Below are 72,089 nucleotides of genomic sequence, written 5' to 3'. Positions count from 1 at the left end.
TCCACGAGTTGGCTCTCAGAGGAGTCAGCTAAGCCACACAAGAGCTGATGTCTAGCTGTCAGCACTAATGGAAAAGTCCTTTGTTGCTAGAGCATGTTGCTATCCTATCAGAACCGAGGTGCTGATGTTGGCAGGCAAGATGATCTCCTTCATGAGACTGATTCATGTTTCCACTGCCCACTAAGACTAGTTTTAACATGATAGGAGCTAATGTCCTAAGGTGGAGAGCTATGTAGGTCAGCAAAGAGTAGCCTTGCCAAGACCAAACACTAGTAAGTCCTCATAAACTCTTGGTATCTGAAGTTTAAAAGTTCATTATGTCATAGTGGCTCCTCAATCTGTTTATATCAATAAGCACTCAGTAGCACAATAATTTTAATGATATCATGCTGACATGGCCTCCTCAAAGCAAAACAAAAAAATCACCTTTAGATCAGAACAACTTCATTTAAACCATAAACAAATACAGCAGGTCCTCTAAAACACTGTTTTGTTCAATGTTATTTCATAATAACGTTGATGTGATCCTGTAGGAACTTAACCTTGTTCATATCAATTAATCTAGGGCAAAACTGGTTTTGTTTTACTTCATTTCCCCCAAATTTCAATAATTTATTTATGATGTTAAGTGAGGACTTACTATAGATCAAAATAATGTCACAAGCCATACAAGTAGATCAAAATGACTTTATTAAGTCATAAACAAGTCAGGTATATTTCAAATCGTAACAAATAAATACACAGCATTTTTTATAACTGTCAGAGAACTTAGGATTTTCAAATCAGATGTTAGCATCAATAATTATAATGACATTAATAGTAATAATAGATACATTTTAATACATTTATAGTATAATGAGACCTGTAAAGAGTGCTTTTTTTATCTAGTTTAATCTTGGTTTCAGCATTATAGTATATTATTAGGCCAGTTAAGCAAAACAAAGAAATTTAGGCATGAAGAAGTTCAATGACTTGTAGAACATTAGATATGGCATCTGAAGTTAAACTCACGTTTGCCTATGTTTGTTTAACCACTACAGCACAATGCCATTGGAAAAGAAGAGAGAGCACATTCTATAGTCATACTTCAAATAGAGTAGCAAATAAAAATCCACTCATGGGCACCAACAACAACTTTGTCAGATGAGAGTTCCTTGGAAATTAGTGGGCTCAAATTCTTTTAGGAGACTTTGGCTCAAAGTAGTGTGGCATGAATCCTTCAAGAGAAATGGAATATTAGGGATTTCATTTTCTTAGTCAACAAGCCCTCTAAACAATTTTAATTTCATGGGCACTCAAAGAAGGAAAATTGAACTTTGATCCCATAACCCATTTATGGAAATAAGGTACACACAGATTTAAGTCACTAGTAAACATGTCACTTGTTGAATGATGTTGTGAATGTGACTTAGTCACCCAATCTGAAAAATAAGAATAGATTAGATAATTGCTGAGGTTCTTTCCAGCACTAACATTTTTTTAAAAATAATATCTTATAATATTCTTATAGCAGTAGAAAATATTTCAACACCATAGGCACCAAAGTATTTTGAGTAAGAAGTGAAACCAGGACTCTGTCAATATACAGGGTGTCCCAAAAATGTATACACACTTTAATTATTAAAAATGCAGTGTTTATTAAAATATACTTTATTTTCAAAATGTAGTAGAATCTACAGACATTGTGTGTCTACATTTTTGGGGAACAGACTGACATACCTTGATGTGGAGTTGAGGGGATGAGAAGAGATAAACCAATGAACTTATATACTAATATGCATAGCCATGGACATGGGCAATAGGGTAGTGAAGACCTGAGGGGGTGGGTAAGGGCTGGGTGGAGGAAGACAGGTGGGGAAATGAGAGATATCTGTAATACTATCAACAATAAAACATATATTAAAAAGTAAAGAAAATGACAAAAATAAAAACAAACCAAATATATTAGACAGAATGTCATGACTATAATTTTATTATCCTTCTTTAGAAGGGAGAAGAAAGATATTCTTGATTCATTGATCACTGGAGTCAACTCACGTATTCCAACACCATCTATTTTGGATGGGAAGAACAAGAAAACCAAGATGTTGGAGAGTAATTATACCATGCCAACTGAGTTCCTACTTGTTGGATTCACAGATTATCTACCTCTCAGAATCACACTATTCTTGGTATTTCTCATAGTATATACACTAACTGTGGTGGGAAATATGGGCCTAATAATCCTATTTAACATCAACCCAAGCTTGCAAACCCCCATGTATTATTTTCTCAGCAACTTGTCTTTCTTAGATATCAGCTATTCTACAGCAATCACTCCTAAAATGCTGGTGAATTTCTTAGCATCTAGGAGAAGCATCTCTCCCTCTGGCTGTGCCCTGCAAATGTTTTTCTTCGGTTGTTTCGCTGATGCTGAGTGCCTCATCCTGGCAGCAATGGCGTATGACCGCTATGCAGCCATCTGTAACCCATTGCTCTATCCTACCCTCATGTCTAGCAGAGTCTGTGTCTGCTTCATCCTGCTGGCCTACCTCAGTGGAAGTATGACTTCGATGGTACATGTCTGCCTCACATTCACGCTGCCATTTTGTGGCTCCAATATTGTTAACCACTTTTTCTGTGATATCCCACCTCTCCTGGCTTTATCATGTGCAGACACCCATATCAATGAGCTTCTGCTCTTTGTCTTATGTGGTTTCATTCAGACCAGCACTTTCATGGTCATATTTATCTCTTACTTTTGTATCCTCAGCACTGTTTTGAGCATCAAATCCTCAGGTGGTAGAAGCAAAACATTCTCCACCTGTGCTTCCCATCTCGTAGCAGTCACCTTATTCTACGGAACACTCCTGTTTATGTACCTACGTCCCACCACCAGCTACTCCCTAAACACTGATAAGGTAGTTGCAGTATTTTATACTGTTGTTTTCCCCATGTTTAACCCAATAATCTATAGCTTCAGAAACAAGGACGTAAAAAATGCCCTTCAAAAACTATTAGCAAGAAAAGGGATTTTCAAATGACTGAGAATTTCAATCACTGAAAAATATTTAAAGCACAGCCTGCCCTTCCAATATCAGCATGATGACTATGCCATGAACAATTGTATCAACTATTTTAAATTTATTTCCAGAAATAAAAATAACTTCCCATTTTCACTCCTTTAAAATGCTTTCATCCTCTCTTATGGAAATGTTCTCTCTAAAATATTCTACTTTGTGAAACATTCCTGAATTAAATAATATTTACTCTTCAACTAGTGTTCTTATAAAGCTTTGTACTCTGATTCATTATATTCTTATTTTTAATTAAAATTTTTTGATGTTGACATTATTGCAGATGTTCCCATTTCCCCCCTTTGCCCACCTCCAACCACCCCCACACCCCTTCCCTTGGCCTTCACGACCCTATTGTCCTTGTCCATGGGGTATGCATATATGTTCTTTTGCTAATCCCTGCACCTTCATTATCCAGTTACCTACACCTGCCTCCCCTCAGGCAATGGCCAGTCTGTTCCATGTACTAGTATTTATGCTTCTGGTTCCATTTTGTTCATAATTTTATTGTGTTAATGAGATTCCACATATTAGTGAGATCATATGGTATTTGTATTTCTCTGAGTCATTATATTCTTTATTATGTTGTTTTGAAGTTATACATTGACATATTTGTCAACTCACCCATGTTAGAAGCTCCTTGCCATCAGGGAATAAATACTTTGGTTTACTTTCCAATACCTATGTAGCACCTGGCATTCGGATTATTTTGAATTGTTCTTTTAATTTTAGTGTACTCTATGTTTTAAAAAACCACATTACTGAGCTGACTTCTAATCATTCTTCCATTGTATTAAGGGACATAGCTTCTTTAATAGTGATCTATTTTATCTAAGAATTATAATTCACTTTTCAAAATAAGTTAGTTTAAAATAGATAAACCACAATGCATTTGTAAGCCATAAAAGAGTTTTTTAATATAAAATGTTAATGAATTTATTGGTTACATTGGTTAATGAAATTATATGAATGTTTCAGGTGTATAATTCTATAATACATCATCTGCATATTTATTGTGTGCTTACCACCTAAAGTCAAGTCTCCTTCCTTCACCATTTATCTTTCCTCCACCTCTTCTACCTCTCCCACCCTCCTTTGCCTCTGGCAATCACCATAGTATTGTCTGTGTCAGTGAGGTTTATATCTTTGTTGTTTTACTTAATGCCTTCACCTTTTTTACCCAGCCCCCAACCCTGCTTTTCTATGAGTCAATTAAGCTCTGAGTTTCTAAAAGCAGCACTATTGCCTCTTTGAGCTAATATTTCTTTTGGGGGGTGGGGATTGGGTGAGGAGAAGACTTGCCTGGAGCCGGTCCATGCTTGCTGTTTCAAGGGACCTGGCATTATGGCATACTGTTCTTAATATGTTTGCTCACCTTCTTGGCACTATATGTTTTAACCAAGGTCTCTGAGAAAGGTTGTTTCCCCAGGTAGGGATTTTCCCCTGAAGTTAGGGAGGGAATAAAACCTCTTAACTAAGTGCCAGGTGGGTAATTAATCACTTTAACTACAAACAATCATGCTTAAGCTACATAATCTTTACTCCCTGGAATGGAGATAAGAAACGCCCTAACCTTTGGAATAGAGATTGATAGGATTGGAATCAACTGGTATAAATACAGATATAACACACAGAACTTAGAAGATAGAACCTACACAGAACCTAGAGACAGAAGAACTTCGCTGGAGAGAACATGGCAAAAGATCCTGGACTGAACCTGACTACAGAAATTGGCAAGAGAACCTGACTAGAACCTGGTGACTGAACCTGGCTGGAGAACCTGGACAGAACCTGGCTGGAGAACCTAGCGAGGGAACATGGCTACAGAACCTGGCTGGAGAACCTGGAGAACCTAGCAAGAGAACATGGACACAGAACCTGGCTGGAGATCCTAAGCAGAACCTCTCTGGAGATCCAGACCAGAACTTGGCTAGAGATCCTGGCTAGGCTGCGGATCAACTGAACACTGTCTCAGTGTCCTTCCTTCTTCGCGGACTCCGTCTACGCCTTTGGGAACCCCTGGACCTGCTGGGGTTGGACCCCGGCAAAGACTACCCTGCACATTTTAGGGTGTTTAGCAGCATTTCTGGTCTCTACTTACTACTATAAGACAAATAAAACCATTAAAGTGAGTATTAATTGAGAATCCAACTTCCTCTTGGCTGTAAACACTGTGAAGTAGCATGGCGAAGACTTCCCATAATTTATAACTGATACATTGCTATTAGTTCTAATAAATTTGTTCTCTTGTGATATAGTAATATCTTCCATTTTGTATCTAAAGCATGTTAAAGTTCTATCAGTATCTTCACAATAGGATGTCATAAACCTTTAAATTTTGTACAATATTTGGATTGACATGACTTCATTATTTTATTTATTTGCATATATTATAACTTACTCTAATTATATGTTAAAATTCCATCTACACTATGAGACACAGTTTGTATCCCCAACGACATGCTAACTAATTAACAACAGACTGCACAAAAAAACATCTACTACCCTTTCCAAACACACAAACAATGTGTATATAATCTGTTTGACTGAAGAAAGCTAAATATAAAATTAAGTAAAAGCTAATAAACCTATGTGAAATATTTGCAAAATCTCCACACTATCCACAGCTCTATTATGCCTATTGAATTGTTAGAGAGAAGGAAAGCAGACATTTTATATAAATATTCCCAAAGAAGAGCATACAATTCAATTAATTCCCTCTCTCTCCCTCTCTCTCTGTGTGTAATCATAAAACTTTAATGTGAATGGTTGTTAAAAATTTGGGGGTATGATGTCATGCATAGCTATTGAGGAGACCTGTTACTCTGATTAGTTCCAGTCCCAGGAGGCCAGAAAAGATGCTAATGATCCAACCTGTGGACACCTGAGATTCCATCGATACCGTGAGACACAGTTTGTGTCTCTGCAAGCGAAGGACCAAACATAAAAAGTCTGGTGTCTCGGCAATAAGTGCTTTAAGGATCATGAAAAGATGGTTTTTCTAGACACACTGCTTACTCTTGACCTTTCTGACCCATGAGTATGTTTGGAAGGGGTAATGTGGGTTTATTTAAGCTTTTGATATTTCCTGTTGTCTTTACACTAAGGTATCTGTTACCAACTGTTATGATTGCAGTACCTTTTCCAAATAGACAATTTCCTAATCTGTGGTGTATTTATCTTTCAACTGTTCTTTTCTTGTATTTACACAACATCTGTATTTAACATTTGTGTGTGTATTTTTATGGTATTTAATATTTGGTTTATTTACAATCTACAGCTACTTGTGTGTTTATAAATTTTTTCAGATATTCTATAGAAAATGGGATATCTGAGAATTTTTATGTTTTAACTATATTACAGGGACAATCATTTCTTTCCAACCTTTCGTAATGATAGGTTTTGGAAATTTTTTAGATCTAACTTAATTTTATAATTCCAATAGTGATATTCTAAGAATTATTTTATATTTTCCCTGAATCTGCGCCTACATCCAATCTGTAACCAACTTGGGTAAGCACACAGACATTGATTCCCTGAGCGCAAGGCTGTTTTTGCTGCAACAAGCTGCTACTTCTTCCCACTGTAGTTCTAGTGAGCCTGAATAAAATGGTCTTCAAATCAGTGTCTTTTGTTTTTAAATTAGACTATCAAAGCTACATAGTTTTGCTTTTTTCAGTAGGTCAAAGTTGTTGATAGTGAGTTTTTTAAATTTTTTTATCTGTGATTATTAAGTTTTCTGTGTGTGTGCTATTTGATGTTTTGCTTTTTTTGTCTTGTAGACAATTTTAATCATAAACCATTTATTATACATTATTTTAAAGTATATGTATAAACTTCTACATTTATATATAACATTATTTATATAACACCGGATAAGTTACATATTTACTTATATATAATACCCTATAATAACATGAGCAATACTATGAATGATAAAGGATATGTAAAGTTTTATATATTATAATAAATTCAGTTATATGTATGTTATGTCAACATAATCATATTTTGTGGGCAAAGTGCCATGAGAGCATATAGTGAGTTCAAGTCTGGTTAACAACTATGGACCTACAGTACGGCAAAATCATTATTTTGAAAATCATTAACTCTTTTGATAGGTATTTGGCTGAGTTTACTTTTTATTATACTTTTTTATTGATTTCAGAGAGAAAGGGATAAGGAGGGAAGGTTAGAAACATCAATGATGAGGGAAAAAAAATCATTGATCAGCTGCCTCCTGCACATCCCCTACTGAGGATCAAGCCCACAACCAGGGCATGTGCCCTGACTTAGAATTGAACCATGACCTCCTGGTTCATAGGTCAATACTCAATCATTGAGCCATGCCGGCTGGGCTAATGGTAAATGCTTTTAACTTTATGATTTGTCTCACTAGCATCCTTATCAATAACTGTATCCTTGATCACTAGTTATTATGTATTTTCTAATATCCCTTTGGAGTCAGTCATAAATAAAAAATAAATTAATATGAAGGAATTTCATGTTTTAATCAAATATCATTTTTCTCTCTCATATATCAAAATATTTATCTGAAAGTTGGAAAAAGTGGATTTGGCATACTATTAGGTTACTAAACTATTATTCCAATATTTGTTTTCCTAAGCATATTCTCATGCTTATTATTATTCTAAAGCAACCTCTTATTTTACCAGGAGGATGACACTGAGTCGTACCAAAAGCCCTGCATTTAGTGACAGAAGGCATCTGTGTTCCAGTTGCCATTCTAACAGCATGAGAGAAAATCAGTCATACTTGATTCTTGGTAACACTTTTCTCTATTTATAATTTTTATTATTTGTTCCATAGAAGAAGCTGTCACTAGAAATCTTACTGACAGCTATTTAGAGTCACACCTCTTTCCTGGGTCCTGGTGTTGAGTCTTGCCCATCAGTATCATAACAGTTGATGGTTAGCCTGTGAAACCTGTGGAGGTTAAATTGGCAGAAACTCCATTTTTCCCTTCTTTTCTCTAAATGATAAATGGAAAATTATGCAAACTCTTTTGTCTTAGTTTCTTTTTATGATTTGATGTAGATAGGCAAAACATACAGCGGGTCAAGGGCAGAATTATATGGGAACTGAAGCCTTCCTAGTTCTAACCTACTCCAGTGACATGATGTTCCCATTGCACTAAGGAACCTAACAGTAGAAAGAGTGTGCCACTAAGAAACACACAAATGTCTCTTCCTCTCCAAAGTGTTTTTTTTTATTGAGATTATTTCAAAAAACTTCTTGCCACTTTCAAAAAAGTTATTCTCTCTGTTCTTGAATAGTGTTAGTTTTGGATTTCTTGTACTTCCCAAAACCACTGATCTAAAATATAGATAGGACAAAATGTATAATCTCAGTCTGTGAGGTATGAACTTATGTACTCATAGAATGAAGATTTTGGTTTTGATTTATAAATACCCTGAATATTACATCCGAAACTCACCCATATCTGACCCCAGTAGACTTCAAGCTCCATGACAGCATGACTCATGTATCCTTCTGTAACCTCTATTGCCTAACACAGTGTGCTGCATAAGAAGCATGGTTATGATTTTAAGCCATTCATTTATGTAAGTTGTAGGAGCAATAGGAAAGAAATACAATATATAAAAAAAGTTGTGACTCTAAATACTCTCTCTTACTATTCACCTCCCCTCTTTACTTTCCTTCACAATACTTATGCTCTTTGTATGTAGTATGTCAATAGGTGTTTATTTTTTTCCTTAATAAAATGCAATATCCCTGCAAGAATGACCATTTTCAATTCCCTCCTTCATTTCTAGCAAATATAACATTTCTTGTCACAGAGTCCTAAGGAATATATATTGACTGAATGCAGGAAAGCATATATGAATGAATTTATTTATTAATATTTAATCATAAATGTTGAATGAGCATTATGTCATATCAAGAAACAAATGAAACAAAGTGGCAGCCTATATTTTTGAAAGCAAAACATATCTGATAGAGACATGTCATGATAGATATAATGTTGGTACCTTGTAGTAACACTTTCCTTCTCTTCATTGCGTTTGCTGTTTTAATGCTGATAAAACCCCAAAGATGTGACAGTGAAGTCATACAAACATCAAAGGGAAGAATGTCCAAGTTAGACTGCAGTGCTATGTTTTGATTGGCCTTACTACTAAACAGCAAATGAAACGATTCTTCTCCCATATTTTCCTGACTCAACTCTTTAGAGCACAATCATTGATCTTCCAAGGAGGGAATCGGAGAAGAAGGTGAGGCCAAAGAGTTTTGAAGTTCGAGATTTTGAAAGGAAGGGGATCAAATGCTATGAAAGTCAGTTTCATGAGTAAACTGGGTGTGAAAAAAATAGGAAATTCTTAGGCACAGGACTAGGAAAAAACTGAGGTCACAGAAAGCCGTTCAGTTTGTAAGTTGTATAAGTCGAAGGCTTGAAAATACCATAGAATGAGTGATAGGTCTGACACAAGGCATATCTGGGAATGAATGTCAGTTTTAACAATAAATAGTTTCATGAACTAAGAGTTTCTTTATCCCAATTTTATGTTGTGGAAACTGAGAAGCAGGGACTAAAACAATCTCTAGTGCTAGTAGAGTGAATCACTATAGATGAATTATCTAGCACACATTAGGTCCGCCGCTGAAGTTAATTTCTTTTCTTTATCTAACTGCAGGATAAACCTCTGCTCCTGGCTATCTGGATGCTGGATCATGGAGGAAACCATCAGTTAATTTTCCTGAGTGATACCATTTGTTCTACAACTAAAAAGCTATGTAAACCTTAAAGCATGGCAGGTTGGAATCATACAGGTGTGAAAGAATTCCTTCTGGTAGGTTTAACTGAAAACCCTCATTTGCAGATTCCTCTCTTCTTGCTTTTCACCCTTATTTATTTTATTACTCTGATAGGTAATTGGGGGATGATCACCTTGATCTGGTTAAATGCCCAACTTCATACTCCAATGTATTTCTTTCTTAGCAACCTCTCCTTCTGCGACATTTGCTACTCGACTGTCTTTGCTCCTAAGATGCTGGTAAATTTCCTATCAAAACACAAGTCTAGCACCTTTTATGGCTGTCTTCTACAGAGTTTCTTCTTTGCTGTGTATGCAGGCACAGAAGGAATCCTCCTATCTATGATGGCATATGACCGCTATGTAGCAATAGCCAACCCCTTGTTGTATACAGTCATTATGACCCAAAAGGTTTGTATTCAGATGGTCCTTGCATCTTACTCAGGTGGGGTCATTAACTCACTGACACACACAATAGGTCTGCTCAAACTAGACTTCTGTGGTCCCAACATTGTGAATCATTATTTCTGTGACATTCCCCCTCTTCTGAAGCTCTCTTGCTCTGATGTACATAACAATGAGATGCTGCTTTTGATATTCTCTGGAGTCATAGGAGTGTTCACTTTCATTATCATCATGGTCTCTTATATCTGTATCATTGTTGCTATCCAGAGAATTCACTCAGCTCAGGGGAGGCGCAAAGCCTTTTCCACTTGTGTCTCCCACTTGACTGCTGTGACCTTATTTTACGGGTCTGCAACTTTTAATTACATCCAGCCAAGCTCTCAGTATTCCTTGGACCAGGAGAAGGTCTGTGCTGTGTTTTATACTTTGGTGATTCCCATGCTAAACCCACTGATTTATAGCCTAAGGAATAAAGATGTGAAAGATGCAGCAAAAAGGTTAGTATATTGGAAAAGAATTTAAAACTTTAATCAGTCTTATCTATGGCTTTGTTAACATCATATTAATGTAGGTAATTTATTTAAAATTGTGTCTCATATATATGATCAGAAGCTACTCTACAATCAAGATACCCTCATGCAATATGAGACTTGAATGATAGTTAACTAGTCTTGCAAATTTTTATTATTCTTAAACCTCTTCTGTAAGTGTAAAATGTTTCAAAATAAAACATTAGAAAAACATAGAGAAAAGTGCTTATAAAATGATAGAATATTTTCATTTCTAAATGGATATGGAGTAGCTTGTGATTAAACATCATTTATACAATAATAAGAAAAAAGACAAGATACAGATTTTATATGTTGATAAAATGGAGTAGCTATTGGGAATAAGGGAAATGGACTGGTTTAGAACTCAGGGGGCTGTAGACATGGAAAGGTGAGCTGACTTTTATCTCACTGATTCAGGGCTCTCTTGATGCAGGATTATGATACATGGAGAGCTCAGTTAGCTCTCAGAGGAATCAGTAGAGCTTTTGGTAGATACTTCGCAGGTTCACCACATATAGTTGCACTTCCTTTCAGGGCATTAGCCATCTTCTGGGCCTGCGATGTTAAGTACATCATAGAGAATAGAATCAGTAATATCATAATAACTATGCATGCTGACAGCTGGGTACCAGACTTATTGTGGCACATAAATGTCTAATCACAATGTTGTAAATTTAATACTGATATAATATTGTATGTCAACTATAATTAAAAATAAATTTTATAGAAGAATATTTACTGCCTGGCCTGTGTGACACAGTTGGTTGAGCAATGTCCCATGCACCAAGTCACCAGTATAAGCTCTATTCCAAGATCTTCAATAGAGGGCGTGCAGGAGGCAGCTGATGGATACTTCTCTCTCATAGATGTTTCTATCTCTCTTCCCCCTTTCCTCTCTCTCTCTCTCTCTCTCTCTCTCTCAAATCAATAAAAACATATTTTAAAAAACATTAGAAGGCTATTTACTGATTAAAGCTACACTGAAAGGGATTTACTAAGGTAGTTTTAATTCAGAGAAGCAAAATGTACTAGTAAGATGAAATGACAAATGATAAGAAAAAATAAAGTGTGGAAATATTTTTTTCAATGTTAGGTGTGATAAATTACTGATTTAAAAAATATATTCTATTCAGCTAGTCTTCAGTTGGTTATTCAGTTGACTGTTTTATATTTTCTTTGTAATTCCAGTTTGGTTTTGGGAGGAGGGAGTTGATTATAACTTATACCTACCCCCACACAATCTAGGACCCCCTTTAAAAAGATCTTAATAAGAAAATGGCCCTAACCAGTTTGGCTCAGTGGATAGAGCGTCGGCCTGCGGACTGAAGGGTCCCAGGTTCGATTCCGGTCAAGGGCATATACCTTGGTTGCGGGCACATCCCCAGTAGGGGGTGTGCAGGAGGCAGCTGATCGATGTTTCTAACTCTTTATCCCTCTCCCTTCTTCTCTGTAAAAATAATCAAAAAAATATATTTGACCTAACCAGTTTGGCTCAGTGGATAGGTTGTCGGCCTGCAGACTGAAAGGTCCTAGGTTTGATTCTGATCAAGGGCATGTACCGTGGTTGCTGGTACATTCCCAGTGGTGGGTGTGCAGGAAGCAGCTGATCGATGTTTCTCTCTCATCGATGTTTCTAACTCTCTATCCCTCTCCATTCCTCTCTGTAAAAAAATCAATAAAATATATTTAAAAAATGATATATTAAATTTTTTTGCATGTGCTGGGGTCCAACCCCAGCAGGTCCAGGGGTTCCCCGTAGGTGTGGACGGAGTTGGCGAAGAAGGAATGACACAGGCAGCGTTCAGGTGATCATCATAGCCGGGTTCTCTTGTCAGGATCTCCAGTGAAGTTCACCAGGTTCTCCAGGTTCTCCAGTGAAGTTCTGGTTAGGAGCTCCAGCCAAGTTCTGTGTCCATGCTCTCTTGCTAGGTTCTCCAGGCAGGTTCAGTAGCCATGTTCCCTCGCTAGGTTCTCTAGTCAGGTTCTGTCCAGGTTCTCCAGCCAGGTTCAGTCACCAGGTTCTAGTCAGGTTCTCTTGTCAATTTCTGTAGTCAGGTTCAGTCCAGGATCTTTTGCCATGTTCTCTCCAGCGAAGTTCTTCTGTCTCTAGGTTCTGAGTAGGTTCTGTGTTCTAAGTTCTGTCTTCTAAGTTCTGTGTCTTGCTGTCTTATTACATCTGTATTTATACCAGTTGATTCAATCCTATCAATCTCTATTCCAAAGGTTAGGGCGTTTCTTATCTCCATTCCAGGGAGTAAAGATTATGTAGCTTAAGCATGATTGTTCATAGTTAAAGTGATTAATTACCCGCCTGGCACTTAGTTAAGAGGTTTTATTCCCTCCCTAACTTCAGGGGAAAATCCCTACCTGGGGAAACACCCTTTCTCAGAGACCTTGGTTAAAACACATAGTGCCAAGAAGATGAGCAAACATATTAAGAACAGTATGCCATATATGCCAGGTCCTTTGAAACAGCAAGGATGGACCGGCTCCCGGCATGCATGCAATAAAATATTTATTCAAAATACCTAGATAAAAGACATAAGACAATTTTAATAGTGAAATTTTGATTAATAGTATACAACAAGGAAGGAATAAAAGTTTAAAGAAAAAACATAATCTAATAGTGAGATGCTCTTAAAAATCAGCTATGCCAATTACTACATAAAAACAAAGATTGACAAACTAAATCAGGGTTATTAACCTTAAGAATATTGCCATTTTGGACTCAATGAATTTTTGTGGTGGTGGCATCCTGTTCTTGTAAATTAACAGCAGATGTCAGTAACATTCCTCCTCCCCAATTAGGACAACTAAACAAGTATCTAGAATTGTCAGATATGCCCTGGGGTAGAGGAAGGAGGCAAAGTTGCCTGAATTGAGAGCCATTAGGGTAGATTTTTAAAAAAGAAGAACCCAAAGTATAATGTGTACAAGAGATACAGGGACACAGACAGATTGGAAGGAAAAAAATGGAAAAAGTTACTTAGGGACAGCTGGTGTCACTATATTCATATTTGAAAAAGCAAACACTAAGGAACAATATTATTTTTAAAAAGGGATTCTTCTTAGTGGTAAATAAAAATGATTCTAAATTTGAATTTACTTATTAATTTGCTTCAAAATACTTGTAAGATAGCTGATGAAAGTGAGTTAATAAATTTCACAGATCTAACTGGAGGTTGTTAAATAGCTCTCTGAGTAATTGACAGATCAATCCAATAAAAATAACAGCATAATCAATTTAATTGAGGGAGTAGAAATACATGGAATGGTATGCCACTCATTCTCTAAAATACACACGGAACATTTAAAAATTGATTATATGTTAAGTCATAAAACAAACTTTAATAATTGAAATCCTACAAAGTATATTCTCTGATCACAGTAAAATTTTAATAAGAAAAGGGCACATAATCACTCTTCATATGTAAAGCAATGCATTCATGAAAAACTTATGTTTTAAAAATAAAAGTGTAAATTTTAAAATATGTTTGAAATAAATCAAGTTGAAAAAGTAAGAAGAAAGACTATAAATAAAAATAGAATATATAAATTAAAAAATTATTTAATAAAAGAATAATAAAGCAATTATTCTAAAATAATACCAAGAGATAAAACAGTAGCAAAACTAATAAGAAAAAAATGAGAGTAAAAACAAATTACCAATACCATAAACAGAAATGAAAATACCATTAGAGGTTTTATAACTATTAAAAAATTCCTAAGGTGAGATCTTAAATGAAATAAAAAAGTTCCTTGGGAAACAAGACTTATCAAAACAAGTCCAAACCAATTAGATTATCTAAATATTTCTAGACATGTTTACGATACTGAATTTATAATTACAAAAAATATCCTGCAACCTTAGGGCACTGGTGGTGGGAATGCAAACTGGTGTAGCCGCTATCCAGAACAGTATGGAGTTTCCCCCAAAATAAAAAATGAAACTGCCTTCTGACCCAGTGATCCCACTTGTAGGAATATATCTTAAGAATCCCGAAACACCAGTCAGAAAGAACATATACACTCCTATTTTCATAGCAGTTCTATTGACAATAGCTAAGATCTGGAAACAGCCCACGTGCCCATCAGTAGATGAGAGGATAAAAAAGCTGTGGTACATGTACACATGGAATAATACGTGGCTGTAAAAACTAAGGAACTCTTACTTTTGCAACAATATGAATGGACCTAAAGATTATTATGTTAAATGAAATAAGCCAGTCAGAGAAAGATAAATACCATATGATCTCACTAATATGTGGAATCTAATTAACAAAATAAACAGAACCAGAAGCATGTATACATGGAACTGACTGCCAGCACTTGAGGGGAGGGGTGTAGGGGGACTGGATAGAGAGGGTGAAGGGATTAGCTAAAGAACATGTATGCATCACCCACGGACAGGGACAATGATGTGGTGAAGGCCATGGGAGGGGAAGGCAGGATGGGTGGAGCTGGGCAAAGGGTGGGCAGGGAGTGAATCATCTGCAATACCGTCAACATTAAAACTTTGTAAGAAAAAAAAAGCATATCCTGAAAGAAAACTTCAGGTATCTATGTGTCTCTCATGATGTATTCCTAATATACAGGCAATAAAGGATATAATTTTAAGATTCTTTCAGAAAGGAAAGAAATAAAAATTAAAATTAATTTTATGGAACCACTGAAACACTGATCTCAAAACCTAAGAAGGACAATACAAAGAGAGATAATTACAGGCTAGTGCATCTTATAGCAGAGAAACCAAAATTCTAGGGAAAATAATCTATACTAATAAAAGGGTAATATGCAAATTGGACCGGATACCAGACATATTCCAGATGTCGGACTTCCTTCTGGACAAAGCCATGGTGGCGGAGGCTGACGCATAGGCAGTTAGGGATGATCAGCTGGCAGGGGAGCAAGCAGTTGGGGGCAATCAGGCCAGTAGGGGAGCAAGCTGTTAGGGGTGATCAGGCTGGCAGGGGAGGGTAGGTAGAGAGCCATCAAGCCAGCAGGGGAGGGCAGTTGGGGCTATCAGACCGGCAGGGGAGTGATTAGAAGGCAATCAGGCTTCAGGAGTGCAATTAGGCAGTGATCAGACCAGCAGGGGATCAGTTAGGGGGTGATCAGGTCGGCAGGCAGAGGTGGTTAGGAGCAATCAGGTCAGTAGGCAGAGGCAGTTAGGGGTGATTAGACAAGCAAGCAGGCAAGCAGTTAGGAGCCAGCAGTCCTGGATTGTGAGAGGGATCCCCCGAGAAATCCCAGATTAGAGAGGGTGCAGGCTGGGCTGATGGAAACCCCTCCCCCCGCCGCCGTCCATGCACAAATTTCGTGCACCGGGCCTGTAATCTATAATAATAAAAGTATAATATGCTAATTAGACCAGACATCCTTCCAGATGACCTTCCAGATGAATCCAAGGCTGCGAGGGAAGCCTGGGTCCTGGGTGCCTGCCAGCGACTGGAGGGAAGCCCAGCTTTGGGTACTAGAGGGAAGCCGGTGCTGGCAGCTGGGGGAAGGAAGACCTATTCTTGCACTAATTTCGTGCATCGGGCCTCTAGTTGTAAATATAACTAGGGACTTCTCTAAGAAAAGGAGGTAGTTTTAACTGACCTCACAAAGGAAAAAATAATATGCTACCACGAGATGCTAAAAATATTTATAAATTTTAATACCTAATAATGATAAAACTCTACAAAATATTTGTAGAGTATAAATACCTACAGCCAACGTTATAGTTAATGATAAGATATCCAGCATTACCACACTCACTAATGATTTTGGGAGCAAGATGAAGATATTCATAATAGCCACTTCTATTTGAAATTATACATAAGGTTCTAGCCAGCACATTCAGTTGAGAAAACAAATAAAGGAGCATTTTTGTTTCTGTGTGTTTGTGGACACACATACTCATCCCTAAGTGGAAGTCCTGGCAGATAAATCAGGCTTATATTCAGGTTACTGCCGAACAGTTCTCCAAAGTGCCTGCACCATTTACACACACCTCTTAGAAATGTCTGAGTAAAGATATTGAATATTTTTACATACTCTTATTGGCTATTTTGAATATTTTTCATTACAAAGTCCCTTTTCTAATTTTTTCATATTTATTTTTCTTATTTGTCTTTTTCTTATTGATTATCAGTAATTTTTAATGTATTCTGGATAGGAGTGCCTTGTCATATACACATACTATGACTGTCTTTCCATATTCTGTGGCTTGTTCTATTAGATTTTAATGGTGTCTTTCCAGGGACAGAAGTTCATTAGTAAGTGAAAGAATATACAGTGTGCTATAACCACACAAAGAAATGTTACTTAGCAATAAAAAACAAACTAATGCTTTATATAACAATGTAGATATATCTCAAAACATTATTCTGATTGAAAAAATCCAGACAGAAAAAGCATATACTGTATTATCCCAATTTTATGAAACTCTACTAAAGCATATCTCATAGAAAGAGACATATAGAGCTGGTCAGGATTTCCTCAGGGTTGGAGGTTAGAAGTAGGGGTTTCTTATAAATAGAACAAAAGACTTTGGGGTTATGGAAATGTTCTATATTTTGATGGTGGTAGTAATTGCCCTCGAGTATGTTTTTGAAGTCTTTATACACTTAAAATGACCACAGCTTATCCTATCTAATAAAAGAGTAATATGCAAATTAACTGTCACTTTGCGATAAAGATGGCAGCGCCCACAGCCAATAAGGAGAGAATATGCAAATTGACATGACAAGGCGAGAGGTGGAAGGCAGCTCCAGGCCAGAGAGAAGGCAGAAAGGTAGCTCTGGGCCCGAGCGAAGGCAGTGCTGGCAGCCAGGGGAATGAAGGGCTACTCTTGCACGAATCTTTGTGCATCGGGCCTCTAGTAGTACCAAAAGTGTCCCTCAACTTTTATTTGAAACGAGTTCATTATTTGCTAAAACATAACACTTTAATGTAGTGTATTAATTAATATAAATTCTGAATATTTTTCACATAAAGACCTTGTTCTTGACAAGCTCTCATTAGTATATGCCAATTCATTTTAAATAATGCTAATAAATTTTTCTACATGTAAAATGTAATTGCAGCACTATAAGAATTCTAAGTATCAATATTTTTGCTTAATATCAGGTTTATTGCTCATAAAGCTATTAGGTCTTAGTTTGAGTTCATATTTGAGTATTTAATGAATGGCATGAAGCCATTTTTGTAAATTTGTGCTTTTAAACATGCTATTTCATGTAACTTCAAAGGATTAAATGTCCTGTAGAAGATAGAAGACTTGATAGGTACTTTCTGAATGTATTATTTGTTGTTTTTTCTTTCAATTGAGTTTTTACAGACATTCTTGATGTTTCTTTATTCATTTAATTTTGTTTACTTAATTTATAATTTCTTAGGAGAAAAAAATATTTATCTGAGAAATTTAATCTCTTTATATTTTTTACATATAATTCTTATATAGTTCTTTATATATAGACTGAAAATAAATTATATGTCTTAAAAGAAACAGAATATATCAGATACTTGAAATGTTCAAGACCTTCTAAAATAATAGATCATCCTTTGGCCTAATTTATGATTTAAATATCACTTAATCCCTACTCCTATCAACTGCCCCATTAGATTTTAATTTAGGCATTTAGGAAATTTGCATTTAAGAAGGAAAAATTTAAGTGTTTTTAGAATAAAGAATAAATTAAATTTCTTATTTAGATTCATACATAAGAGAAAGTGAGAAATATTATTACTAGAATCCCTCATAATTCATTTTTAGGTAAAGGCAAAAAAAAAAAAATCCCAAATTTTCTATCAATGAACATGTGCTAGACTGAATAAATATTCAAGAGATGGGCACTCGGGTTCATTTAAAGGTGGACTGGGAAGAAGCAGTAGTTTTTATTTTCTTTGATTCCATTCTCAAAATTCAAGGGAATGGAATTGCTTTTTATCAGGTCTTGTTCTACTACCTAAAATCCTGGTTATGTGTGGATTTTGATTTTGCATGTGTATGTATTTATTTGTGTGTTTCTGAAAATTTGGCCCAGAAAAGCTTCCCTTGCGAAAGCACTAAGCAGGCATCACTATCAATTCTATTGCTTTTATTTTTTTTTCAGAGATCATATATTCTGTTTTTTTTAAAAATATATTTTTATTGATTTCAGAGAGGGAGAGAGATACAAACATAAATGATGATAGAGAATCATTGATCTGCTGCCTCCTGCATGCTCCTGGAATGGAGCCCTCAACCCATGTGCCTTGATCAGGAATTGAACTGTGACCTCTTAGTTTATTGGTCAATGCTCAACCACTGAGCCATACCAGCTGGGCCACACATTCTGTTGTTGTTTTTTTCCCTATCCTTGTCCCACATATTCTTCTATTAATGGTCACATTCAAAAAATTAAATGCCTGAAGGGAGTAATTAAATTCTTGAGCGTCTCCTAAATCCCTCAAGAAACACAGAGGAACTTTAAATAATATATTCAATACATCCTTTTAATTAGAAGATTAACTCTAGGGACCCTATTCCCACTTGAACTAAGGTAAATATAAAACTGAGCGTTTCATCCAAACCTATTTTCTGAGACAACGGTGTTTTGATCCTATCAGTTTTGCTTTCACACCCTGAAGACTTTGTCTTTGGTTCTCATATAATAAAGGAGAAGTTGGAATTTGAATCCTGCTACCTATAACTTCTATCGTTTACCTAATTTATGAATGACTGTAAATGTCACATAAATTGAACTTTTTGTTTTATTTTTGTTTGGGGAGTAATACAGAGAAATAGATCATGGGAATGAGTGATCATGAGGTTCCTACATGAGCTAAGGTGTGGACATTTGTTTTTCCATCGGTAAGTTAAATACTCTTATTTGAATATCTCTTATACACACTATCCTGCGAATCAGTTAAAAATACCAAAAAAAAAAAAAAAAAAAAAAGAAAAGAAGAAAAAAGTGTTCAGATTTTAATCTGATAAACACTTCAAATTACAAGGGTGGGAGCAATTTGTAATTTGGTCACTTTTCTTACTTCTTACCCTACACTGACATTTCATTTTTTATATTAACATAAATATTTGTTATGCAATTTCTAATAGAACAATAAAGAAATCAATGTTTTAATTCATTTTTATATATTCTTTCCTAAAGGAATAATTTTAGTCAGCCATAACTACATATTTACATGGGGATTACTCACGGGTCAGTAACTAGATCTAACATAGTTATCTTTTTATTTCTTACTAGAGGCCTGGTGCACGGATTCGTGCACTGGTGGAGTCCCTCAGCATGGCCTGCAGGGATCGGGCTGAAACATGCATCCAACATCCCCTGAAAGATATAGTAATGTGTAAAGTGGGAGGCAGCCGGGAGGAGCTGCTCCCGCTCATTATGGCTCTGCTCATCCTAGTCAGCTGAACAGCACTCCCCCTGTGGGAGCACACTGACCACCTGCATTGAGCATCTGCCCCCTGGTGGTCAGTGCGCATCATAGCGACCAGTTGATCAGTCGCTTAGGCCCATATATATATATATATATATATATATATATATATATATATATATATATATAATTGCGGTAATCTTATAATGCTGTTCTTTTTAAATTTTACCTATTGTGCTAAAAAAAATAGTTTCTCTGTCTCCTAAATGAAAGAAAGAAGCCAAAACCATCATTCTTTATTCCTTGGAGGTAAACTGTTTAAAATATTTTTATGCTATTGTGAACTGTGTAAAATATTTTTATGTAAATGTAAATGTAAAAATATAACGTTTCCAGATGAAATTAATAATAATCAACAAATTCACATTGTCTAACTAGAAAATGCATTGCATGTTTTAAGAAATGTGTTGCAACATAAAAAATATTGCAAAGCAGTATCTGTCTGTTTTTATAGGCTTGTTTTATTTTATAGGTAAAGACACTGTTTCTTGAGTAAGATATTTCTATTGGATATCAAACACTAATACTAAACTGTTGTTCAGTATATTTCATACCTCAGCTAAGAGTACCCGCCCCCACTCTGGCCCTGACCCAATTCCCAGTGGGCGGTCTCCTCCAAAGCCAGTGGCTCTGGCTATTTTCTAAGGATGACTCCAGAGACTGTGGATGTTAGGGCCTTGCCTTTCATCACATCCCAGTTACAACAAAATATGGAGCATCAATAAAACAAAGGCATAAGTGGAATATCTTTCTTTAAATGCCACAGTATGGTTTATTCTTTCAGCCAATATATTTGACTTTAGCTACTGTTAAATCCAAAAGGAGAAGTTTAAAAGAGTTTCACAGTACCATAGATTAAAATTTCAACTCTGACTATTGTTATGCTTTATACACTGGATTTCTTTACATATTTTAGAATGAAATTCACTTTTTTTTTCCCTTCACGCTAAGACCAGTATTTTGAATGCATCCTGAAGCTAAAACACTAATGTTTTCATTTTTCAACAGGGAATTTCCTTATGGAACAGACAAACAGTGATTGAAAAGACTAGAGACTGTCTAGTGAAAAATGTTTTAATTTAATAGCTTGAAAAACAGAGCAGAAAAGCAATAACACAAGTCACACAGCTAGTTCGAGATTGTAATCAGTCTGGTGTGTGCAGAACGATTATTCTCAATTTACTCCAATCTTCTTATCATTAACAGGTTCCAGGAAAAACAAACACATGGCTGGTGTTAATTTCACGTTGGTCACTGAGTTTATCCTTTTGGGGCTGACAGATCGTGCTGAGCTGAAAGTGTTCCTCTTCGTGTTGTTTCTGCTCATCTACACGGTTTCTTTGGTGGGGAATCTAGGAATGCTCTTCCTAATCCACATAACTCCCAAACTCCAAACACCCATGTATCATTTCCTTAGCTGCCTGTCATTTGTTGATGCCTGCTACTCGTCAGTCTTTGCACCCAAAATGCTGCTCAACTTCTTTGTTGAACAGAAGATCTCATTTTCTGCATGTATTGTGCAATACTTCTTATTCGTGTCACTCCTTACCACTGAGGGCTTCTTGCTGGCAGCAATGGCGTATGACCGCTATGTGGCCATTGCGAACCCTTTACTTTATACGGTGGCTATGACTAAAATGGTTTGTGTTGCCCTGGTCATTGGATCATGTGTAGGAGGTTTAATCAACTCATTGACACACACAATTGGCTTGATGAAACTGTCTTTTTGTGGACCCAATGTCATCAGCCACTTCTTCTGCGACCTTCCCCCACTGTTAAAGCTATCGTGTTCTGACACATCCATGAATGAATTGCTGCTTTTAATCTTCTCTGGCATTATTGCCCTGATCACTTTCTTAACTGTGATGATTTCCTACTTCTTCATCTTCACTGCCATCCTGAGGATCCGCTCAGCAGCAGGTCGACACAGAGCCTTCTCCACGTGTGCTTCACACCTCACAGCTGTCACCTTATTCTACGGCTCCATAAGTTTTAGTTACATTCAACCGAGCTCCCAATATTCCTTAGAACAAGAAAAGGTGGTATCTGTGTTTTATACCCTCGTGATTCCTATGCTAAACCCATTGATTTATAGCCTAAGAAACAAGGAGGTGAAGGATGCTGTGAAAAGGGCTATGGAAATGAAATATTTTCCTTGTTAATTTTATACCAAATGTGCTCTAAAATAGTGTACAAACAAGTGCTTTGGAAAATGATATGTATATGAATTTATTAAAACTTCGATCCCAAAGGAATCTTAGAGTTTAAGAAGATGTACGTGGTCAGTGTGAATCGGTTATGATAAAACTGATGCTGAGGGGCAATGTTCATAGAAATTAACATTTGCCAGACCGCTCTAGAATGCCTCACACTGATATGTGGAGCAAAGTTGTAGTTTTGTCCCCAAATACTATTTCTGGTTATTTATCTAAAGGAACCAAATCAATATATATTCCCTATTACATTTTAAAAATAAACAAAAAATTATGATTAGAGTAATTGCCCAATAGCAGAGAAAGTAGTTTAATAAATGTAAATGTATACATATAATAGATTATGATAAAGTTATTTATATTAAAAACACAAACAAATATTGATTGACTACCTATTTTATTGCCAATAAAACATGGAAGATGTTTTAAATCCATATAATTTGATTTTATCTTCACAAACACATGAAACAGGTATTACTATTGTCACTTTGTAGACATGGACACAGAATCAAAGAGATTAGACATTTTCACCTGGCCATAATGCTGGTTAATATTTCTAGACACAAACTCAGAATTATGATTCCCAAATCTAAACCTGTTTAGCTATAGCATAGATTCTTAATTTTGAAAAGTTGTAATTACCAAGATTTGGAAATATAAAAGCATTGAAAATATATGTGTGATGTATTCATTTTAATGTAAATGTATTGGGGTGACAGTTAATAAAATTATAGGGGTTTCAAGTGTATTCTTAAGGGAAAATTTTAAGTACATACATATAAATAGAATATGTTGTCCAGATCCTGGTTTCCAAGTGGCATACTCCGCAGAGAAGTGGTTGTTTTTAGAGCTGGGTCCAGAGAAATATAAGTGCCTGGAGTGTATTTTGCTACCAGAATGTAAGAAGTGAAAACAAGCAAACATAAATGACAAGGACATGTCCAAATAGCAAAGCACACAAGAGCTATTCAATGATGGTTCCATTAGCAAAGCTAGAACAATTTGAGCAACAAAATAAGGGATGGTAGTATTGGGTAACAACCCTAAAGAACAAAATAATTATCAATGAGTGCACATTGGTATAACTAGCTAACTAACTAAGGAAAGAATGAGCCTGGCCAATGCGGCTCTGTGGTTAAGTGTCAACCCATGAACTCAGAGGCCCCTCATTCGACTCCTGTTCAGGGCACATGCCAGGGTTGGGGGCTAAATAAACGACATGTTTTTCTCTCATTGATGTTTCTATCTCTTTATTACTCTCTCTTCCTCTCTCTCTAAAAAGTCAATAAAAGCATATTTTTAAAAAATGCCCAGCAGGTGTTGCTCAGTGATTGAGCATCAACCCTGTAGGGACATGCAGGAGGCAGTTAATCAATGATTCTCTCTCATCATTGATGTTTCTATCTGTTTCCTTCTCCCTTTCTTTCTCTGACATTAATAAAAATTTTTTTTTAAAAAATTAAAAACTCTTTCTTATGAAACCATTTCAATTAAAATATGTTGAAAGAATAAGGGAAATAGATATTTACTAGCAAAACACCATGGTAATAATTGGTAGAAACAACATATTGATAGATGCCATTAGGTATAAATAAAATATTACACAGTCAATTTTCTTCTGCATATAGAGGGATAGATATATTTATATAGAGAGATATACTGGTAGATAGATATATTTATATCCCTACCTACCTATCTCTCTCTAAATATGTATATTAATAAAAAGTAAAGTATAACAACTTTACATAAGGAAGTTTGGCAGACAGTACTTTAATAACTATTCCTTTTGCCTGCATCTCTATCTTCCTCCAGATATTTTCATGACTCTCTATATTTCTTTCAATGTGACCCTATTACTGAAAAATTCCCAGAAAAAAATTGTTTTTAAGAAAGGCATTCCAAGATATGCAAACAGCCCAAGTGCTTAGCAGTAGATGAGCGGATTAAAAAAGCTGTGATACATTGACACAATGGGATCAATGGGATACTATGACGCTGTAAAAAAGAAAGAACTCTCACCTTTTGCAGCAGCATGGATAAACCTGAAGATTATTATGCTAAGTGAAATAAGCCACTCAGAGAAAGACAAATACCGTATGATCTCATTTACATGTGGAACAAAATAAATTAACAAACAAAATAGGACCAGAGGCATGGATACCTGAAGTAGACTGCTAGGTGTCAGGGGTGGGGGTGGAGGGTACTGAGTAAAAGAAGGTGAAGAGCTTAGCCAAAGAACATATATGCAGAGCCCATGAACACAGGCAACAGTGTGGTGAAGGCCAGTGGAGGAGGGAAGAGGGTTGGGTGGAAGTCAGCAAAGGTGGGGGTGGGGGGGAGAGTCAGGGACCTCTGCAATAGTGTCAACAAAAATAGGAAGAACTGTCTTCATGCACCTTCTGATTTCGTGTTTCTCTGCAGCACTTATCACCATTGACATACAGATGCTCGTTGTTTCCTCTGTTACCCTTTCCCCCACTAGAAAGACACCCTTATGACATAGTCTTTGCTATTCCTCCAACTTCATGGCCCATCCACTGCACAGGGCCTTTGCACTGATGTTCCCCCTGTCTGGACATTCTCTCATGTACTGCACCTACATGACTCTTTCCCTCATTGAGAATTAGTCCAAATGCAACTTTTTCTTGAATATTACCTTGATCATAATTTTTTTCCTTATGCTTCTATTCTAGAACCCCTTCCCCTACAATAATTTGCATTTTATTATTTTTTTATTACTTTTACCTTTTAACATGTATTATTAATTTTTGTATTTTCTCTGTTTTCCCCTGCTTAGAATTTGTAATCTATAAATACTACAATTGATAAAACCAGACTTTCATCTCAACATTTGAATCTTTCCTAGAATATGAGTCCTTTATACCAGTTGATAAAAATTAATCTGTAGATAAATTTACAAAATTTAACTTAAAGGAGTCACCTTTTTCTGACTGCAGTGCAGCATGAGTTAAAATTAATATATGAAAAATAAAAATAACTTTTAACTTGAAAATTAAATACATAAAATGAATATCAAGTTATAATTAATTAAATGGAAATTTTAAAAATTAACTTTCCTATCCATACAATGTACCACAAGAGGAATAATTAATATCACTATATGTAAGTGAAAAGTAAGTGGTACTCTGATGAATAATGCAAATAACAAATTCCTCTATTATTAAATAGGTAACAAAAAGTCAATAAAACAAGCAGTTGGAGCTCAAGAAAAAAAACCACTAAATTAAAAATGATATAAAGTGATAAAACTTAGAAAACAACTAATGAATTAAAATAAATAAATAATTGAGCATCAATCTAAATAAGCAAGTAGAGCCATTCCTTTATGAGTTAAAGAATAAAGAAAATATGAAAACAAACGATAGAATAATCCAGGAGAGAAAGAGAAAAAAAGATATAAAAGGTATAGTTAAAAATGTGATGCGCTAAATAATAAACTTATATCATTAAATCAGAACACATTAAAAATCTCTGATCAGACTTTGAATTCTGCCATGACAATACGTGACACAAGAACAGCTTTGCAATCATAAGTAACTGTAATGGGTTCCAATATTTGGAAAATATTTAAAAAAACTTGCTCCTAATAATTTTGCAATCATCATGCTTATTGAGGTGGCATTGACATTGAAGAAAACCCCTTGTCTCTCTTTTGCCTTAACTCCCAAGGTTACCTTTGTCAAGTAGTTTCATTCTGGTTTTTAAATTTCCAATTAAGCCTGTCTTAGCAGTACTAAGTTTTTATGAATAGAAGAATTGCCCTTCCAAAAGTTCAATGCATGCATGTAACTTCTTTATCCACAACAAATTATCTTGTGAAATTATGAAGTATAAACAGACTTTCTTTTAAGAGTTGCTTTTAAATCTAGATGGAAATTGATTTCATTGCCATGAGTTAGTACAAGATTCAAAAGAATACTTTAATCTTATTCTCATTCTATTCCTTTATAGATTATTTCTTTGCTTCTCCATCTGGGACAAACAATTCTCAATAAAATATTATACCTCTTTTCATATTTTAATTTTTCATTCATATTTAAGAAAGCACTTGACACGTTTATATACAGAATACACTAAAATAGTAAAACAAATTGCAGAAATATTGCTACATAGATGAATTAGGTGATTGTCAAACCAGAATGGGAAGCTACACCATGTTTCCTTGTGCTGCCTTGAAATATTTATCAAAGACTAATGTAACATTGGTCATAGTGTGTTATGAAATTTTGGTCATTAAGTGAGGATTGGATGCTAAATATACAGTATAAGGATAAGTATGCAAATCTATAAATGCACAAGTAAGTATTAATGAAGGTAAGAAAATGGTAGAAATTTATCAAAATGTTGTAACATGATTGATGTCCTCAATTTATCCTTTGATTTCTGTTGTATTCCAATTTTTTTCTAATGAACATATTTTATTTCAATGACAGTATTACACTTTTTTTTGGAAGAGTATTACACTTTTAAACATAAAAATGTTTCCTTGTGAAAAATTAATTATTCCATCTTTGATGGTTTTAATCATAGAGTAATTAAGTATGTCTCTAGAAATGGTTTCTCCACAAATTCAGTTGAAAATATAGAGGATCACAAAAGAAGACCAGACAAGGTGCCTCATTGTGTGACATCAAGGGAAAAAGGCAACTATTTCCTCAGAACATAGTATAGCTATCTTTAGTCCCATTGTGTTTTTTCTTTGGAAACATGCCAAACAATCTTGCTTGGAACCTGATCTCCGGGGATGGCCCAATGTTGCGTTACCTCTACCCTCAATATAAGAGGTGCCCTGGAAGAGAGACAAGACATAGGTTGCTCCACTTATGTTCACAGCAGCTCCCTGATATTCCTTTTAGACATAATTTCCTGGCAAATTTTCCATTCCACCAGGACCTTAACAAAATTTCTGTGTGTTTTTTTTTTTTTAATCTCAGAATAAAACGACATGAATGGACAAAAATTTACAAAGAACTTATCTCAAATAAAAGAATACATTACAGAAAATTTTGACTCAAATGGTTTTCATATTTTCTTTGTGAAAAAACTTGAAGTTGACAAATTTCTAGACAGATAATATTGGAGGAGGGGTTTTGTGGTGTGTTTGACTCTTGGTAAGTATTACTCTGAATATTAGAGAGTTTTGGTGAGGATAGATAAAATGGGAGTATTTTTAGAAAAGTATACATACACATAGGACTTAGACCTTACCCTAAGTAATGCCAGGTTTTGTGAAACCAGAAATATAGAGCTAATGAAATTATGGTCGACAAGCAAAGTACATGTTTTAAAAATGTAGTATTTGAAAAAAATATGATTTTAATATATTAAATTTAGGAAAATATATCTTTTGGAAAGTAATATGTGGTCTATAATTTTAATCCCATAAATTTAAAATTTATTTGTGGTTACTATTAAATAATTTTTAAAACAAAATGACAGTGACGCATTGAAACTGTTTTTCATCATTGTTTATGACACATCTAGCATTTTCCCTCAGGTTTGCTCCTGTTATTATTAACAGGAATGTAGTGTAATGGGCATGTTCTCTGGAGTCAATCTGTCTTGGTGAAATCCCAGAGCCAACACTTAATAGCTCTACTTTGGATAAGTTACTTAAACTGTCTGTGTCCTTTTACTCATTTAAACATGTGGTTAATAGTAGCACCTGTGGTATAATATTCTCATGTGGAGTAAATAAATTACTATAGAGAAGTATTTAGAACAGTATAAGACTCGCTCAAATTAGGCAATATATATTTTTTGTTATATCATGCCTAAAGGTCAATTTATGCCTATTTCTATATTTGGGAATCAAATTAAAAGTTTTCCATCATATTCTGTAAACTACACATTATTAGTTTTTAGAAATATTAAACTATTATCAATAACCCTGTTTAAATTAATTCCTGACAATTATCACCTTTATTTCTCAACAGTGTGAAGCAGTTGAACACAATGGATGGAAGGAATAGCACGAATGTGTCTCACTTCATCCTTATGGGACTGACAGACTCTGAGGAGATCCAGCTGGTCCTGTTTATACTATTTCTCCTGATATACCTAACTAGTGTGCTGGGAAATGCAGGGATGATAATGATAATCCGCCTGGATCTCCAGCTTCACACCACCATGTATTTTTTCCTCAGCCACCTGTCATTTCTTGACCTCATTTACTCCAATGTCATCACTCCTAAAACCTTAGAGAACTTACTGACTTCCACCAAGTACATTTCATACATAAGCTGCTTCGCCCAGATGTTCTTTTTTGTCTTCTTGGGGACCTCTGAATGTTTACTTCTCTCCTCAATGGCCTATGATCGCTATGTAGCTATCTGCAATCCTCTACTCTACCCAGTCCTTATGTCCAAAAGACTCTGCTGCTCCCTCATTTTTGGGTGCTATTTGAAAGGTTTTGTGGACTCCATTATCAATGCACTTTGCATGAGCAGACTGCATTTCTGTGACTCCAATGTAATCCATCACTTTTTCTGTGACACTTCCCCAATTCTATCCCTGTCCTGTACTGGCACTCAAGACATTGAAATCATGATATTCATTTTTGCTGGCTCCACCCTAATGGTATCTGTTATCACAATATGTGTGTCTTATCTGGCCATTCTGTCCACTGTGTTGAAAATTACTTCCACTTCAGGAAAGCAAAAAGCCTTCTCTACATGTGCCTCCCATCTCCTAGGAGTCACCATCTTTTACGGCACTATGATTTTTACTTATTTAAAACCTCATAAGTCCTACTCATTGGGGAAGGACCAAGTGGCTTCTGTATTTTATACTATTGTGATCCCCATGCTGAATCCACTCATTTATAGTCTGAGGAACAAAGAAGTGAAAAATGCTCTCATTAGAGTCTTGCAGAAGACTATAATCTAATTAAGCATTGTCACCCTAATGCATTTAATTACAAAATTATAATAAAAGTGCTCTTAGGAAACAATCCAACAACCAGAAGGTAGCCTGTTGCTGTCTGAGGGATGAAGGCAGAAGTCACAAGACTTGTAGTTGAGTGACGAAGGGTATTATTATTCAGAGCAAAAGCGATTGCTGCAGCTCATATTCACATCAGTTTTTCATCCCCTCCTAAGTCCCAGGAGTGTGAAGAGGTGGCCAAGTGGATGAAGGCATGTAAAGTGGACTGCATCATAGGAAAGAATCATTGAGTATGGGAAACACATTTTGATGGTAAGCAGATTCATGTCTATTCTTTGTCTACAGGAACATTACCCCATTGCCCACAGTAGCCCAATGCAAAAATAACCTTGATATATAGCTCAAGCAAAATGTATACTTTTTTGAAATTTTCAGTGTTTATTTTATAACATTATATTTGATTATTCTTTCTAAACACATTTAAAATGTTTAAAAGTCATCAAATCAACAGTACCAAGAATAGACCCCAAGGTAAGCTATGGATTGTAATAGGCATGTGTCAGTGTGGGTTACTCAGTTGTAAACAATGCTCCATTCTGGTGTGTGATTTGATGCATGTTGATGGGGGGTGGAGGTGTATGTATACGGGAAATCTCTGTACCTTTCTTTTCCTTTTGCTGTGAACCTAAAACTGTTCTAAAAAAACTTAAGTCTTTAAACAAAAGCACACACACATAAAATAAAAACTAAGAAAAAAAGTGCAACCTCCTTTTTGGAGTTAAAAGTTTACTTTTTTACTAATTCAAAAGATTCAGTTAATATTTTCAATAATTTAATTATGCATTCTTTTCCTTTATTTAATTTATTTTAAATTACCTTATACATCAATGCCATTTTAAAGTATGACTTATTTTTGCTTTAATATTCATTTGGTCTATACTCTACTCCAAATTTTCAGCTATTTCTATTTTTGTTAATAATCCTCACTTGATGATACTTATTAATTTTATAGAGAGTGGAAGAGAGAGAGAGGCATCCATGTGAGAGAGAAACATTGTTCAGTTGACTCTTGCGCAAGCCTGGACCAAGATTGAGCCCTCAACCGAGGCATGTGCCCTGAGGGAGAATGGAACCCAACAACCTTTCCATGTACTGGCAATGCTCCCACCAGCTGAGCTCCATTGACTATGGTACTATTTGTTTCTGTTTGCAATTAGAAATAAATAATTCATCGGCATTTATTATTTAATAATAGCTTTTCTGGATCATCTCTCATCTTGTATAAGTATTTTGTCATTTCTTATATTTATGGGCTCTTCTTATTTTCCAGGCATTTTTTTTTTAAATATATTTTATTGATTTTTTACAGAGAGGAAGGGAGAGAGATAGAGAGTTAGAAACATCGATGAGAGAGAAACATCGATCAGCTGCCTCCTGCACATCCCCCACTGGGGATACCAGGCATTTTTTATAAACTATGTTTTCACCTTTCATTTATGTCTATTTCTATGACAAGGAAATGTATCTTCTTGAAATATGTTGGCAAAAATGGTCAACAGCCCTGCTGGTGTGGATCAGTGGTTGAGTGTCAACTCACGAACCAGGAGGACAAGGTTCAATGCCTGATCAGGGCACATGTTGAGTTGCAAGCTATAGCCCCAGGATGGGGTGTGCAGGAAGCAGCAGATCAATGATTCACCCTCATTATTGATGTTTCTATCCCTCTCTCTCTCTCTCCCCCTTCTTGTCTGAAATCAATAAAAGTATATTAATAAAAAAAGATTCTCAACAAATTACATGAGTTGTAGATAACACTTAAGTTGAGTAAATATTAATTTAAATTAAGATTATTTTATCTACATATTATATAATGTTATTACATACATGTAAAGTAATCTACAGGCGACATGGAATATTTAGACTATTTGCATTTGCCCTGTGATTTCCTTGTTAAATTAGTGCATATCATATTTTATGTAAGATGCAGTCTGAAGTAATTTAAGACATAATCATCCTGCTTATGATGTCATGCCAGAAGACTATTTAAAAAATATATGATACAGAACAAGAGTAGTGAATCGTTGTTTATTTCCAAATAATTGATAGAATCGTTGTTTATTTCCAAATAATTGATAGACATAAAGTAATAATATATTTTGTTGAGCACGTACCATGTGCCAGACAATATTCAAAGGGCTTTAGATGTATAATTACCATAGTTTTTCAGTTAGGCGCTAGCAAAATCCATATATTTATCTCACATAAAAGAAAGCCACCTTTCTACTTGTTTAGGCAAAGACTTAAGGCTATTCCTAGAATTTTCTCTTTATCTCATACACCTTATACTCAATCCATCAGCATATGACATTGATTCTAAATACAGGGTCTGACTCTGACTAGTTACAACACTATCTCCCCTACCAACCCCACACCCCTAACAAGGAACCATCCTCTTAGTTTTAGGATTATTGCTGCAGCCTCCTAGCTTGTCTCCGAGTTTTGGCCTTGTCCCGCATAAGTCTATTCTTAGTGTAACACAGTGATGGCGAACCTTTTGAGCTCGGCATGTCAGCATTTTGAAAAACCCTAACTTAACTCTGGTATTTGCAACCATAGTAAAACAAAGACTTATATTTTTGATATTTATTTTATATATTTAAATGCCATTTAACAAAGAAAAATCAACCAAAAAAATGTCTCCTCTTCTTCCTGACAATAAATGATGCAAGAATAGCCCTGCAGTCATAAGTAACTTAGCGGCTCTAGTATTGGGAAAACATTTAGCAAGAAAAGCATGCTCCTGTTAATTTGTAATTACAATGCCTATTGAGGTGGCATTAACATTAAAAATCACTCCTTGTGATCACTCTCCTTTGCCTTAAGTCCTCAGGTTACCTTCTGTCAAGTAGTTTCATGCTGGTTTTTAAATTTTCAGATATGTCTCTCTTGGCTGCACTGTGAATACAAAGATTGCCCTTCCAAAAGTTCATCAATAATATAACACAGGCAAAGGTAGCTCCTTTATCCATGCCAACAAATTATCTTATGAAATTCTAGAGTATAAATGAACTTTCCTAAAAGTGTTACTTGTTTTAAAATAGATTTTTCTTTTTCTTTTACTTTAACTTTTAAAATACATTTTTATTGATTTCAGAGAGGAGGGAAGTGGGAGAGAGAATAAAAACATCAATGAGGAGAGAGAATCATTGATGGGCAGCCTCCTGCATACCCCCTACTGGGGATTGAGCCCACAACCCTGGCATGTGATCAGAATAGAACCTGGAACCCTTTAGTCCCCAGGTCGACACTCTATTCCACTGAGCCAAACCAGCTAGGGTTGAAAGAGTTACTTTTAAATCCATATAAATTGATTTCATTATCATGAGTTAGATGATTCCTAGGAACGCTTTAATCTTATTCTCACTCTATCCCTTTTCAGATTATTATTTTTTTGCTTCTTCATCCTGGACAATTTTCAATAAAATATTATACCTCTTTTAGTATTTTAATTTTTTATTCCTATTTAAGAAAATACTTGACATGTTTATACACAGAGTACACCAAAATAGTAAAATGAATTGCAGAAATATTGCTACATAGATGAATTAGGTGATTGTCAAACCTGAATAGGAAGCCTACACCATGTTTTCTTGTGCTGCCTTAAAATATTTATCAAAGACTAATGTAACATTGGTCACTGTGTGTTATGAAATTTTGCTTATAAAATGAGGATTGGATGCTAAATATATAGGGTAATAAGTATGCAAATCTATAAATGCACAAATAAGCATGAATGAAGGTAAGAAAATAAGAGAAATTCATCAAAGTGTCATAATATTATTGATGTCCTCAATTCGTTCTGTGATTTCTGTTGCATTCCAATTTTTTTCCCAAAGGAATTTATTTCTATGATAGAATCACACTTTTAAACATAAAAATATTTCCCGGTGAAAAATGAATTATTCCATCGTGCATGGTTTCAATCAGAGAGTAATTAAGTATGTCTCTAGAAATGGTTTCTCCACCAACCCAGTTAAAAATTTAGGGGATAACAAAAGAAGACCAAACCAAGCTTCTCATTGTGGGCCATCAAGGGAAAAAGGCAACTATTTCCTCAGAACATAACATAACTGCAATTAGTCCCAGCGTGTTTTTTCCTTGGAAGCATGCCAAGCAAGCTCGCTTGGAACCTGATCTCCAGGGATGGCCCAATGTTGCATTACCCTCTATCCCCAGTATATGAGGTGCCTTGGAAGAGAGACTAGACATAGTTTGTTCCACTTATGTTCACAGCAGCTCCTTGATATCCCTTTTAGACATAATTTCCCAGCAAATTTTCCATTCCCAAGAGCTGATTTTTTTTTTATACCTCGGAATAAAACAATAAATGCACAAAAATTTACAAAGAAGTTATCTCAAAGAAAATAATACATTACAGAAAATTTTGACTCAAATGGTTTTCATATTTTATTTGTGAAAAAACTTTGAGTTGACAAATTTCTAGACAGATAATATTGGAGGAAGGTTTTTATGTTTTTTCCACCAACTTTGGTAAGTATTACTCTAAAAATTAGAGAGTTTTGGTAAGGAACAGATAAAATGGGAGCACTTTCAGAAAAGTATGCATACATATACACTTAGACCTACCCACGGTAATGCCAGGTTTTGTAACCAGAAGTATAGAGTTGATGGATTTATGGTTTATAGGCAAGGTGTATGTTTTAGAAATATAATTTTTGGAAGATCTGATTTTGAATGGTCAACTTAGTAAAACATATCTTTTGAAAATTAATACTAATATATGGTGTATAATTGTAGTCTGCTAAATTTGAAATTTGTTTGTGGTTAATAATAAATAATTCTCAAAACAAAAGGACAGTAAGTGATGCATTGAAATTGTTTTTCTACCATTGTTTATGACACATTTAGCATTTTCCCTCAGGTTTGGTCAAATTAGAAATAGTAATCTACATTAATAAAAGAGAAACATGGTAATTGGCGTACGACTGCTACCCTTTTCATTGGCTAATCAGCCAGATATGCAAATTAACTGTCAGCCAAGATGGCGGCCGGCAGCCAGGCAGCTTGAAACTAACATGAGGCTTGCTTGCCTCAGTGACGGAGGAAACCAACTTTCCCCGCCTGCGGCTGCAGGCCTCTGAGCCGGCAGTTTAAGAAACATTGTAACAAATACCGCCGGACTTCAGCCAGCAGATTCGCAACATTGTAAGCAAAGGCCAGAAACCTACTTTCAGCCTGGAGGCCTAAGAGCTGGAGCCAAGCCTCAAGGTAAAGCTGGCCCAGTATAAAAAAGAAAAAAGAAAAAAAGGAGCGGTTGGGAGTTCAGTCACCCCCAGCCGGAAAACAGCCCTCAGCCCCTCACCCAGACTGGCCAGGCACCCCAGTGGGGACCCCCACCCTGATCCAGGACACCCTTCAGGGCAAACCAGCCGGCCCCACCCATGCACCAGGCCTCTACCCTATGTAGTAAAAGGGTAATATGCCTCCCAGCACTGGGATCAGCGTGACAGGGGGCGGGGCCCCAACCCCCTGAGCAGCCCTGCTCTGTGCTTGATAGGGGGGCTCTCCCCAACGCCCCCCCCCCCCACGGGCCCTGCTCTGTGTGTGATGGGGTAGAGCCATAACCTCCCCATCGGCCCTGCCCTGAGTGTGAGAGTGGCGGCACCCCAACCCCCTGATCGGCCCCACTCTGTGGGTGATAGAGGGTGGTGCCCCAACCCCCTAATGGGCTCTGCTCTGTGTGTGATGGGGGCAGCACCCCAACCCCCTGATTGGCCCTGCTCCGTGCGTGACAGAGGGTGGCGCCGCAACCTCCTCATCGACCCTGCCTTGAGTGTGACAGGGGGCGGTGCCCCAACCCCCCAATTGGCCCTACCCTGAGCGTGACTGAGGGTGGCATCACAACCTCCCAGTCTGCCCTGCTCTGTGCATGATGGGGCGGTGTCCCAACTCCCCAATCGGCCCTGCTCTGAGCCTGACCAGGGGCTGCACCTAGGGATTGGGCCTGCCCTCTGCCACCCGGGAGCAGGCCTAAGCCAGCAGGTCGTTATCTCCTGAGGGGTCCCAGACTGCGAGAGGGCACAGGCCGGGCTGAGGGACCCCCCCCCCAAGTGCACAAATTTTTGTGCACCGGACCTCTAGTATAGTATAACAAGCATGTTCTCTGGAGTTTATCTATGTTAGTGCAATAACAGAGCCAACATTTAATATCTCTAAACAAGTGACTTAAACTGTTTGTGCCCTTTTTTATTTAAAAAATATGGGTAATAGTCGCACCTATTATTTAATATTTTCACATGGAGTAGATATACCAATCAAGAGAAGCATTTAAAAAAGTGTAAAGCTCATTCTTTTTATGCAATATGTTGTTGTTTTTTATTACTATATTAAGCCCAAGGGATATTTTATGCTTATTTCTATATTTGGCAATTGAACTCAATTTTTCCATCATATTCTATAAACCACTCATTATCATCAATTGTTAGAAATATTAAACTAATATAAATAACTTTTTGAACTCATTCCTACCAAATATCACACTTAATTTCTCAACAGTTTGAAGCAGTTGAACACAATGGATGGAAGGAATAGCACAAATGTGTCTCACTTCATCCTTATGGGACTGACAGACTCTGAGGAGACCCAGCTGGTCCTGTTTATACTATTTCTCCTGATATACCTGACTAGTGTGCTGGGAAATGCAGGGATGATAATGATAATCCGCCTGGATCTCCAGCTTCACACCACCATGTATTTTTTCCTCAGCCACCTGTCATTTCTTGACCTCATTTACTCCAATGTCATCACTCCTAAAACCTTAGAGAACTTACTGACTTCCACCAAGTACATTTCATACATAAGCTGCTTCGCCCAGATGTACTTTTTTACCTTTTTGGGTTCCACTGAATGTTTTCTTCTCTCCTCAATGGCCTATGATCGCTATGTAGCTATCTGCAATCCTCTACTCTACCCAGTCCTTATGTCCAAAGGACTCTGCTGCTCCCTGACCTTTGGGTCCTATTTTCTTGGCTTTATTAATTCCATTATCAATGCACTTTGCATGAGCAGGCTGCGTTTCTGTGATTCCAATGTAATCCATCACTTTTTCTGTGACACTTCCCCAATTCTAGCCCTGTCCTCTACTGACACTCAAGACATTGAAATCATAATATTCATTTTTGCTGGCTTCACCCTAATGGTATCTGTTATCACAATATGTGTGTCTTATCTGGCCATTCTATCCACTGTCCTGAAAATTACTTCCACTTCAGGAAAGCAAAAAGCCTTCAATACACGTGCCTCCCATTTCCTGGGAGTCACCATCTTTTATGGCACTATGATTTTTACTTATTTAAAACCTCGTGAGTCCTATGCCTTGGGAAAGGACCAAGTGGCTTCTGTATTTTATGCTATTGTGATCCCCATGCTGAATCCACTCATTTATAGTCTGAGGAATAAAGAAGTGAAAAATGCTCTCATTAGAGTCATGCAGAAGACAGAGGTCTTCAGGCTATTAAAATAACAGTGATGTTAAACTGCTAACCTTTCTGTTCTCTCTTTCCTGTTGGGCATTTCTTTGGTCTTTTCAAAAACCATCAAGTCCTTTCATTTTTTTGTATTTCTGTGGAGCCATCCTTTACTCAATCAAATATCGGCTATTTTCCGCAATGTGTCTTTTCAAATCCACATTGTAATTGTAAACTATAGAATGTGTGTTAAATCCATGGTCCAAATATATATGTGTGTTTAAGGAGAACTGATGAGTAAAATGAGAAATTATAGATGTGATCTTTTGAATTCCATCCAGCATACAAATTACCATGCATACCCCAATGACAAAGAACGTTATTATGAAAAAGAGATCCAGATGGCACACTGATCACAGTTTCAGAAATCATTTTATTTATTAAAAAGAGAAGAAATGTATTAGAATAATTATGAGCACTGGCTATAGAACCAAGCATTCTCTCCTCTTTATCCTGGAACTCCCTTTTTATAGATCCCTGCACTATATCCCCAATCTCTTCTGAATAAGAACGTTCTGTATCATCTTATTTAAAATTGTCCTGGTTGCTCCTATCCCTCTTTCATGTTTCATTTGTTTTCCATAACAGTTATCTCCATCTAACATTTTACATCTGTAGCGTGTGCCTTTTGCTTCTGCTCTGCTTCCCACCCCCAACTATCCCATAAGCTCAACGAGCACAGGCCTTTTTGACTTTGTTCAATGTGTTATGCCCAGCACTTGGAACAATGCCTCAATAAATGTATCTGAAAGCCAAATCTTACAGAGGATGAAACTGAAGCACAAGGGATGAAATAACTGGTTTGTGGTCACTCCACTAGTTAAAGAACAAGCTCCTTTTGAACCCAGACTGTCTAGAGGTCACATTCTTCATCATCGCTCTGTTGTAAGAGTGGTGAAAAACAGAATTAATTATTATATTAAGGAAGGCAGAAGTCAAATACCGGGAACCTTTGAAAGGTGTATGTTGCTGGGAAACATTCTCAGAACTGCTGATAGAAGACAATGTGATTTTGGCAGTATTTGTTCAATCTCCTCAAACGCACGGGTATAATCTTATTTACAGGAAGAATAATCCTGGCAGACAAAAGACAATTCCATGATGCAATGATGCCAGGAAGAGAGTCTGCATTAGTAAGAGGACAGGCTATCCTGGTATTGCCAAGAGATTCAGGAACAGAGTGGCTCCACAAAGGAAAACATATCCTTGGTTATAACCTTGCAGAATTTAGCTGACTCGGGTTTGTCCATGGCTCTTCTTCATGAGGTCACCATGGAAACTAGTTTTCTTTTCGCCTTGATCTGTTATCTCCCAGATGTTTTCTTATTCTGCATGGGTGAAGAGGGTTCACCCAGCACTCTGCACATTGTCTTCTGAGACTGAAGTGACATTTTCACATTAGAAAAACAATCCTCAAACTTTTATGCATACAGTGGTGAGAGACTTCCTGCATGGCTTTTAAGGAATATGTTAATTTATTTAATAGATTAAGGATTATTTATGTCACCCATTTCTTCTGATGTGAGCGTCTTTAAGCAATTGCATATTTCTTTTCATTATCAAAATTATTGTCAAAGAGGTGTTTATAATATTCTATTATTTTTATTATAATGTTTGTAGGGACCAAGTGTTTTTCTTTTTCTTTTTTAATGCTGATATTGGTAACGTGTTTGGTTTTTTTTTTCTGTTTAGTGGTGACCATGGGAATGATAATATACATGTTTAATGTATCATTGTCAACTAAAAATAATATACAGCATGACTTTTAATATAAGAAACTTAGAGGAGTAAAGACCAACTTCTTCTCACCCAAACTTTGTGCTAATTTTGTCATAAAAATCTACTTCTTTGTATGTTTTAAACCTCCAATATATCAGCATAGTTTTATGTTGGTGATTCATTTTTTTAAGCCAATTAAAATTAAAAAAATCCAATATTTATTACATTTATCTTAATATTTATATTTTTGGTCTTATTTAACTTTTGTGTAAACCCTTGTTTCCTTCTGTTGTCATATTTCTTTTCCTTGGAATATTGTGGAAGCACAAGACTGCTGGCTAGAACCCATTTCAGTGTGTGTGCTGCACACTCATGCATGTGATTAAAGAATGCTCTCGAAACATACAAAGAACAACAACAAAAACAACACCGACAACAAAAGTTATGTTAACAGCGGAGATTGAAAATCTCTAGGTATAGATCCAGAAATATACATTGAAACCCTAACCTTCCCCAAAGAATTAAAAAAAATAAAAATAAAAAACAAAAAAGCAACAGTATCCTGCCAAGTGTATGTATTTATTTCATTTAAGTATAAGGGAGAGAAAAGGGTTCCAAAGAAGTCCCACCTATTTAAAAATACTATGTAAACAAATGAGAAATGTGTTATAAATATTTATTGATAATAAAAATATATTGGGAAAATACACCATAAGGAAACACAGGTACATACAAACTAATTAATAATGTCTATGATGTATTGAACATGACATAGAAAATAAAAGCAAGAACATGTGTAAAAAATGATATTTCATAAAAAGAGCTGCTAAAATTCAAGAAAGAATTGTGCTAGAAACAGACTTATAGGACAACAGACTGACAGTTGTCAAAGGGGAGGGGCTTGGGAGCTCTTCAAAAAAGGTGAAAGTATTAAGTAGTACAAATTGTTAGTTACAGAATAGTCACAGAGATGTAGATTATAGCATAAGAAATATGATCAATAATATCAAGAGAAATAAGTATGGGGCTAGGTGGGTACTTAAAGCAGTTGGGGACCACTCTGTAAAGTACATGATTTTCTAAACACGTTGCTGTATTTATGAAACTGAACAGAATAATATAGAATGTAAACTGAAATTAATAAATAAAATAAACTTTAAAGAAAGAAAGGACTGGAAAAATCATAATGTAGTAAATTACTAAGAATAGACATTTAAAGGAAGGAATTGAGAGAATCACAGTGGAGAGAGAAATCAAAACAGGAGAAAAGAAATGCAGAAAAAGTTTTTGGTGGAATATATTGTAATAAGAGATGCTCTGCGTTTGCACTGTTGAGGTGTTATTTAATCTTAACAATCCCACTTTGGAGAAGTATTCTTTTAAAAATTATTTATTTATTTATTGTATTTTTTTATTGTCTAAAGATTTACATGTCTCCTTTTCACCCAATTGACCCCCCTCACCAGCCATTCCCACCTGGCCAAGCCCCCACCGCCCCAATGTCTGTGTCCATTGGTTATGCTAATATGCATGCATACAAGTCCTTTGGTTGCTCTCTAACTGCCCCCCATCCCCCGCTCCTACCATTTGTCTCTGGATCTATTCTTATTCATCAAATTACATTGATAATTATATCTCATATATGAGTGAGATCATGTGATATTTATCTTTCTCTGATTGGCTTATTTTGCTTAGCATAATGCTCTCCAGTTCCATCCATGCTGTTGCAAATGGTAAAAATTCCTTCTTTTTTTTATAGCGGCATAGTATTCCATTGTGTAGATGTACCACAGTTGTTGTTTTTTAATTTTTTTTTTCTTTATTGATTAAGGTATCACATACGTGTACCACAGTTTTTTAATTCACTCATCTGCTGATGGGCACTTAGGCTGATTCCAAATCTTAGCTACTGTAAATTGTGCTGCTATGAACAGAAGGGTGCATATTTCCTTTCTGATTGGAGATTCTGATTTCTTGGGATATATTCCTAGAAGTGGGATTACTGGGTCAAATGGGAGTTCCATTTTTAACTTTTTGAGGAAACTCCATCCTGTCTTCTACAGTGGCTGTACCAGTCAGCATTCCCACCAGCAGTGCAGAAGGGTTCCTTTTTCTCCACATTCTCCCAGCACTTGTTAATTGTTGATTTGTTGATGATAGCCATTCTGACAGGTGTGAGATGGTATCTCATTGTTGTTTTTATTTGCATCTCTTGGATGATTAATGACTTTTAGCATGTTTTCATATGTCTCTGAGCCTTCTGTATGTCCTCTTTCGAAAAGTGTCTCAATAGATCCTTTAGAGAAGTATTCTTAGTACTCTGTCTTCTAAGGAGATTATTTTGGTTGTAATGGAAAGGGTTTTTACAAAATAAAAATATAATAATAATAATAATTAATAATAATAATAATAAATAGAATAGAAAGAAGAAAGGAAGGGAAGAAGGAAGGACAATTGCCACTTAAAAATTATTTTTGAAAGACGCATAAGGACACATATGTAACACCTTAATCAATAAAGGAAAAAGGAAAAAAAAGAAAGACACATGTATTTACAATGACAATGAGGCTGGTTGGAAACAGAGCTAAACATGAACATAGTAGGTATGCTACTAAAACAAAACATTTTTATTATAACTTTTTAAAATGGAGACAACAAACATCATCTTAACTTTTAATGTTTAGGAAAAAATATATTTTATTCAAACACCCATTTTTCCCAAACACTCTTTTCATTGCCTCTTTCACATCTTTGTTTCTCAAACTGTAGATGATGGGATTCAGCATGGGAATCACGTTGGTATAACAAATTGACACTATCATGTCATGGTCCAAAGTGTAGCTGGAACTCAGTCTCACATACATGAAGAGGACTGTCCGATGAAAAACAGTCACTCCAGTAAGGTGAGAGCCACATGTAGAGAAGACTTTTCTCCTCCCTTCAGCAGAATGCATCCTCAGAATGGCCAACAGAATAAAACCATAGGAGACCAGGACAATCAGGATGGTGACTATCTCAATAGAGCCCACAAAGTAGAAGAGTAGAAGCTGGTTTGTGTGTGTGTCAGAACAAGAAATGGCAAGGAGAGGAGGGATGTCACAAAAGACATGTCTAATTTCATTGGATGCACAGAAGGATAGGCTAAAGGTGGCCACTGTGTGTATAGAAGCATGCAAAATGCCACCAACATAGGAAGCAATGATGAGTGACACATAGACTCTGGGTGACATGCTGACTGAATACAGGAGAGGGTCACAGATTGCTACATAGCGGTCATATGCCATTGCAGCCAAGAGGAAGCATTCTGTGGTCCCAAAAGTAACAGCGAGAAACATCTGTGTGGCACATCCAAGGAATGAAATGACTTTATTCTTTGACAGGAAATCTACTAACATATTTGGTGTAATTACAGAGGAAAAACAGGCATCCACAGATGATAACACACTCAGAAAATAGTACATGGGGTTGTGGAGCCAGGAATGCCCAATGACCAATGCAAGAAGCCCTAGATTTCCCATCAGAGTAAACAGGTAAATTGCTAGAAACAGGAAGAATAAGAGGATCTGTAGTTCAAACTTGTCTGTGAAGCCTTTCAGTACAAACATAGTAACTTCAGTAACATTCTTCATATTGAAACCATTTGAAACACACTTGAAGATATTAATACAATGATTTATATTGCTCTGACCAAAAGAAGCAATATTGTGACTAAGTTAAAGTGAATTATGTCTTCATATATATTTCTTTTCAATGAATAATTTCTCAGCTGCAATTCAGGAGCCAGGAACATGACCATGGGTCAAAGGTTGATGCCACTCACTACAGAATCAAATGGAAAATTTTGATTTTAACTCACAGGCTCCACTCATGTTATTTACAAAAACATAAAGTGAAATGGTTAATTTACCACTGTATTCTATTAGTTGTTTTTCTATTAAGTCACATTAAACACAAATAAGCTGCTAAATACCATTTTCTTACATAAGACAATTTTTATCTCAAAACAAAATAAATATTGAACAGAAAATATATTAATAAAAGTATATCTTTAAAATAACTTTATAGAATGTGTTAAATTAGGTTTGTTTGATGGACTAAAAGCCTAATGAATTATAATTTTTTATGAGTTAATCTCTAAAAGTGTTCCAACTCCATTAGGTTATTGAAAAAAGCTAATCAAGATATTTTTAAAGAACACAGATTAGGATTTTATATAAAATTTTATGATAATTTATGTTCCATTAAATTTGTTATTTAAATGTTCTGCATTAGATTGCCCTTTGGGGCAAATATTTGGTCATTTGTATCATTTTTGGAAATCTAAGTTTCTAATAATATATAATTTTCTACTCTCTCAAAATTATGTGGTGACTATAGAAGAAATAATAATTGCACCTATACATAAACTTCATAATTAAGAGTAAATAAACAGTAAAAAATCAGTTAGAAGTAATAGAAAGAATATTTCTTGCATAGTGGCATGGTTATTTAAATTAAGAGTCAAAGTACTATCTGAACCTGAACTCAAAGTTTTATTATTAGCCAATAATATAACACTAATTGGAAAGATAGATTTTATTCAAGTTAGTTATCATAGTCATTTATTTAATTTTTTATATATCCACCCATAGAAAATTTGAGTCGGTCTTAGGACACATAATCTGCTGCAAATAATAATTTGTACATTATTTTAATTCATAATGCAAGTCAAGCTCCAGTTTCAGTACTTTAACATGATTTCATCAGTGTGAGAACCATTTGGATTTGAAATAGAGAATAAAGTACATATGAACAATCTTATGGGAAGGACAAAGTCAGGATTACCTAGAAGAATTGTCACTATCAGGAGCAAACATTTTCATAAAATTATTGGGAAGACTAAAGGCAGATAAAACAAGAACAACTCAAACAACATGTCCAGAAAGGCAGAATTTTGGTTGAATCCTATGTATTGGAAATAAAAGTTACAACAAAACAAATTAGGACACTTGAACCACCTATTCTAATTAACTCTGCATTTTTTAGCTTCTCTAGCATAATAGAATGCTTTTAAATACATATATCATTTCATTTAAAAAAATCTTAACAAATAGATGGGAGAAACCCTATATATAATATATATATATATATATATATATATATATATATATATATATATATACCATTTTTTAAATGGCATGGGAAATGATGACATGACAATTAATGAAAGGGAGGTTTAGAGGAAGGAATTTATGTAGATGAGGTCAAGACAAAAATGATAGAAATAACAGAATAAACTTTGATAAATGTGATGAAATCAATCTGTGTTTTATTGCAATTAGGAATCACAAGAAAAAGCTCAACCCCAATACAGTTCTTGCCATCAGTTCAATGATACACCTGGTACGAGGAAAATTACATAATATTTAGAATGTGAAAGCGTGTACTCAGCTCCATAATTAAGTCAAATGTGATGTTAGGTTTGTCCTCCAAAATTTACTCTTCTTTCAAAGAGCAGTAAACTTAAATGAGAAAGCAGACACAATAATGCACAGCTAGGCAGATTAATTAAATATAAAAACAATAAATATTTAAAGCAACTTATTTTAAATATGTCAAATTTTGTTATAAATTTAGGATGCCCACATAAGTGAACTTTTGACATTACATGTGTTTATTTTTTAAAAATTAGCACATATTGGACTGCAACACTAAGTTATAACTATGTAATTAAAAGACATAGTGGGGTGCCTTACACTAGATATCTTTCTTAAGCAATATGTGAAATACTTATTTTTGTAATAATTAATATGCACTTAAACATTTTCCTATCAGATTAAATCCAATGAATTATATTATGATTCTCGTTTTACCTCTGTGCACTTTTTATGTGTCTGGATTGCAAAATAAAGAAGCTTTATGAGTGGTATAACCTGTTATTTAAAAAAACAAACATAGAAATCAATACAATCCCATTAGTCACATAGCAGTGGGCTTAATTTTGCTTTGAGTAAATAAGATAATGAAAAATTACTATGTTAAACATTTTAGTTACATTTCTCTTAAAACCATCATTTCATTTAGATGAGTATGACTAAAATTTATCAGAATATATTGAAAAGACTCAGAGTTATAAAGCTAAAATGACTATGTATTGTAAAGAATTTAGTAATAGAGAATTGACTTTTATAATTAATGTGAACCCACTTCCAAAAATATAACTTTAATTGCGGGCAGCAAACACTGAATTTGCAAAGGAGGAGAGAAATAACACTTTTATAACCCTTACTGAGCTGTAGAAATGAACTTTTGCCACATTACTGTATTTCACCTGTCAGCAACTCTCACAGTGACTAAGTGCCCGAGCCAAGATTTCCCTCATGTGCAGGCACTTTTCACTGCCTCTTACTGTGCCATGACTCATTCTGCAACTGACTTCCCCCCTCACCATCCCACAGAAATAAATAAAACATGACTTTGTATTTGATTTTTTAAAGCTGTTAAGACTAGTGGAACATTTTGAAATAAGCAATAATCTGAAGTGGCTTCTACATTCCATAGCTAGCAAAATAAACCTAAAAGGGTTATTGTTTTCCTCATTATATGAAAATAGCCCACAGGTAATTGAATAGGTCAAATGTTTTCTTATCCTCTATGAATAAATTTCCTGTTTGGTTTACTGTATGCTGGTCTGTCTGCTTCCATCAGGGAAAAAGAAAGCATATCTCTATTTTGAGCTTTCTCATTTCACCTTGAAACATAAATTCAATATTTACAATGATTTGTTTTATTCTAGGAATTATTGTCTTTCAATTCTTAGACAGGCTGCATAATTGCAAACTGATGAATTCACCTAAGCAATAGGCAATAATTAAAGGGGTTAGTACTGGAGATTTTATAACATACATTTGACCTGATATTTTAGATCTTACCTATTAAAATATTCTGCAAATCATCTGAAAATGCCCCTTACCTGTACAACAGCAAATGCATGTTTAGTTACATTATGAATATTTTCATTTAGCCTGCTTATATCAATTTATTCAACTTTGATAAAACCCACAGGAGGAACTCTAAGGGGAATATGCCCCAATTACCTTCTGGATTAAAATAGCAACAATGATGATTTACTCAATAACAAAAAAGTAAGTGGTTCTGGAATAATGTACTATATGTTGATTTATATAAAATGAAAAAAAAAAGTTATTTGGTCTGTGGTTTAAAATGAGGTCTTAAAAAACAGATTTAAAAAAAAATTTATATTGAATTTATTGGGGTAACATTGGCTAATAAAATTACATACATTTTAAATGTACAATTCCATAATACATTATCTGTATACCTTATATTGTATTATGTGTTCACTATCGAAAGTCAAGTCTCTTCCCATCACCTTTATCCCTCCTTTACCCTCTACTAGCTCCTCCCAGCCCCCTTTGGTACATTTACACAGTGAAATATTACCAGCTGTAAAAAATAAAGAAATCTTACCTTTTGCAACAGCATGGATGAACCTGGTGAGTATTATGCTAGATAAAATAGGCAGTCAGAGAAAGACAAATACCATTTGATTTTACTTACATGTGGAATCTAAAGAACAAAATAAACAAGCAAAATAGAAACAGACTCATAGATACAGAAAATAGACTGACAACTGTCAGAGGGAGTTTGGGGGCCTGGGTGAAAAAGGTGAAGGGGCAAATTCATAGACACAGACAACAGTATGGTACAAACCCATGCTGTTGACAGGTATTTTGATACTAGATAAGAAACTTTAAGATATGAGACGTACTCATATAATAGCTCAGACGCTGGGTTAGCACTAACTTCTCTGAGAACCAATGTCCTTATTTTGGCAAAATAAGCCATTTTATATTACAGCAATCAGCACATATGGTAAAGTGTAATAATGTCAAACTGCAATATACCTCTTGCAGAATCTAGCAAAGAGACTTATAGTCAGTGAAATTTACTTTTACTCTATTCAAACTATAAAGTGCTGTGGTTTAAATGAATATATATTTGAACTTATTGGAAGATTATTGCTCCCATTAATAAGAAACCCAAAATGCCATTTAGGACTTTATAAAAGTCATGTAATTCTGTGAATCCTGACTACTACCTATAGTTTACTTGGATTAAATAAAAAATATTTTGATAAATAGCTATATACACAAACAAAAAAACATGCATGGGGGCACCTAGGGCTGGAACAGAAAAATTTGACATGTGTAAACAGTAATTTTTCTTCAGTTTTCCGACACTAATTCAAACTTAATCACAGTTCACAGAAGAACTGCGAGAGACTGATATAGTATTATAGATCACTAAGGATCTCAGCCATATGCAGCACCTACACCCTTAAAAAAAAAAAGAAGGAACAATGCTGAGAAGAATATCAATTGAGAATTGAGTATTGAGAATTGAGTAGGGCAGTTGCAATAGGAAGATAAGGTTTAAGCAGCGAGGGAGCTTTGGAAGATATAAGTTCTTTATATATTTTGAGTATTAACCCCTTGTGGCTGCCTTCTTGCCTTTGGGGTCAAATTCATAAAACCTCTTCTAAGGCCACGTTTAGTACCTATGGTGTCTTCAATGTAATTTATTGCTTCAGGGCTTTGATCCGTTTCAATGTAGTACACCACATTAACAAAATAAAATGTAAAAATCACATATCATATTAAGAGATGAAGAAAAAGCATTTGACAAGATACAACATCCATTTATGATTAAAACACTCAATGGAATGAGTATAGAAAGAAGTTACCGCAACATAATAAAGGCCATATATGACAAACCCTCAGCTAATATACTCAGTGGTGAAAAGCTGAGAGCTTTTCCTCTAAGATCAGGAACAAGACAAGGATGCCCGCTCTCCCCACTCTTATTCAACATACTACTGGGAGTCCTGGCCACAGCAATCAGACAAGAGAAAGAAATAAAAGGCATTCAAATTCGGAATGAAGAAGTAAAATTGTAACTTTTGCACATGGCATGATTCTTTATATATAAAACCCTAAAGACTCCACCAAAAACTATTAGAAATAATAAACAAATACAGTATAAAATTTCAGGATACAAAATCAATGTACAAAAATCCATTTCATTCCTATATTCTAACAACAAAATTTCAGAAAAAAAGAGAAAAAATCCTTTTGCAATTATAGCAAAAATAATAAAATCCTTTGGAATTTAAAAAATGATGTGAAGAACCTATCCACAAACCTATGGACAGTTATATATGGTCTCCAAGACAAGACCCTTGGCAACTCAAATTTTGATCTTTATCTCTGCTAGATCTCTAATATTGTATTACATAGAATGTTAACATTATCTGCACACAGTTCCATCTCTGCTGTCCATAATTCCTGTTCATGTATTCATATCTTATCTCCTCTATTAAATACATAAGGAGTTTTACTGTATCTCTCATACCACTCACCAGTATAGTACAATAACATTTAAATAAGTATAATAATTATGTTAAATTCTTATTAAGTAGAGGCCCAGTGCACAAAAATTTATGCACTCGGGATGGTCCCTCAGCCCGGCCTGTGCCCTGTTGCAGTCTGGCACCCCTCGGGGAATGACCACCTGCTGGCTTAGGCTCGCTCCCCAGGGGATTGGGCCTAAGCTGGCAGTCAGACATCTCTCTGGCAGCCGGGAGCCCTCAGAGGATGTCCACTTGCCAGTGGGGAGCAGGCCCAGCTGCAGTTGGACATCCTTAGTGCTGCTGAGGAGGCGGGAGAGGCTTCCACCACCAGCGCTATACTGGCAGCCGTTAGCCTGGCTTGTGGCTGAGCAGAGTTCCCCCTGTGGGAGCACACTGACCACCAGGGGGCATCTCCTGCATTGAGCGTCTGTCCCCTGGTGGTCAGTGTGTGTCATAGTGACTAGTGATTCCCAGTTGCTCTGCTGTTAGGGTCAATTTGCATATTACTCTTTTATTATATAGGCTAGAGGCCTGGTGCATGGGTGGGGGCCAGCTGGTTTGCCCCGAAGGGTGTCCTGGATCAGGGTTGGGGTCCCGCTGGAGTGCCTGGCCAGCCTGGGTAAGGGGCTGAGGGCCGTTTTCAGTCTGGCCACACCCCCTTCAGGGAGGGAGGTCCTTCTGAGGTGCATGGCCAGCTTCGGTGAGTGGCTGTTTGCAGGCTGGCCAAGCCCCCCAGAGGGGACCTTATGCCATGAGGGTGTGACCAGCCTGGGTGAGGGGCTAATGGCTATTTGCAGTCTGGCTACAGCCCCTTCATGATGGGGTTACCCCTGGGGTGCCTGGCCAGTCTGGGTGAGGAGCTGATGGCTGTTTGCAGGCTGGCCAAGGCCCCCAGTGGAGACCCTCACCCCATGAGGGTGTGGCCATTCTAGGTGAGGTGCTGATGGCTGTTTGCAGGCTGGCCACTGCCCCTTCAGGTTGGGGATCCCCCCTGGGGTGCCTGGCCAGCCTGGGTGAGGAGCTGATGGTTGTTTGCAGGCTGGCCAAGCCCCCCAGCAGGGACCCTCACCCCATGAGGGTGTGGCCATCCTGGGTGAGGGGCTGATGGCTGTTTGCAGGCTGGCCACAGCCCCCAGCCACCCAAGCTCCCAGTGGAGGCTGGCTGGAAGCAGGTATCTGGGATTTATTTAGCTTCTATAATTGAAACTTTGTTGCCTTTTGCGGAGGCCACAGCCAGCCAGGGCAGGCAGGAAGCTTGGCTTCCTTCATTGCCAGGGCAACCAAGCCTCCTGCTTGCTCTAGCTCCATGGCTTCCAGCAGCCATCTTGGTTGGGTTAATTTGCATAGAGTTGCTCTGATTGGCTGGTGGGCGTGGCTTGGGCATAGCAAAGGTATGGTCAATTAGCATCTTTGTCTTTTATTAGTGTAGATTCTATCATAGCTTATACTTTCAGATTATTTCATTATGTACATGGTTAGAGGATTTTGAGACACATAAACAGGTTAATTTCCCAGGAAGACGAAACTGGATTTTAGAGAATTTCTCATTCCAAGTTAGCAACCTATGCACATAGTTATTTAGTATGAGCTAGGTCTATGTTTTGTGTCATTAAATTTTTTTTTCAGTCTTGCTCAAATTTTTTTCCACTAAAATGTCATTTTATTCCAGAGACGAAAGGGCATTCATGTAATCATTTTTATCATATTGTTAATTGCTCCAGAATCACTCCCTTGTTTATTATGGAAAAAAACACATAAAAATAACCTTGCTACTTTTTCTGTCCCAGAAGAGAATTAGTGTTTTCTTCTTGGAGTATCCCCGTGGACTTCCAGAAGAGCTTGGGAACCTGGTATAAGAATCCAAGTGCTTAGCATTCATAGCATACCTTAATTGAGTGAGCAGTTCATTTCCACAGGTAAGAGGAAAGGCATTTCATCACTTAAAAAATATCAGATATTATAATCTTGAATCTCAAATTAGGTTGTGTGCTTTAATATTTAAATCTGAGGTAGAAATTTCTAGTTAACTTAGAGTTGAATTAAGAATTGAATGAGAGAATTCAAGGGTAAAAGCAGGGATAATAAGAAAGATAACATATTTAGGTATGTAGATAGATTAGTAAATTAGAAATTTGACTTAATTCCTTTGATGAAAGATAACAGAATAAAAGTAGTAGAAATAAGAGACTATATTTCAAATTTAGGAAAATTATTGAATGAAGAGAAAATTAACTACTAGTCATCCATTGAGTATATGTCATACTGAAATCATAATTCTTTTTCTTATAAAAGGATATAAACAAATTTTAAATTTATTTTACTTGGTAGCTAACTGATCTAGAAGCTACTTCAATTTGTTTATTTTTTTCAACTATATTATGGCCTACTTAAACTTTGCAAAAGAATTCAGATGCATGAAGATGGTATTTTGTGTTGCTTCTAGTGGATAGCATTTCCAAATTTACAGCATATCACAATGAGTGTGTGATATGGGCAAGTGAAAAGAGCTTAGTTTGGAGAGAGAGCACCCTGGACTTTAATCCTTGCTCTTATAGTGACCTTGATCAAGTTACAGGTCACGGTGGTTCTCAGTTTTCTCATCTATAAAAGAGGGCTGAATTACTTTGCAGGTTGCTATGTAAGTTACATAAGATAATTTATAGAAAATTTGCAAGACTGAGTAGCCATTTAACAACACGTGGTAGCTGCCCTTAGGACTTTCCTCCCTCTCAAGCTTAGGGTTTGCATTACTGTTCTCAGGAATGTATGGTGCTTTCTGTTTTCTGACTGTGTGAGGGTTTAGGGACTCATGTGACTTTAGAGTTCCAAAATGATCACGTTTTGTTAAATATTGAAATCTAATAGTTGCTTTCTAACATCTATTTCTCACATTGAAGTTAGTTAGAAGTAACACAATCAGTTCTAATGTCCTTAAATGTGAGTCAACGGAAATGTCTGTTTAAAGAGCATCTTCAATGAAGAAGATGAACCCCATATATTTCATCTATCATTCCTCCAGCTCCCTACAGTGAAGTAGATAATTGCTCAAATGGGACATAATTTGAATTAAAATATACCTTCCTTCATAAACCAGCTTTTTTTACTTAAGGTAAAATCAGAGAAATCAAGAGCTATTAGAAAGTTATTACGGTCAAAATTATCAGAAGAATTTAAGCAAAGCTATTATTATTTTACTGTTATGCCCAGAGTCAAAAGCCAATGACAGAAATGTATTCTTAAGTTTATTATTTAAGGTTCTTGATATCTTAGAATATTGGGATTCCCTGGGTTTAATCTCATGGGAAAGACATTTAAATATATCTTAAGTGTATATAACAAACATATAACTATAAGAAGAGTACTTAGCTTCTGGTTGGGTGCTCATTTATTACTCAATGCTTTGAGAAAATCTGATATTACAATCCCCTAATCATATTTTATAGTTAAATAAAATTTTGAAGTCATATATCATATAGATGTATCCTTCACATATAATTAAAATGCTTTAATAAACATTTTAATACATCCCATGTATAAGCACTCTGAAATCACACCATGTTCATGTTGTTCAATAAGATATTCCTGAAATTTTGGTTAATCTAAGTTATTCTTTGGTTTGGAAAGATAAAGTTAAGTTTTCAAGATTACACAGTCATAGGTGCTAAATCTAAGATATTAATACAGGGCTTTTAGAGTACAAATATAATGTTTTTAATTTTCCACTATTAAATTATTTCAGACACATCAATTGAGTAAAAGTTAGAACTATAATGTTGCTGAAATTTCTCCTGTATATAACAGTCAATGTGCAGGTTGTAATGGATACCTTTAGTACACTACATATTGGTATATTTTTCTAAAGTTGCTTACATATTTTTTTTCACTGTGCTTCTTCTAATCTGCCTAATTCTTCTTTTGTTCATGAATCCATTTCATAAGTATTTTTTAAATATATATATAACCCATGGATGAGAGAGAGAGTATGGAGGGACAGAGAGAGAGAATGAGAAAATTTTAAAATAGAAATAAATGTGTTGTGATGCTCCCAAAATATATTAATGCATATTTATAATATCAATTGATTATTTTATGTTATTTTATTAACCTAACTATTCAAATTAAACTGAAAATTATTATAAGACATTTGTGTGTGTGTTCTTAAGGCTATTCTGAGTTGCTTGTATTTATACAGAAGTTGAAACTTAATGCAATTATATATTTCTTACTCTATAATTCTCTAATAATTTAAATGAGAATTTTATTGTGGGGGTTGGTAACCCCACATTTGAAAAGCTATTTATTGTCTGTATTTAAAAAGTCTTCCACATAGATCTGGGAAGACCTTACTGGGAAAATAAAGACATGTAGTTTTCTTCTTCTAAGAATAATTTTAGTAGATTTTTCTCATTTCTTCTTGATGTAGGAACATCTCAATATGACAAATAGTGTGTTTCATGTCACAAATATAAATCCTTGGTATGTCTCTGGCCTTGTACATTGCAGATTTTTCACTCCTTCAGTCTGTGACACACTGAAGGAAAAACAAGAATTGCAGTCCTGGCCCTAGCCGGTTTGGCTCAGTGGATAGAGTGTTGGCCTGGGTACAGTTTGGTTTGGGGGCACATGCCCAGGTTACGGGCTCAATCAGAAAGCAGCCAATCAATGATTCTCTCTCATCATTGATGTTTCTATCTCTCTCTCCCTCTCTGAAATCAATAAAAATATATATATTTTTAAAACGAATTACAGTCCTGAAATCTGGCTCCTAAATATGGTGGATGCAGTTTTTCATTTTGTTTAAATCAGGAAGACTTTCAGTCTAGATACAGGTGACTCCTCAACTTTTTAAAAAAATATATACTTTTCTTTTATTTACATTTCACTAAATAAGAAACAGTCTGGAGTCATAGGGAAATATACCAAAAATAAAACACCACTTGGAGGTTTATATCATAATTTTACTCTTTTAGCAATAGCATCTAGAAATTATATAATATATTATTCTGTAATTTTTCTTTTATAATAATTTTAATGACTCCTTAAGAAACTATAATATATTAAAGAAATGGCCACGATTTATTTTTGATGTACTTAAGTCTTAAAAATATGCCCAAGGATTTTGTAAGGATAAATAGAAAAACAATCTTATATTGGCATTAAATTAAATTTGGAAAATTATTAACAGTATAATAAATTCTGTAGGACTAAATGGACAACTTGGTGATAGACATACCAAAAAAGAAAACTAAAAAAGACCCAAAAAAAAACAAAAAACAAAAAACAAAAACACACACAAAACAAAACCAATGTCTTATTATGATTTGCACACAAGGTGAATCCACCTCCAGAAATATATCTGTTTTTGTTCACCAGTGTTCTAGAAGTGCTGAAGGAAAGGGATACTAACCAAAAGGAAGCTATACATGATTTGGTTGGAAAAGGTTAACACCATACAGTAAGTTGAAAGGTAAGTCTAACTTAGCCCACTTTCTAGTCATCAAGGAACAATTTAAAAACAAATATCTTTTACATTGTTTTTCTCATTTAAATACAATTCTTACTCTTACACAATCCTGTGATATGGGAGGTTGCTTTCATTTTAACAATTGTAAACATTAAGGAAGGGCATTTCATGAACACTGTAGAAAATCTAGAATTAGTATTCAGATGTATACTTTCTATTATAATATTTTTGGACTAAAATTTCAATATTTATTCATTTTTGTAGATTTAAGATGATGAGATATGAAACTAGATGGGAGTAAATTGAACAGAACATAAATTGAAAATTAAACCAGATAAATTGTTGTATTTTTTAACATGACACATTTAGCCAACCATCTAATAAAAATCCTTTAATTTAACAGGATAATGCATTCATTGGCTCCAGCTTGTTCATCACTGCCTATTCCTTCCAAGGGATTTCAATATGCCCTTCTAAGAAATAAGTAAGAGTATATGATAGGGTGGATTCTATTTTCAAAAATGTTGCTTTAAAAACTGTAAATAAAAATGAAAATGGCACAGTTGACATCAGATTTAGATTTATATAGCATTCAGATGAAAAATGTGACTGAAGTCACCATGTTTATATTGATGGGCTTCACAAATAATTTTGAGGTACAAGTCTTCCTGTTTTTACTATTTCTAGAAATCTATCTTTTTACTCTCATAGGAAATTTGGGAATGGTTTTATTGGTCACTAGGGATTCTCGGCTCCACAACCCGATGTATTATTTTATTAGTGTATTATCATTCTTGGATGCTTGTTATTCTTCAGTTGTCACTCCAAAGATGTTGGTCAATTTCCTGAAAGAAAATAAAGCCATTTCTTATCTTGGCTGTGTAGCACAAATGTTTCTTTTTGTTACTTTTGGAACCACAGAATGCTTCCTCTTGGCTGCAATGGCATATGACCGCTATGTAGCAATCTATGACCCTCTCCTGTATTCAGTCAGCATGTCACCCAGAGTCTATGTGTCACTCATCATTGCTTCCTATGTTGGTGGCATTTTGCATGCTTCTATACACACAGTGGCCACCTTTAGCCTATCCTTCTGTGCATCCAATGAAATTAGACATGTCTTTTGTGACATCCCTCCTCTCCTTGCCATTTCTTGTTCTGACACACACATAAACCAACTTCTACTCTTCTACTTTGTGGGCTCTATTGAGATAGTCACCATCCTGATTGTCCTGGTCTCCTATGGTTTTATTCTGTTGGCCATTCTGAGGATGCATTCTGCTGAAGGGAGGAGAAAAGTCTTCTCTACATGTGGCTCTCACCTAACTGGAGTGTCAATTTATCATGGAACCATCCTCTTCATGTATGTGAGACCGAGTTCCAGCTACGCTTTGGACCATGACATGATAGTATCAACATTCTACACCATCGTGATTCCCATGCTGAATCCCATCATCTACAGTTTGAGGAACAAAGATGTGAAAGAAGCAATGAAAAGAGTGTTTGGGAAAAACGGGGTATGAATACAGTACATTTTGACACCAGCCATTAAACTGAAATAAATAGTTATGTTTATTATCTCAATATCAAAATAATAATTTATTTTTGTTTTAGTGTAGACCTTTTTATATAAAGAACATAGTCACACCTCCACCTGTACTGTTTCCACACATGCAGGAAAACTGTCATCCATTTGCTTCCTTCTTAATTAATTCTCAGGTAAACACACACACACATGTATAAATAAACTAGAGGCCCGGTGCACAAAAATTTGTGCACTCGGTGGGGAGAAGGGGGTCCCTCAGCACTGGCCTGTGCCCTCTCACAGCCTGGGACCCCTTGGGAGATAACAACCTGCTGGCTTAGGCCTGCTCCCGGGTGGCAGAGGGCAGGCCCAATCCCTAGGTGCAGCCCCTGGTCGGGTTCAGAGCAGGGCTGATTGGGGAGTTAGGGCACCACCCCCTGTCATGCACAGAGCAGGGCAGATAGGGAGGTTGCGATGCCACCCTCAGTCATGCTCAGGGTAGGGCTGATTGGGGGGTTGGGGCACCGCCCCTGTCACACTCAGGCAGGGTCAATGGGGAGGTTGCAGCGCCACCCCCTGTCACTCACAGAGCAGGGCCAATCAGGGGGGTTGGGGCTCCGTACCCTGTCACGCACAGAGCAGGGTCGATCAGGGGGTTGGGGAGCTCCCCCCTGTCATGCACAGAGCAGGGCCCATCAGGGGGGTTGGGGCTCCGTACCCTGTCACGCACAGAGCAGGGTCGATCAGGGGGTTGGGGAGCTCCCCCCTGTCATGCACAGAGCAGGGCCAATCAGGGGGTTGAGGAGCGCCCCCCGTCACTCACAGAGTAGGGCCAATAGGGGAGTTGGGCCACCGCCCCCTGTCACATACAGAGCAGGGCAGATCAGGGGGTTGGGGCCCCGCCACTGTCACACTCAGGGCAGGGCCAATAGGGAGGTTATGGCTCTACCCCGTCACACACAGAGCAGGGCCTGTGGGGGGGGGGGGCAGGTTGGGGAACCTCACCCTGTCACACACAGAGCTGCAGGGCGATCAGGGGTTTGGGCGCTGCCCCCTGTCACGCTGATCCCAGTGCTCGGAGGCATATTACCCTTTTACTATATAGGATAGAGGCCTGGTGCATGGGTGGGGGCTGGCTGGTTTGCCCTGGAGGGTGTCCTTCATCAGGGTGGGGGTCCCGCTTGGGTGCCTGGCCAGCCTGGATGAGGGGGTGATGGCTGTTTGCAGCTGGTCACACACCCTTCAGGGTGGGGGTCCCCACTGGGGTGCCTGGCCAGTCTGGGTGAGGGGCTGAGGGCTGTTTTCAGGCTGGCGGGTGACTGAAGCTCCCAACCGCTCCTTTTTTTCTTTTCTTTTTTTTTTTATTCTGGGCCAGCTTTAGCTCTGAGGCTTGGCTCCAGCTCTTAGGCCTCCTCTGCTTAAAGCAGGTATCTGGTTTTTTGGGGTTCTATAATCAAAACACTGTTTCAACTCCAGCTCTGAGATCCCGGCTGGCTGAAAGCAGGTTTCTGGGGTTTTGTTTAGCTTCGATATTTGTAACAATGTTTCAAACTGTGAGCTCAGAGGCTGGCAGCGGCATGCGGGGAACGTTGGAGTCCTCCATCACTGAAGCAAGCAAGCCTCATGTTCGTTTCAAGCTGCCTGGCTGCCGGCCGCCAACTTGGCTGGCAGTTAGTTTGCATATCACCCTGATTAGCCACTGGGAAGGGTAGCGGACATACGGCTAATTACCATGTTTCTCTTTTAGTAGATAGGATACTGATAGTGATTGTATTAGTTGTCAGGGCTGCCATAGCAAAGCACCACAGACTAATGACTTAAAATATCAGAAATTTATTTTTCACTGTTCTAGAATCCAAGAATCTTAGAATGAGTGAAATTAAAAGTATAATAGTAACTGATAATATAAAGCGGTTTACTGAGTTTGCAGAGCAACTAGAACTCTCATCCATTCCAGGTGGGATTGCAATTGGTGCAGCCACTTTAGCAAACAATCTCACAGTTTCTTATGATGTGAAACATACTAGTACAATTACCATATGACATCATGATCTGATTCTGCCACTTACCCAAGAAAAATGAAAACATAGATGAATGCAAAGATATGGGTTCCAATTTTTATAGTGCCTATATTCACTGTATTTCCAAACTGAAAGCAATCCAAATTCCCATCAAAGATAGACTAACTAACTGTGTTGCATCCATAAAAAGAAATACCACTCAACAATTTAATAGGAATAATACCATTGACATATTCAAGTACATGGATGAATCTCAAATATCTTGTGCCCATTGGAAGAAAGCAAATTAAAAAGGTGACAGACAATGAGATTCTACTGATATCACATTCTGAAAAATGCAAAATTCTAAAAATGGAGGATACATCTGTGGTTGCCAGATAGACTACATAGTGGTATAATGGGACATTTTAGAATGATGAAAATGTTATATAATTTGATTATAGTTATACAATTCTATGTGTTTTACAACATTCATATAACTGGCAGCTATAAGTTGTGGGGTTTTGCCGGGAGCCGGTCCATGCTTGCTGTTTCAAGGGACCTGGCATATATGGCATACTGTTCTTAATATGTTTTCTCACCTTCTTGGCACTATGTGTTTTAACCAAGGTCTCTGAGAAAGGTTGTTTCCCCAGGTAGGGATTTTCCCCTGAAGTTAGGGAGGGAATAAAACCTCTTAACTAAGTGCCAGGTGGGTAATTAATCACTTAAACTACGAACAATCATGCTTAAGCTACATAATCTTTACTCCCTGGAATGGAGATAAGAAACGCCCTAACCTTTGAAATAGAGATTGATAGGATTGGAATCAACTGGTATAAATACAGATGTAAGAAGACAGAACACACAGAACTAGAGACAGAAGAACTTCGCTGGAGAGAACATGGCAAAAGATCCTGGACTGAACCTGACTACAGAAATGGGCAAGAGAACCTGACTAGAACCTGGTGACTGAACCTGGCTGGAGAACCTGGACTGAACCTGGCTGGAGAACCTAGCAAGAGAACATGGACACAGAACCTGGCTGGAGATCTGAAGCAGAACTTCGCTGGAGATCCAGACCAGAACTTGGCTGGAGATCCTGGCTGGAGATCCTGGCTAGGCTGCTGATCAACTGAACGCTGTCTCCATGTCCTTCCTTCTTCGCCGACTCCGTCCACACCTTTGGGGACCCCTGGACCCGCTGGGGTTGGACCCCGGCAGGGTTTTATTAATTTATTAATTTGTATTAAAACTGCAGACTGGTGCAGCCACTATGGAAGACAGTATGGAGTTCCTTAAAAATGGAACTCCCATTTGACCCAGTGATCCCACTTCTAGGAATATATCACAAGAAAAAAGAAACACCAATCAAAAAGGATATATGCACCCCTATGTTCATAGCAGCACAATTTACCATAGCTAAGATCTGGAAACAGCCTAAGTGCCCATCAGGAGATGAATGGATTAGAAAACTGTGGTGCATCTACACGATGGAATACTATGCTGCTATAAAAAAGAAGGAATTCTTACCATTTGCAACAGCATGGATGGAACTGGAAAGCATTATGCTAAGTGAAATAAGCCAGTCAATGAAAGAAAAATACCACATGATCTCACTCATTTATGGATAATTAAGACCATTATAAACTAACTTCAAAAACTAGATATTACATAAATTAGTTTCTTCTTTATAATAGGGATTTCCTTTGTAGGGGAGATATGACTAGAAAAAAGTATAAGGGAGGCATCTAGCTACTGTCAATATTTTACTTCTTAGTCTTAGTTTTATTTATAGGATTATGGTCAGATTGTGGAAATTTATCAAGCTGTATACTTCATACAAGTACTTTTCTGTATATATTTTTTCTTCATTAAAAATTAAAGGATGAATCAAATCCTTATTTTTTGTACATTTTCTAGTAAACTTGATACCCCTCAATATTTAAATGTTCTTTAAATGTCTTATCTTCTTATTGATTATCCTATTATTAGGAAAGTTTACAAGATTTTGGCTACATGTCATTTTGTGTTGGTATGAATATTAGGTGTGGAGAGTTGCTGGAAAGGTAAAATAAAGCAATGTGCATAAAAGTCTATTTCTGCTGCATATGCTCAATACATGGCTGTTATTATTTTTCTCCTCCTTTGCCACTTAGTGTTTCAATGTTGAGGCAAGGATATTTTTAAATTTTGTACCTTCTATTAAAACTGTATTTTTAGAACTGGAATGTTTTGGAAATTTTGAATATTATAGTTTATGATTTTTCTCAGTTTCTCTCAAACTCTTAATTTTCCGGTTACCGGAAGGAAGGAGGGGAGGGACATAGTAAATGGTAAAGTGGGCCAAATATATGGAGACAGAGATGATTTGACTTTGGGTGGTAAGCACACAATGTATCATGCATCATAGAATTGTACACTTGAAGCCTATAAAATCTTATTAACCAATGTCACCCCAATAAATTTAATTAAAACATAAAAACAAGTACAATAAGTATAGATGCAAAACACACTTAGCATCACTATAATCAGGAAACTACAAATCATCATTTGTAAATTATAAAGTATCATTATAATCAGAGGACTGATTATTTAATAAATATCAACATGTAGTAAATTATTCTACAATCATTTACTTTTTGTTATTGAGCAAATCATCATGTTGCTATTCTGAACCAGAAGCTAATTGGGGCATGTTCCCCTTGGGGCAACTCTTGTATTTTTCATCAACAGTTGAGTAAGCAGATATAAATAATCTAAATTAATCATACCTGTAGTGTAGTTAAACCTACTTTTCTTGTTACACAGGTAAGAAGAGAAAATGTCAGATATTTACAAAATATTTTATGAGGTGGGACCAAAAATGTTAAGATCAAATATTATGAAGTCCCCAGTATTAAACCCTTTAGTTGCTGCCTATCACATAGGTAAATAAATATAACAAAGAAAATATAAACTATTGATTTTAGGTTTGTAGAATTAAGTAAGATTTTTTTTCAAATCAAGTGTATGCTTTTATTTTTCTCATTGAAGAAGAACAATCAGATTAAACAAGAACATACAGAAAATTCATCAATAGAAAGCAAGAAAACTTTTGGCCAAATCTACTATTTTGCTCTAATGAGTAAACAATCAATTATCCTTTATTTTGCTAGCTTTGTGATATAGAAGCCACTTAAAGTTCATGCTATTTCATAATGTTTCTCTAATCTAATGCTCAAACTTTATCTAAATAAATATCAAGAACCAGGTTTTATTTCAGTGGGAGTGGTAAATGGGGAGGTCAGTTACAGAATGAGGCCATGGTATTATAGGGAACTGTAATATTGTGAAAAGTGCATGCACTCTGAAGGAGACCTAGGATTGAATCTTGGCGCTGGTTCTTATTAGCTGTGGAGAGTTGCTGGAAAGGTAAAATAAAGCAATGTGCATAAAGTCTATTTCTGCTGCATGTGCTCAATACATGGCTGTTATTATTTTTCTCCTCCTTTGCCAACTTAGTGTTTCAATGCTGAGGCGAAGATATTTTTAAATTTTGTACCTTCTATTAAAACTGTATTTTTAGAACTGGTTTTGCATTGATTTTAAAAGGTGATGGAGTGTTATTAAATTCTTCAAGAATCAAAGACATTTTCTTGTTATGTCTGAGTTATTTCAATATGGACTCAGCTTTAACCAGTATAAATTTTATGTTGGCATCTAGTAGAAATATCTGATTCAAGTAAAATTTTGCTGAATTGTTTAACATTGTAGTCTTTCACTATCTGACCCGAGTAAATTAAGCCCACAGTAATGTAACCAATGGAATCGTGGTGAGCTCTGTGTGGCAGAGGGAAAAAATCATAACTATGATAGAATAATGTTTCAATATGTATTAGTAATCACAAAACAAAATTTAAATGTAGCTAAAGAATGAAATATCTGGCTTAAGACTCTGGTCACATATATTTTTAAATGATTAGTTGCAATAGTTTTTTTTCAACCAATATTTGCTAATGTTTTAAAAATAAATACATCTGATAAAAAAGTTCAATTATATAGTCATCTTAAATTTGTAACCAAAAATTGACATATTTAAAGGAAATTGCTTTATATATTATTGCTTTATATATTTAAGTAGTCTGCATGGCTATATACTATTATGTCCGGTTGGTCATTCAAACATATTATTATTTTAAAAAAGACTAAACTGTGAAGGAAAATTCTAATTTTACACATGGCATTTAATCATGAACCGGGGTGATAAACACATACTTTCAGATCTAAATCTTACGTTATTTGTCTTCAACAGGGATGCCATTGAATTGATGTCAAGAATTGAATTGAAGCTGATCTTTTTCTTGTGAATCTTGTTCACATTTAAAAAAAAATAGATTTCATCAAAGTTTGTATTTATTTTTTAATTTGACTTAATTCAATTGTGGCCCATCATCCTTAAAAAATCTTAATTTGTTCTGATAGGTACACCCAAGAAGTTAGAAAAGTTTTAGAGATTAGCTCATAAAATGTTCACGGCTACTCTAGAACCAACCTGATTCAGTACATTCTCTATTGAACAGAATTGTCAAGATTCAACTTTATTAACACATTTTGTCGTTTAGTATTCATTCTAATATTGTAGAATAAATATTAATGTTCTCATTCTACAGGTGAGTAGATTATAGCAAATCACTTTATACCATCACTGAAAGGTATAGAATGCTGAAATACTATTCCAATACTCCATACACTGTTATATTATTTTATGTGGGTCTATGTCAAAAGAAAATTGTATTTTTAACCAGTCACTTGGTGTCTTAATGTGATTTAATGGAAAAACAGCTAATAGAATGCAGTTGTAAATTAACAAGTTGTCCTGATGGTTTTATAAATGATATGAATTCACCAAGTGAGTGGACACCCATCATTTTCATTTGATTTTACAGGGAGTGGCATGGACACTTGACCGACTGTCTTGTCACTGTCTGACCTGCAACTGGGAAATTTTATATTGCCAAAAAATAAATTCGAGGATATTTATTGAGTCAGAATCCTTTTTATTCTTTTTATAGCAAATGAATTGTAATTTTACAAATATCTTTAAGTTTTTTTTCCATGAGGCTTCAACATGAAGAATGTCACTGAAGTTACAATGTTTGTATTGAAGGGCTTCACAAACAATCTTGAGCTGCAAATTATCTTATTCTTCCTGTTTCTAGCAATTTACCTGTTTACTCTGATGGGAAATTTAGGGCTGCTTGTGTTGGTCATTGAAAATTCCCGGCTTCACAACCCCATGTACTATTTTCTGAGTGTGTTATCATCTGTGGATGCCTGCTTTTCCTCAGTAATTACACCAAATATGTTAGTAGATTTCCTGTCAAAGAATAAAGTCATTTCATTCCTTGGATGTGCAACACAGATGTTTCTCGCTGTTACTTTTGGAACCACAGAATGCTTCCTCTTGGCTGCAATGGCATATGACCGCTATGTAGCAATCTATGACCCTCTCCTGTATTCAGTCAGCATGTCACCCAGAGTCTATGTGTCACTCATCATTGCTTCCTACGTTGGTGGCATTTTGCATGCTTCTATACACACAGTGGCCACCTTTAGCCTATCCTTCTGTGCATCCAATGAAATTAGACATGTCTTTTGTGACATCCCTCCTCTCCTTGCCATTTCTTGTTCTGACACACACACAAACCAGCTTCTACTCTTCTACTTTGTGGGCTCTATTGAGATAGCCACCATCCTGATTGTCCTGGTCTCCTATGGTTTTATTCTGTTGGCCATTCTGAGGATGCATTCTGCTGAAGGGAGGAGAAAAGTCTTCTCTACATGTGGCTCTCACCTAACTGGAGTGTCAATTTATCATGGAACCATCCTCTTCATGTATGTGAGACCGAGTTCCAGCTACGCTTTGGACCATGACATGATAGTGTCAATTTGTTACACCATCGTGATTCCCATGCTGAATCCCATCATCTACAGTTTGAGGAACAAAGATGTGAACGAGGCAATGAAAAGAGTATTTGGGAAAAAGGGGTTTATCAAAAAAGTGTTTTTACAGTAAAAGCTAAATTAAAAGTTAAGAGTAATGTTCTGTGCCTCAATATAAAAAAAGATATAATTAACATTTTTTTAGTCTATTAATGTATTTGTTTTTTTCTGGATATTTTAAAATAAAGATCATAGTTAACTCTCTATCGCTGATGTCTTTACATGTAAAAAAGTTATTATCAACTTGATTCTTAATATGTCCTTATTGACATATGTATATAGACTGTGGACCCTTGTACTGATTGATATAACACAAATGCACATACACACAGACTTATATGTATGTAATCATTACTTTAGAATGTTGTATATTGTTTCTTTTTATCTCCATGTAATATATAGGATCTAATAGTTGCAACTATAAATAATATTATAACAATTTTATCTGACTACCTTGATCACATACTGCCTAATCAATAACAAAGCCACAGCTCACATTAGCCCAGACTGCTTTCCATGAAGCCATTGGTATCTGACTCCAGTTCAAAGCATTTCTGCTCCATCCTTAGGTTCATGCAATGGTAGCCAGATAGTCATAGCCTATGTTCCTGAGACCACAGAAAATGTGTTCGAATTCCTAGTGCCATTACTATGCTGTTGTGAAGGTGCATTTCTCCCCATTTTTTTAAGCCAGAGCATGGATATCAAACCCATCTTCAATAGCATACAAAAAACAAAGTCTATGCATTAACATTTATTACGATCATACTTAAATTCAAGAATGACAAAAGAAAAGCACAATTCAGAGAAAGGTACACTGGCTGGCAAATCCATCTTTATAGGATTACCTATAGGCCTGGTTCTGACTCAATATTTAGCTCTCTTTGTCTTTGACCTCTTCCCCTTTGAAATGTCCTTGCACAGGCCGCCATTGGTCAGTGTCCCGGCTCAGGAACCAACATACAGAAGAGAGTCTCTGCTATGCTCATGTTTAGCCTAGCTTCCAGCAGACCTCATTTCACTGCAAATGTATGTCTACATAAAAAAAAAGTTGTAATGTTCTCCCTTCTTTCCTTTTCAAAAACATTTACATTAAATTTTAATTATTATTTTATTAAATCTTTTTTCCTTGTTTTATTTTAGTTCATTCTATATTATTATTTTTAATTTATCTTTATTGTTGAAAGTATTACAGTTGTCCCCTTTTTGTCTCACTGATCCCTACAAGCCCATCCCTCCCCCTGCTCCAGGCCTTAACCAAACTATTGTCTGTGCATATAAATTCTTTGGTTAATCTCTTTCCACCCACCCACCTATGCCTTCCCTCGCCTGTTCCATGTTTCTATGTCTTTGGATCTATTTTGTTCATTAGATTCCACACCTGAGTGACATCATGCAACACTTGTCTTTCTCTAACTGGCTTCTTTTGCCTAGCACGTTACTTTCCAGGTCCCTCCATACTGTCACAAAGGGTAAGAGCACCTTCTTTTTTACTGCTACATAGTATTCCATGGTATATTGTACCACAGTTTTTTTATTCACTCACCTACTGACGGGCACCTGCCTATGCTCATAATGTCCTTGTTTTTTAATTCAACAAGATAATGTCCTTAGAATTAGAGTCCAACCTAAGAATATTTCATAAATTGGGTTTATTATATTTAAATAACATCTCAACAATTGTGCAGAACATCTCTTACTGTCATATATTCCACCATAGTGCCTTTGCATTTATCTTATCTTCTTTAAAAGGCTCACCCCACCATGAATCCTTCCTTAAAATGTCAAACTAAACCATGATCACTGATATTCATTATCTTTACATATCCAAACAAAGCAAATGAGAACAAGGTCTCTCTCTCTCTCTCTCTCTCTCTCTCTCTCTCTCTCTCTCTCTCTCTCTCTCCCTCTGTGTGTGTGTGTGTGCATGTGTGTGTGTGTGTGTGTGATTTAGCATTGAAGGCATCTTCAAAAACAGCTAAAATCACAATGATGGGTAAATTTTATCCTTTAAAATTTTAAATGTCTGAATGAAAAAAATAATCTCAAACATAGCAAAAGAACTAGCCATGGACAAGAGAAAATAGATACAATTATGCATCTGTTAAATTAAATAATAGGCTAAAATTGCATAGAAATATGGGCCAAGAATTCACACGGACAATTCTCAAAAAGCAACCTTTAGGCCAGTGATGGCGAACCTTTTGAGCTCGGCATGTCAGCATTTTGGAAAACCCTAACTTAACGCTGGTGCCGTGTCACATATAGAAATTTTTTGATATTTGCAACCATAGTAAAACAAAGACTTATATTTTTGATATTTACTTTATATATTTACATTCCATTTAACAAAGAAAAATCAACGAAAAAAATGAGTTCGCATGTCACCTCTGACACGCGTGTCATAGGTTCACCATCACTGCTTTAAGCTAATGAATACAATTAACATTGATAATGATCTAGAAAATGTGAAGGTAAAATGATATAACATTGACAAAAATTGAAAAGTTTGAGACTATCTGTGAGTAAACTTTATTATTGTTTGTTACAGAGAAGATTTAGAAGCAATTTAAATGCCCATCTACTCGATGAAAACATATCCATAACAATGAAGATTACTAAATCTCAAAATATGATGGTTAAGGAATATATATATATGTGTGTATATATATATATATATATATATATACCAAACACAGAATGATGTAAACATTTTAAATCCACTTATATAAATGTAATAATCCAATTATATGAACTTTAAAACCACATAACTAGCAATTATATATTGCTAGAGGCCTGATGGATGAAATTCGTGCAAGGGGCTCAGCCCTTGAAGCCTCGGCTTCGTCTGGAGGGTCGTCTGGAAGGACTCCAGAAGTTCGTTCAGCTGTCCAGTGTAATTAGCATATTATGCTTTTATTATTATAGACTAGAGGCCCATGCACAAAATTCTTACAAGAGCAGGCCTTCCTTCCCCCGGCTGCCAGCACCGGCTTCCCTCTGGTACCTGGGACCCAGGCTTCACTCTGGCCACTGGATTCCTCTGGAATCACATCCTGAATGACGCCCAGTCTAATTAGCATATTATGCTTTTATTATTATAGATAATATATATGCATTATATATACATATTTACAATGTATATATACTATATATACATACATAATGTGTACATGTAGGTATAAAAATGTGTCCAAGAACATTAGAGTAAATTCATTCTTTTTAAAAAAAGAATATGGATCCTAACTGGTTTGCCTCAGTGGACAGAGCGTCGGCCTGTGGACTCAAGGGTCCCAGGTTCGATTCTGGTCAAGGGCATGTACCTTGGTTGCGGGCACATCCCCAGTAGGGAGTGTGCAGGAGGCAGCTGAATCGATGTTTCTCTCTCATCGATGTTTCTAACTCTCTATCCCTCTCCCTTCCTCTCTGTAAAAAAATCAATAAAATATATATATATTTTTAAAAAAGAATATGGGTAAAGAATAAGTAACTAAGTGGAATAAGCTAGTCACAGAAAGACAAATACTGCATAATATCATTTATATGAGGTATATAAAATAGTTAAACACATAAAAGCAAAGAGCAGAATGGTAGTTGTCAGGGACTGGGTTAAGGGGAAAATGGTTATTGTTATTCAATAAGTATAAAATTTTAGCTATGAAAGATGGTTACATTCTAGAGACACAATATGCAACACTGTGCCTATGGTTAGTATCACTGTGTTGTATACTTAAACATTTGTTAAGAAGTTATATCTCCTATTAAGTGTCTTTACCACAATAAAACTAAATAGAAGCATTTGGAAAACAGAAAAAAAGTTGAAATAGTTAATAGTTGTTTTCTCTAGATGGGTGGAAGGAATGGGAATGAGAGAGGTTGAATCAATGGAAATTTAGCTTATATGTAATTATGTATTGCTTTAAAATTATGAATCTTATAAGAAAACTATTTTATGATGTGAGTGATAAAAATATGGTATTTCTACTGTCATTTTTCTGCATATTTATGTGTGTGTGAATGTAGACATGTGTGTGGGTTTCTTACAAATATGTTGAAAAGTGAAATCTTGTGCATCACAAGGGCCAGCAACACTTCCCAAATATAGAGGTGCAATTTAAAACAAAGAATGGAATCATTGCATGTGATTGTTATTTCATATGATTATCTAGGAGAGTCCCTAAGCTATCTCCACAGTTTTCATTCTTTGGGTGAAATTTTTGCATGGAGACTAGATTACTGAGCATTTAATTTGTCTTTCCAGGGGGGAATTAGAACTTTGGGAATTCTGGTTCTCATGCTTAGGGACTGGGACTACATACAAATGTATTTTAGTATGAAGGTGTTCAGGGACTAAAACTCTTTGACATGCTTCCTGTATCAACCTTAGGAGGAGGTCTCAGCAGATCTTTGTGTACAGGTAGGTTAAAGCAAATACTTATTACTAATTCTGGATGTGTGGACCAAGCATCTTGAAAATTGCATAATTCAAATCAGATCCCAGGACCAAAATGTTATCTGCTCTGTTCTCTTTTCTCAGCTCCGCCCACTGATGCTAAGTGGAAGTGATGGTGGTATGACTTAAAAAATGGTGTCCAGCATTCCCACTGGTAAATTGGACTGCTTGAGCATTTAGACAGAATAATGAAGAGTCATTATGGGGAGTGTATTTCACCTTAATACAAAAAGGAATGTTGTTTTGTTTAGTTTAGTTTTGTTTTTACCATAGAACTGGCAGAATTGAAGGATGTTTTAGAGCAGCAGTTCTCAACGTGTGGGTTGTGACCCCTTTGGGGGTCGAACGACCCTTTCACAGGGGTTGCCTAAGACCATTGGAAAACACATATATAATTACATATTGTTTTTGTGATTAATCACTATGCTTTCATTATGTTTAATTTGTAACAATGAAATTAGGGGTCATCACAACATGAGGAACTGTATTAAAGGGTCGTGGCATTAGGAAGGTTGAGAACCACTGTTTTAGAGGGTATTTTATACCAAATAGAAAGCTTCTCAAGTGTCTTTAAGATCTATGTCTTCAAGAAAGACCTACAAAATTACTTACCATCAAGAAAAACAACTTGTTCTCCCCTTCCTTCTTTTGGCATTGCTCGGGGTGATAAACCTTAGGATGAAAAGATTCCCTGATGTCAACAATTAGTTGCTGATGGAACACTAAGAACTCATATCAGGATGCAGTGTTTGCTCCTAACACATCCTATCTCTAAATAAATTTAAGACATACTCTACAGTTAGAATATGTATCTCAAACATAGAGTAGAGTAATCTCAATGAAACATAGTCTTGAAATCATATCAGAAGCTGTTTAAAAATTAATTTGCACTATCATCTATTATTAAAATTATAATATGTAGCTGGATATCCTGTGTCCCAGTTTCTTGAATATGCAGAATTATAATCCACTTGCTATTTCTATGTTAGCTATAAAGCCCTCAGTAAGTTTGAATGGGTTACCAGGGCTGAAATAATAAACCAGATTATTTCATAACATGCTCGTAATATAAACAACTGGTACCAATTATTTTGCATTCATTGTTACCAGACACTATGCCAACTAACCTATACATGTGCATTATTTCATTTAACTCACACAATACAAAAATAGAAATACCTGAAAAAAATCACAGCTAGTAATTAGTAAACAGCTTCTGATATGATTTCAAGACTATGTTTCATTGAGATTACTCTACTCTATGTTTGAGATACATATTCTAACTGTAGAGTATGTCTTAAATTTATTTAGAGATAGGATGTGTTAGGAGCAAACACTGCATCCTGATATGAGTTCTTAGTGTTCCATCAGCAACTAATTAGTAAACTAAAAAGAAACTAGCCAACTAACCTATCAATTAAGCCAACAAAACATACAAAAGAAACCATAAAACCATATCATTAACCAATATCTTATATAAACTATGTTTGATTCACTTAATCTCATAAACCTCATTGTTCTGTCAGACGTTGAAATAATTACATCTATTTTTTAGGACTTTCCTGCAGAATAATGAGACCAACTATTTCAAAATGCCTCACACAGCTCTGGGCACAGAGTGGGCACACAATAAATAATATTAGCATTGTCCTGCATTCACTTTCTATCCAATTAAAACATAATGATCAAGCTTTAACAAATCAAAACTATAAGTAATAACTTTTAAAAAATCAAAACAGGCTTTAAACAATTTAAAGGAAGGAGGCATAAGCCGGAAAGAAAAGGAAAGGCTACCAGAACAAAACAATAGAGAAAAATCTGAACAATTAGAAGTTAGATCGATAGGACAGGACTGGCTTATTTGGTAAAAGAAAGAAAATATGATTAAGTGAAGAGGAAACAGCTTCTGAGTGATACTAAGGAACAGTTTTGAGGTGTGGTCTGTTGGGAGCTGAAACAGAACAGTGTGGTGGAAATTAATAAGGAATATCCCAGTATACTATTTCCTATTGAAATATTGAAATTCCCAAGGATGATGATGGCAAGATATAGGCTGAAGAAAAGGCCTATGGCAACTAAGGAAAAAATAACGGGAAGTCCTTCTGGCTCATCTGTTTCTTATGGGTAACTCTGTTTTATCATTGGAAACATAAACACACTCACACTCAGAGGCATGTGTGTACAAGTAAATATATACATGCATATGTATATGTACATATATATTCATGCAATTGCAAATGTTAATATAATTAATATATACATATATTAATACATATAATAATATAATAAATTGTGTGTATCCATCCAATACAAACTATATTCAGGAGAGACTAAAAATAAATTAGCAGTTTATTCAAATAGTTCTAAGATCCTGGAGATTGTATTTTTGAATTTTAAGATCTGAACAAAAACAAACTGATCAATATACACATGGTATATCATAGAATTGTACACTCAAAACATATAATTCAATTAACCAATGTCACTCCAATATAGTTAATAAAAATAAGTTTTAAAAATAATTCAAAAGCAATGAAGAACAATAAAAATAAACTAATTTTACATGAAACATTTAACAGTATGGCACTGAAAAGAGAAAAGTTTGTTGTCTATTAATCTCTTTTCATTTTCCTCACTAATTGATGAAGGCAACAAAATCAATGGCTCCCAGAAATCGCTCGCAGGTGACTGAATTCATTCGCATGGGCATCTCACAAGATCCGGAGCTGCAGATTCCACTCTTCTTTGTTTTCCTGGTCATCTATGGGCTGACCTTGGCTGGGAACCTGAGCATCATCACTCTCACCAGTGTTGACTCTGGACTTCAGACCCCCATGTACTTTTTCCTTCGGCACTTGGCTATCGTCAATCTTGGCAACTCTACTGTCATTGCCCCTAAAATGCTGGTTAATTTCTTGGTTTCAAAGAAAAGTATATCCTACTATGGATGTGCAGTGCAAATGGGTGGATTCATAAGTTTTACTGCTACTGAGATTTTAATGCTGGCCGCAATGGCCTATGACCGCTACGTGGCTATTTGTAGTCCCCTGCTCTACATGGTGATCATGTCTCCACAGATCTGCCGTTTGCTGGTGTCCCTTGCGTACTTCTTCAGTCTGACCACAGCACTGACCGTCTCTTCCTGTGTGTTCTCTTTGTCCTACTGCTCTTCCAATGTAATCAACCATTTTTACTGTGACCATATCCCTTTATTAGAATTGTCTTGTTCTGATACCTATATTCCAGAAACAGCTGTGTTTACCTTTTCAGGAATTAATTTGATTTTCTCTATGATTGCTGTTTTAATATCCTACTTTAACATCATCCTTGCCATCTTGAGGATACGTTCCTCAGAGGGGCGACAAAAAGCCTTCTCCACTTGTGCTTCTCACGTGATGGTTGTCACTATCTTCTATGGGACCCTTCTCTTCATGTATTTGCAACCAAGGACGAACCACTCATTAGATACTGACAAAATGGCCTCAGTCTCCTACACCCTCGTGATACCAATGCTGAACCCCCTTATTTACAGTCTAAGGAACAAGGATGTGAAGGAGGCATTGAAGAGATTCTGGGATGACCCACGTCAGTCATGCAAACTAGTGTAAATTTAAAATAACAACTATCTTCATTTATGGGTTTTCTTTTGCTTCTGAAAAAAAAAAAAAAAGAAGCAATAGTTTAAAATTCTATTGATTTCAATGGGAGAAATCTTAATCCTTTTTACCCAACCTCAAATACCCAATTGTCCCTTTAGAAAAATGCATTAATTGACCAAAGAAAACACCAGTTACATAAGTAATAAACAATAATAGTAAGGTAAACACATTTTAAAACACAGTCAAAGTTATTAAAGGGTTTTTATAATTTCTAAACAAGGATGATAAAATCTAATGGCTGGTGGTGAAGGCATGCATGATTCATTTCTTGAAAAGTGGTTGAGTGAGATCATCTTCCTTGCCAAGATACTTTTGTTGAGCTAGTGAAAGTTGTGTTATTTTTTGTAGCATTTTGTCCATCAATTTCTCAACCTTTTGGACCCACTTTTATCTTGAGCTTAAAATATATTTATGTCACAGAGGGGGGAAAAATGAACCTTTAGAGGAAAATAAAAACTAAACCAAAAAAAGGCTTAGTCATGAAAAGAAGAAATAGGTCATGTGGCAAAACAGACTGAAAAATTATGTAAAAAAGGGAGTCTACTTTTTATCCCTCTCACATTATTATGCCTTTCACTTGGTGTATGTACAAAAGCAAAGCATTGTTATTCATCCAAATATGATGTATATTTGACTTTTTCAAAATTATAGTCTTATACTAAAAACTTTGGTGTCTTTGTTATGCAATCATAACAATAAAAACTTGTTTTAGCATTTTTATTATTGGTTTTTGAAGTGACATGTTATTAGACAAGAATGTTGTTGTCTTCCAAGTGACAGTAATTCTGAAGAGAACTCATCACCACCACCTTCCCCCCAAAAATTGACAGTCATTATGTGCCATATCTTGTGGAGAAGCATGAGACTTGGTTGGAAAGTTTGTAAGGAGGGCATTCTGAGAAAAGGGAAGTGTGTGGAAGGCCACCCACCCTGTTTATCAGAATTCAGACTTAGGGGAGTGCCGAAAGTGG

At 36.0% G+C, this 72,089-nt stretch overlaps 9 protein-coding genes across 10 annotated transcripts; 8 read left to right on the top strand and 1 right to left on the bottom strand.

Annotated features, from left to right (window-relative positions):
- Nucleotides 1–2,084: 2,084 nt before the first annotated feature.
- Nucleotides 2,085–3,023, top strand: LOC118665475 (olfactory receptor 5AS1). The gene has a single exon (XM_036326922.1). The coding sequence runs from the start codon at nucleotides 2,085–2,087 to the stop codon at nucleotides 3,021–3,023; it is 939 nt and encodes a 312-aa protein (XP_036182815.1).
- Nucleotides 3,024–9,844: 6,821 nt separating this feature from the next.
- LOC118665474 (olfactory receptor 1052-like) lies at nucleotides 9,845–10,777 on the top strand. The gene has a single exon (XM_036326921.1). It carries the CDS (start codon nucleotides 9,845–9,847, stop codon nucleotides 10,775–10,777), a length of 933 nt encoding a protein of 310 aa, XP_036182814.1.
- Nucleotides 10,778–21,461: 10,684 nt separating this feature from the next.
- On the top strand, nucleotides 21,462–22,397 carry LOC118663982 (olfactory receptor 1052-like). Its single transcript, XM_036323889.1, has one exon. It carries the CDS (start codon nucleotides 21,462–21,464, stop codon nucleotides 22,395–22,397), a length of 936 nt encoding a protein of 311 aa, XP_036179782.1.
- Nucleotides 22,398–28,424: 6,027 nt separating this feature from the next.
- Nucleotides 28,425–29,357, top strand: LOC118665473 (olfactory receptor 8H1-like). Its single transcript, XM_036326920.1, has one exon. It carries the CDS (start codon nucleotides 28,425–28,427, stop codon nucleotides 29,355–29,357), a length of 933 nt encoding a protein of 310 aa, XP_036182813.1.
- Nucleotides 29,358–35,949: 6,592 nt separating this feature from the next.
- LOC118663980 (olfactory receptor 8H1-like) lies at nucleotides 35,950–36,897 on the top strand. The gene has a single exon (XM_036323888.1). The coding sequence runs from the start codon at nucleotides 35,950–35,952 to the stop codon at nucleotides 36,895–36,897; it is 948 nt and encodes a 315-aa protein (XP_036179781.1).
- Nucleotides 36,898–38,294: 1,397 nt separating this feature from the next.
- Nucleotides 38,295–42,249, bottom strand: LOC118665471 (olfactory receptor 5T2-like). The gene is made up of 2 exons (XM_036326919.1): nucleotides 41,345–42,249; nucleotides 38,295–38,319 (listed from the first exon to the last, which is right to left on the bottom strand). Exons 1-2 carry the CDS (start codon nucleotides 42,247–42,249, stop codon nucleotides 38,295–38,297), a joined length of 930 nt encoding a protein of 309 aa, XP_036182812.1.
- Nucleotides 42,250–46,492: 4,243 nt separating this feature from the next.
- Nucleotides 46,493–55,019, top strand: LOC118663979 (olfactory receptor 1094-like). Of its 2 annotated transcripts, none has more exons than XM_036323886.1 (2): nucleotides 46,493–46,502; nucleotides 54,076–55,019. In XM_036323886.1, the coding sequence occupies exons 1-2, from the start codon at nucleotides 46,493–46,495 to the stop codon at nucleotides 55,017–55,019; spliced, it is 954 nt and encodes a 317-aa protein (XP_036179779.1). The 2 variants fall into 2 exon arrangements, with proteins under 2 accessions (XP_036179779.1, XP_036179780.1); XM_036323887.1 differs by lacking the exon at nucleotides 46,493–46,502 and adding an exon at nucleotides 47,173–47,200 and having other exon boundaries at nucleotides 54,037–55,019.
- A 7,059-nt stretch (nucleotides 55,020–62,078) lies between these two features.
- LOC118663978 (olfactory receptor 5T2-like) lies at nucleotides 62,079–63,079 on the top strand. The gene has a single exon (XM_036323885.1). It carries the CDS (start codon nucleotides 62,132–62,134, stop codon nucleotides 63,077–63,079), a length of 948 nt encoding a protein of 315 aa, XP_036179778.1. The 5' UTR covers nucleotides 62,079–62,131.
- A 7,040-nt stretch (nucleotides 63,080–70,119) lies between these two features.
- LOC118663977 (olfactory receptor 8J2-like) lies at nucleotides 70,120–71,067 on the top strand. The gene has a single exon (XM_036323884.1). It carries the CDS (start codon nucleotides 70,120–70,122, stop codon nucleotides 71,065–71,067), a length of 948 nt encoding a protein of 315 aa, XP_036179777.1.
- The last annotated feature ends 1,022 nt before the right edge of the window (nucleotides 71,068–72,089 follow it).

This window comes from Myotis myotis, unplaced genomic scaffold (assembly GCF_014108235.1).
Source record: "Myotis myotis isolate mMyoMyo1 unplaced genomic scaffold, mMyoMyo1.p scaffold_m19_p_10, whole genome shotgun sequence".
Classification (NCBI taxonomy): Eukaryota; Metazoa; Chordata; class Mammalia; order Chiroptera; family Vespertilionidae; genus Myotis; species Myotis myotis.
This window is presented reverse-complemented; position numbering and strand designations above follow the sequence as displayed.

Excerpts from the sequence above, each read along its gene's own strand:
- LOC118665474 (XM_036326921.1), top strand. The coding sequence starts at position 9,845 with ATGGCAGGTTGGAATCATACAGGTGTGAAAGAATTCCTTCTGGTAGGT.
- LOC118663977 (XM_036323884.1), top strand. The coding sequence starts at position 70,120 with ATGGCTCCCAGAAATCGCTCGCAGGTGACTGAATTCATTCGCATGGGC.
- LOC118663978 (XM_036323885.1), top strand. The coding sequence starts at position 62,132 with ATGAAGAATGTCACTGAAGTTACAATGTTTGTATTGAAGGGCTTCACA.
- LOC118663980 (XM_036323888.1), top strand. The coding sequence starts at position 35,950 with ATGGATGGAAGGAATAGCACAAATGTGTCTCACTTCATCCTTATGGGA.
- LOC118663979 (XM_036323887.1), top strand. The coding sequence starts at position 54,045 with ATGAAAATGGCACAGTTGACATCAGATTTAGATTTATATAGCATTCAG.
- LOC118665473 (XM_036326920.1), top strand. The coding sequence starts at position 28,425 with ATGGATGGAAGGAATAGCACGAATGTGTCTCACTTCATCCTTATGGGA.
- LOC118665475 (XM_036326922.1), top strand. The coding sequence starts at position 2,085 with ATGTTGGAGAGTAATTATACCATGCCAACTGAGTTCCTACTTGTTGGA.
- LOC118665471 (XM_036326919.1), bottom strand. The coding sequence starts at position 42,249 with ATGAAGAATGTTACTGAAGTTACTATGTTTGTACTGAAAGGCTTCACA. Across the intron at positions 38,320-41,344 it reads AAAGAGGCAATGAAAAGAGT|TTTGAGGATTGTTTTTCTAA; the intron begins GTTTGGGAAAAA and ends TATGCATAAAAG.
- LOC118663982 (XM_036323889.1), top strand. The coding sequence starts at position 21,462 with ATGGCTGGTGTTAATTTCACGTTGGTCACTGAGTTTATCCTTTTGGGG.